At 44.3% G+C, this 67,340-nt stretch overlaps 1 protein-coding gene across 1 annotated transcript; it reads right to left on the reverse strand.

Annotated features, from left to right (window-relative positions):
• Window positions 1-42,593: 42,593 nt before the first annotated feature.
• LOC137321787 (transcription factor Sox-7-like) lies at window positions 42,594-54,034 on the reverse strand. The gene is made up of 2 exons (XM_067984458.1): window positions 53,659-54,034; window positions 42,594-43,915 (listed from the first exon to the last, which is right to left on the reverse strand). Exons 1-2 carry the CDS (start codon window positions 53,885-53,887, stop codon window positions 43,050-43,052), a joined length of 1,095 nt encoding a protein of 364 aa, XP_067840559.1. The 5' UTR covers window positions 53,888-54,034; the 3' UTR covers window positions 42,594-43,049.
• Between the last annotated feature and the right edge of the window lie 13,306 nt (window positions 54,035-67,340).

Here is a 67,340-nt window from a genome sequence, read left to right on the forward strand (position 1 = left end):
GACTCCAGAAAGGCACGCAAGTGAACGCATGCATGTCTATTTGGTATAAAATTCAGTTCAATGTCTATTCCAGTTAGATGGCTGTAATAAAGGACATTTTCTTATATTTTATGTTTTCACACTATGCAGAAGTCATTTTTTTTTGGGTTCATTGGGTCCAAGAATTGAAGCAAAGCTCCACCTGCTGTTCATTGCTGACCATTCACCCTCAATTACAAGGAAAACACAGGGCACTAATTAAATCTCTTCAAACAAAACAAAATGTACAGGAGAAAATGGAGTGTATTAGCTGTAATCCAATCAAATCTGAAATAAGTGGCATACCTTCCTCTGGTAACTTACAAGATTTCCAAGCTATATTTTTGGATTTCCACCAGAGTCCTCACTACCATCTGCAGCAGGAGGAGAGATTTCTGGTGGGTTTGCAGTAAGTCTTAGCCCCATCAAAAAGTGACTGGTCCCATTAGGAAAGATGTAAGAAGGTATAGAACAAGAAACGGCTTCAAACTCACTTATTCCACAATTACACGTAACCTGCCCTATCATGGACTCCACCCCATCCCTTTTCATCTCAAATTATTTAGCATACTGCTAGCAATGTTCAGGTACTTTGATTTTTTTTTACAAAAATCTTCTCACCAGTTTTTCTCCCCTCCACTCCTGAAGGCATTGACTGCTTTTATGGGTTCAGTTACACAGCTATATATCGCTCCTCAGCACTTTGCTCAAGGAGCCATTACTCATATGTGAGCCTTAGCAATTAGTACCAGTTGACTATTTGACTGCAGAGGGCATCACAACCTAGCCCAATTCTGTCCTCGTCGGACGTCCACATATGCAAACTTGTAGCAGGAGTTTCTGTACATAGTGATCATGAGCAAGAGTCCTGACAGAATTACCCCTCCCTAACCTAATTGGCATTGAGCCCATTCAGAGTGTCCATAACACCTGCCAGGCTGAGATGAGCTGACTCAGTACAGACAGGAATGAAATCTGGGACTTTCCTGGTCTGTGTGGCTCAGTTCCTCAGTGTATAAGCTTGCAGAACCAGGAGGGGAGCTGAAGTGCCTTAAAGTCTCTGAAATGTGTTACATCACTAGCAGACAGGAGAAAACATTGAGGCAGAATATGCCTTCTGAATGACTTTGAATTCACATGGCTGAAGTCCTACACTGCTAGCAACGAGACTCCAGACTTTTAAAAAGGAACTTTTTTTTAAGGTTTTACTGGCTGGTGTGATGATAATAATTGCTTGATTGGCACTTTATTGCTACACCGGTTTTTAGAGTAGAAAATTGCGGCCAGCTGGTAATTTCTGGCAATCTGCCCAACAATACAGTCCCATTTAGGAGTGAGCCATCACTAATCATGCAACAGCCCAGAGGAAAATGGTGTGCCGGGTGGAAACTAAATAACCCCATCAAAAAACTTTTACTCCACACCTAAACACTTCTCACCACCTTAATTAGTTGTCTATTCTTAGCAATTCTTCTCAGTATCTGTAATGTCTTTGCTAATATTGCTTAATCCACAATTATATACAATCTTCCTTGTTCCTTTTTTTGTCATTAATTGCTACTTAAAATGTATTGGTAAAAATGTCAGAAATGTATTCAAATAAAAATGATTACTCCACATTGCCTGTGTGTTCTAAAGTTGGCAAAATTCTAATGTGTTGTACCATTATTTCTGTTGCTCCAAGCTAAAAAAAACTTTAGTTTTAACCATTTCAGTTTCAAACAAAACATTTCTCTATAAACAAAGTTGACATATGAGCCCCGATTTTGCAATATTGAAAACTTTGAACGTGCTCATACCTGTAGCATGGGGATGAGCTGCACTGAACCTTGCGATATAAACTCCACCCTCTGTTTTGAATTTACTACATGCACAGGAAAGGATTTCCCAGCGAGCCGTAGCACAAGGTGCTGGGGATCGCAAAGTCTAGCGAGGGAATAGTTCATAAAGGACGCCAACAAGGAGAAGTTGTGGTGGTGACTAACTTGACACAATGGTACAGCGGACACATGCAGGCATCACTGCTCCCTTTGATGCTGAACAGCTGGAAGTCCTGTTGCGGAAGGCGTACCAAAGGAGGGAGACCTATTTGGGGCTGAAGGCCCGCCTCCAATAAAAATGCAGGTGCCAGCTGTGTGGAGGGAGGTCTCCGAACAAGTCAATGCCCAGCTTCCTCGTGCCTTGCTGCAAATGAGGAAAAAGTGTGCTGCTATCAGGCAGGAAGTACTCCTCCATTTTGCTCTCGTTTCTTGAGGGGCCCTTTAACCATGGCATGAATCTAGGATGGGAACTCCTGCTTCCTTAGGGAGGTAACTTTTCAAGTATTGTGCCATTGGCCTTTTGCACACACTCTTTCATTATGCCTAAGCAGCAATGGACATGTTTCTTGAAGGTGGCAGCAGAAGACATTTAGGCATCCAGGTCGAGGCGCTCCTCTGCTGCTCCTTATCTTTCTCAGTGGAGTCGGTGGCCACGGATGCAGAGGTCCATCAGTCATTGACAAGTGGTTCTCTCGTTCAAATAATGTGGGCACCATGGACTGCTGCACAATCACAGAGCTCCCTGGATAACAGCCCCTGGCATGCATCATGATGTGTCTGTGGTCAGATACCACCTGAACAGTAGTTGGGTGCAAACCCCTTCTCTTCATGGGATTGATATGAAGATCCTTGATGCCCACATAAGAGCATAAGAAATAGGAGCAGGAGTAGGCCATTCAGCCCCTCGAGCTTGTTCTGCCATTCAACAAGACCATGGCTGATCTTCTACCTCAACGCCATTTTCCTGCACTATCGCCATATCCCTTGATGCCTTTAATGTCTAGAAATCTATCGATCTCTGTTTTGAATGTACTCAATGACTGAGCCTCCACAGCCCTCTGGGGTAGAGAATTCCAAAGATTTACCACCCTCTGAGTGAAGAAATTTCTCCGCATTTCAGTCCTAAACGGCCTATCCATTATTCTGAGATTATGACCCCTGGTTCTAGACTCCCCAGCCAGGGGAAACATCCTCCTTGCATCTACCCTGTCGAGCCCTGTAAGATTTTTGTATGTTTCAATGAGATCAGCTCTCATTCTTCTAAACTTTAGAGAATACAGGCTAGTCTACTCAATCTCTCCTCATACAACAATTCCGCCATCCCAGGAATCAGTCTGGTGAACCTTCGTTGCACTCCCTCTATGGCAAGTGTATTCTTTCTTAGCTAAGAAGACCAAAATTGTACACAATACTCCAGGTCCTGCCTCACCAAGACCCTACAAAATTGCAGTAAGACAACTTTACTCCTGTACTCAAATCCTCTTGTAATAAAGGCCAACATACCATTTGCTTTCCTAATTGCCTGCTGCACCTGCGCGCTAGCTTTCAGTGACTCATGTACAAGGACACCCAGGTCACTTTGAACATCAACATTTCCCAATCTCTCACCATTTAAAAAATACTCTGCATTTCTGTTTTTCCTACCAAAGTGGATAACTTCACATTTTTCCACATTATATTCCATCTGCCATGTTCTTGCCCACTCACTTAGCCTGTCTATATCCCCTTGAAACCTCTTTGCATCCTCCTCACATCTTGTGTAAGTCTTTTGCACTCAAGGGAACCTGCTATCTATTGAATGCAGTGTGTCGTGTCCAGGTGATGCCTACTTTCCACGGATAAAAGTGATGAAGGTGTTGCCCTTTGCAAACAAAGCATTTAGTCAGTTGCTAGGTGCAGGTGTGCGATGCAAACTGCCTGATGTGGCAAATAATTCCTGGGGTGGTTTGAAAGGATGTGGTGGTGTGAAATCGTCATGCCGTGGTAACATTTACTTCAGTAGGAAGAGCTGTCCATGATTTATATGTTGTGTGCAGATCATTGGGCAGCGGCTGGCACCACTCTGTGACAGCCTGTATTATGAAGCAGAGGCACCAAAGACAGGACTCGTCTGATATGTCCAGGTGCAAGTCCCAGGCTATTGACGGGTGTGGTCAGATTGACTCAGGGATCATTACCTCTGCGTTTGTTAGCTGCTCACGAATTGCTCGACTTCATTCCAATTATGTAACACATTCAAAATCCTCAAAAGAATACCCGTCCTACATTTTTCATAAGGTGTCACATCGAAATTCAAAGCACGCAAGAAAAATAAAGAGCTGGTGGTTTCATCAAGATCAGCCTATCACTGCCAGTTACAATGTCAAATTGTCAAAAAGTCACAGATATCATTTAAAAATATACACTTATCTGGAGTGTATTACATGAAATTAATCATACGAACCAGGTCATGGCTCTTTGCTTTAACCTACAGTTTATCCAAACACAGCTTTAAACATATTTGAACTTCTAGTTCCTTCCATATTTCCTTCATAGTTAGTTATAAATATTTTGTATTTTTGTAGCTGAATGTTTTAACCACACCTGGCTGACTCCTCTGCCTAATTTTGAGAGAAAGGCGTGTTGTGTACTAAAGGAAAGTAAGAGTTATAGAAACATAAAACAGACTATCGCTGTCCCCTCCTGTTTATCACACACGTAAATTACTTATATAACTGTGGTATGTGAGGGGAACAAAATTAGTTCTTTATCTACCTGCGGTGATTAAGGAAAATAGCTACAGGGCTGATAATATGATGGTCAGCATCCACAGTGCAGCTATACATCAACGCAAATGACCTACATTGCTCTCAAAGTGCACAGTGCATTATAATACAGAGGGAAAGTACTTGTAGCACTGAGGGCCAGCACACCAGACATGCGCTAGCCTCATTAAGGGCTCAAAATATGGGCACTATGGGCTCGAATTTAGCAGGCCTGCGGGTTCCCAGCGGGTGGTCCTCCGGGAGCGTCGAAAACGCGAACGGCGAAATTAGTGGGTTGCCCACGCGATCGTAGCAGGCAACCCACTAATAGGATCCAATTACCTGCTCCTCCGGGGTCCACGGCGCTGGCCTGCGCGTCGGTCGGGCTGCGCATGCGCAGTACGATCTGTCAGCTGGAGGCTCTCTAGTTAAAGGGGCAGTCCTCCACTGACAGATGCTGCAACCAATGGGACAAATTGCAGCATGGAGCAGCCCAGGGGGAAGGCTGCTCCCAGTTTAATGATGCCTCACCCCAGGTATCATCAGATGGGGTGAGGAGGAGGGGGAGGACACAGATCTTCCCCCCGGCGGGCGGGAGGAAGCGGCCTGCCTCTGCCACCAAGAAGGCCTGGCTCGAGGTGGCAGAGGGGGTCACCTGCGCCACCAACATATGGCCCACCTGCATACAGTGCAGGAGGCGCTGCAATGACCGCAGTAGGTCCGCCACAGTGAGAACACGAAGTCTTTCCCCTACACTCCGTCTGCCACAACACTGCCCCCACCCCAAATCTCCTTCTGCACCGCCAACACTATTCTGTCACATCACCCTTCATACCCACTCAAACCCCATCCTCATCTTACCTCCACCTACTCACCTCGCCAGTACTCATCCTGCCACTAACACGCAACCCAATCCTTATACAATCTCATGGCTCCATCCCATACTCACCCTCTCGTGCATCTCCCTCACGGCCAGCCTCACTCAACCTGCCACCACCTGTGCTGCAGCCACAGGGCATGCATCACATATGTGCAGTAGGCAGGGTAAGGCAAACGTCTCGTCAGCATGAAGGGGGTGCACAAGGGTGTCTGAGGGTTTGTCATGGGTGTAACCCATATTGAATTTCAGAGCCACAAACAGCACACATTATATTGACACCACCACTGCCATGTCTCCGCGAATCCTGTCCGTTGTGTCCAATAATGCCCGCTCCTGGGTATCACTATGAGGACCCACCACTGATGCCACCCATCGTGTTACTGCAGAATAGGTGCAGGTGTATTTGCAGGGCTCGTCCGCGCAGACGACTGAGAGACATCGGCGGTGTAGCCGCCTGCACCCTGGAAGGATGCGGAGGAGAAGGTGTGGAGGACAGTGGTGACTTTGCCAGCGACAGGTAAGCAGTTGGTGCTGGGGCCAGCCAGGAGCAGCTCGGCATGAAAGAGGCTGCAGATTTCCACGACTACATGTCGAGCGAATCTGCGCCTCCCTGTGCACTGCTGCTCGGAGAGGTCCGGGGAGCTGCGCCTCGGTCTGTGGACCCTGTGGCGAGGGTAGTGCCCTCTGCGACGCGTCTCTCTCTGCGGTAGCCCTCCCTCCTGCTGTGCAGGTGGGCGTGCAACCACACCGTGTTGGGGGGATCCACGTCTCTGCGGCGGACGGCGTGGACTGCGAGGCTGCTGGTGCTGGTCATGCTCTTCGTCCTCCGAGGGTGTCCACACACCACCCAACTGGCAGGTGTTGGTCTGAGGGGTTGTGCAGGGTAGGTGTGTGGGTCCTCGGACTGGGGCTGCGGTTTCGTGTCGGTCTGTCCTCTGGCTTGGCCGGGGGGTGGTGGGGGGCAGGGGTTGCCCTATGTGACGCGGTGGCCTCCTGCGTGGGTGAGGGCTCTCCCCCATGGAGCGCACCTTGGCACCTGCCACAGGCTGCTGGCTGCAACACACCTGGTTTGAAAGGTACTGTTTCCCCCAGTGTGTGAAACTGACTGCCTTGAACCTAAAATCCCACACTTCCTCTTTTGACAGCTGCTTCAGCTCATTAACTGACCACAACGAGCAAGTTAAGTACTCTCAAGTGGAACCCCGCTGGCTTTAATTGCCTGCGGGATTCCCACCAGCGGGGCTTGCGCGCGCAGCCCCGCACGTCAGCGCGGTACCCGGAAGTGGCCGGGATTTCGTCGCGATCCGGTCACGTGACCGGAGATCGGGATTTTCGGGGCCCCCCCGCTGGGAACCCGCAGGTAACCCGACCCTAAAATCGAGCCCTATATGTTTGGTCCACTCAGTTGTGACAGTTGTGAACAATCCAGACCTTCCCACTCCACTGAAATTCCCCAAATTTCTCTCCAGCGGTAAATTGGATATTGGGTGAAAAACTAAATTTTGACTACATTTCTGCCAACTCAAATTGTCCATGCCATATTTAACATATGCCAAAATCTGCCAGTTTAGCCAATTATTTAAGGGAAGATGCAGTTGAATCAGGAGTCAGTGCAATCCTCCACCATGACTAAAACTGTGTACACCTTCTCTGAGTAGATTTAAAAGCTACATGGCATCTGCACTGTTGGCTTCCTACCATTTTGCAACATGTCTTTGACTGGGATAGCCATGGAGATTGTTATCTCTGAGGAGGAGCAGGAGATGCAACAAGTTCATCCAGGAGCAAAATCAGTTGAAATAGATATCCAGGTAGAATTTACAAGGCAAGGATGAAGTACTTTTGAAAAATGGTGTATGAGGATATTCAGACTGAGCTGGGAGGACATCACAGAGATCTTTGAGTTGACTGCTCTAGATATAGACACTGTTTCATTCAATCCCCTGCTCTATCAGAGTCATTTTCTGACTTTACGCTTCTGCTGGGGAGCCTTGCCCACTAAGAGCACGTATTGGAATTTCAGGTGTGCACTGCCCACGATTTTTCAACTATTTAAAATAATAGTTGGTAAATTGTGTGCAACGCATGCCAAAAACTTCCAATATACATTCTCAAGAGGCGTGGGGTAGTGAGGGAGGCTTCCCTTTGAGGCTTTGCCAGAGCACAAAGTCATAAAATTACCTTTTATATGCTGCCCTTTTGTTTTACACCACAGGACCCTTCTCAGCTGTCGACTGAAATTATACTAACTTTGCTTGGGGTAAAATTCCTATTTGCATTCTGGGCCTGATTGACGCTTTCATGCTAGACTCTTCATACTTCGAAAAAGAAAAAATAACAGCTGCCAGTAGAGCAATATTGTCAACAATGCATCAGCTGGAATTCATATAGCACCTTTAACAGACAAAAAATCCCAAGGAGCTTCACACAGTAGAAATAAATGTGGAAACAGACACTGAGCCAGAAAGGGAGAAATTAGGAGGGGTGACCAAAAGCTTGGTTGAAAAGATGAGTTTTGAGAAGGTTGAGAAGGAGAGAGAGGCAGAGGTGTTTAGGGAGGGAGTTGCACAAAGCAAGGCCAAGATGATGGCTCTGCCACCATTAGCGGTGTGGAGAGATGGGGTTGTGCAATGCACATAAGGATAGAGTCATAAAACAAGATCATGTGAAGGGGTGTATAGGGCAGGAGGAGATTGCAGAGATAGGGTGGGGTGGGTCAATGATGGGGTTTGAAGATGAAGAGGAGGACTTAAAATTGAATGCATTGGGGGACAGGGAGTCAGTGTAGAGTAGTGAGGACAGGGGGTGATGGTTGAGCAGGTCTTAAAATAGAACAAGATACAAGTAGTAGAGTTTTGTACAAGTTGGAATTTATGGACGATGGAGGATGGGAAGCCAGGAAGAAGAGTTGTCGAAGAATTTCAATGGCAGAGGGGCTGAGACAGGGGTAGAGGTAGGCGATGTTGTGGAAGTGAAAATAGGTGGTCTTGGTGAAGGATAAGATGGCTCCAAATGTAATCGCTGTTTGCAGCTGTAGTGCCACAGAAATAACGCAACGCCATTTTGTGTCTTGCAAGTTGAGGCTTTACCCATTTAGGTTAGGTTTCTGCCTCATTTTTTTTTGTAGAATAATTTCTGGTCCGGATTAGAGTCTCTGTTTTCTTCACCTGCCGCTTCACTTGGGTGCTCATGTAAACGTGAAAATCACAGGATTGGCATAGCTGGATTGAAATTCTGTGATCTACACTGCCACTGCACCCAGTGTAAGTCAATGGAAAAGAAATTCATACGTGGTGTAAAATGGGCTACTGATTTGCTAGCACCCATTTTACACTTTCGCCAATTTCACCCCCAATTATTTCTTCAGTAACAGAATGTTCCAGTTAACTAAAAGTCTGGGAAAATAATTAAGTATCTAAAAGTCTGGGAAAATAATGAAGTATTTTGGGGGGATGCAATTCTGACCATATTGGATTTGATGTGTATAAATGTTCCTGTAATATTCATGTTTCTACTTATGATTGAAAAATAGGAAAGTCCCATGTTTTACCACACTTATATGTGCAGGTAAGTTGTTTTAATGAATTGTATATATAGATGTTGTGAACTCTGATTTATTATGGCTCACAATTGTATTCTACTTGGGAATCCGTGGTGCAAATGCCTTACTCTAAAATAAGTTTTATGGTTAATCTTAGCTGTGTTTATCAGCCCTACATTTGAAGAACAGATTATTTGGGCATGATTTTAAAGGAGTGCTTTTGAATCATATAAGGGTTATCCTCAGCAAAGTATATTGATGGAGGTTGCTGGTGGAAATTTTTGTAAACCACAGTTTGTATCCTCAATATACACTTTTAAAAATTGTTTTCAATTTTATGAACACAAGTTTGCCTAAACAATGTAAGCAGTGGGAGGTACAGCCTCATCTAACCACTCATCTAACCTCACACATTTGGTACAAATTTCTAAACACCAATAGGAAAGCCGTTCTCTTTGTTTTATAGCTAGAACAGAGGAAACCACAACTCCCAACTGACATGTTGAGATACTGGCATTACTTCTTTTAATCTGAGGAAAGTCAGGCCAATAAAATGAGTTTATCCAATTGACCTGCTGTGATTCCATAACACCATCTGTCACTAGGATACAGGTAAACAATAAATCGGCCAATTGCTGCAGTAAAGCTTCTTTGCCTTTATTTTGCCCGCAATTTCTAAGAAGCAGAATGTCTGATTAAAGAATATTTTTTTAAAATATGACGCAGAACGTTTAGAAAACTGGAGAAGTGAAAAGTAATAATGAATGTATTACAGGAGAAATTCAGAGGTTTGACTAGACAAGGTTTTAGTAGGAATATTCAAATATGTAATATATGCACTATCTGAATAATATATATCACTATAATCGGTGAAAGCCTCTTAATCTTAATTTTCTACAAATAAAGTCTTAGGCCTCGAAGCTCCAATGGTTTATTAGAGCAGAACCTCAATTGATCTAATTGGTAGGGAGCCAAAATTTGGGACATAGCGTGAATCATCCCATTTAAGTTCTCCTAATTTCTGATGGAATTGAGAACTGGCAGAAGATGCATCCATCCTAACAAGAGTGCAGCCATGCAAATGAAGGGTTAAGGATTGGACGTACTAAATTCTGCCATTTCTGCCCTAGGTGCACCCATTTAAGATATACCATTATAAAACAGGGGTAATACAGATGGACAGCTACAAAAGGTTACCACTGGACTCTAAAAGTAGAAGGCAGATTTTCCTCTGCAGTTATCCTCGCTCGTTGCCATAACTGCGGCGGGCACAATCCCAACATCAGCAATGCAATGCAGGAAAAAAATGTAATAATTTGACTAAAATAGGCCAGGTAAGTACCTCACCCTCTCCAATATCATAGACCATCCGCATTGGACTGAAATGATCCTGAAGCATAAAAGTTGAATGGTGTTGTAACCTTCACCTCCACTGTCTGCTTTCTGGGAAATTCTTAAACCCTCTTCAGTCTTCTCTGATTTAGTTTAATTTTCTCTGTTCCAGTCTCTCCTCCTATTCCACATCAAGGAATGCCAAATATGATGGCATGCTCATAGGTATTGCCATACTCTCAATCTCTCCAGGGAGATTCCCCTTTAAGAGGCAGTTTCAACCTTTTTTCATCCCTCCCAAGCAGAACCTACAGCTTTAGCCCTCAGAAAATAAGCAGAGTGAAATGCACTAAGTTGAAATGACAACAGAGACAGACAATATATTGTGATACTAAATCAAAAGCAAAATACTGCAGGTGCTGGAAATCTGAAACAAAAACAGAATATCCTGGAAATACTCAGCAAGTGAGGCAGCATCTGTGGAGAAAGAAACAGAGTTAACGTTTCAGGTTTATGACATTTCGTCAGAACTGGAGGAAGCTGAAGATTTAAAAGTATAGAGCCAGGGGAAGGCGAGGTGGGGGGGGGGAGGTGGGGGAGTGGGGGGAGGAAGGGTAAAATCATAGAATCATAGAAAGTTACACCACAGAAGGAGGCCATTTGGCCCATCATGTCCGTGCCAGCTGAAAAAGAGCTATCCAGCTTAATCCCACTTTCCAGCATGTGGTCCATAGCCCTATATGTTACGGCACTTCAAGTGCACATCCAAGTACTTCTTAAATGAGTTGAGGGTTTCTGCTTCTACCACCCTTTCAGGCACTGAGTTCCAGACCCCCACCACCCTCTGGGTGAAAAAATGTCTCCTCAGGTCCCCTCTAATCCTTCTACCAATTACTTTAAATCTATGCCCCATGGTCACTGACCCCTCTGCTAAGGGAAATAGGTCCTCCCTATCCACTCTATTTAGTCCCATCATAATTTTATACACCTCAATTAAATCTCCCATCAGCCTCCTTTGTTCCAAAGAAAACAATCCCAGCCTATCTAATCTTTTCTCATAGCTAAAATTCTCCAGCCCTGGCAACATCTTCGTAAATCTCCTCTGTACCCTCTCTAGTGCAATCACATCTTTCCTGTAATGTGGTGACCAGAACTGTACGCAGTACTCAAGCTGTGGTCTAACCAATGTTTTATACAGTTCTAGCATAACCTCCCTGCTCGTATATTCTATGCCTCGGCTAATAAAGGGAAGTATCCCATATGCCTTTTTAACCACCTTATCTATCTGTCCTGCTACCTTCAAGGATCTGTGGACATACACTCCAAGGTCCTTTTGTTCCTCTACACCTCTCAGTATCCTCCCATTTATTGTGTCTTCCCTTGCCTTGTTTGCCCTCCCTAAATGTGTTACCTGACACTTCTCTGGATTGAATTCCATTTGCCACTTTTCTGCCTGCCTGACAACTCCATCGATATCTTCCAGCAGTCTACAGCTTTCCTCCTCACTATCAACCACACGGCCAATTTTTGTATCATCTGCAAACTTCTTGATCAAGCCCCCCACATTCAAGTCCAAATCATTAATATATATCACAAAAAGCAAGGGACCTAGTACTGAGCCTTGCGGAACTCCACTGGAAACATCATTCCAGTTGCAAAAACACCCGTCAACCATTACCCTTTGCTTCCTGCCACTGAGCCAATTTTGGATTCAACTAGCCACTTTCCCTTGGATCCCATGGGCTTTTACTTTTTTGACCAATCTGCCATGTGGGACCTTGTCAAAATCCTTGCTAAAATCCATGTAGGCAATATCAAACTGGTTACCCTCATCGACCCTCCTTATTACTTCCTTAAAAAATTCAATCAAGTTAGCCAGCCATAACCTTCCCTTAACAAATCCATGTTGACTGTCCTTGATTACTTCGTGCCTTTCTAAATGACGATTTATGCTGTCCATCAGAATTGATTCCAATAATTTGCCCACCACCGAGGCTGGACTGACTGGCCCATAATTACTTGGTCTATCTCTTTCTCCCTTTTTAAACAACGGTACAATGTTAGCAGGGAAGGGGAGGAAAGAACAAAAGTGAAGGTCTCTGATAAGGTGGATGGCAGGAGTAATTAAATGACAAAAGGGATGATGGTGCAAGGCACAGAGGGTGGGTAATGGGACAAGTAAAGAAACAAAAGATGGGTCTAGAGGAGCAGTAAATGGCAACAGCAGAACCATTACCAACACCTGCTGGCTGAAAAAATGGGAGCAGTGGTGATGATCTGAAGTTATTGAAATCAATGTTGAATCCAGAAGGTTGTAAAGTGCCCAATCGAAAGGTGGGGTGCTCTTCCTCAAGCTTCCGTTGAGCTTCATTGGACCAGTGTAGGAGGCCAAGGACAGAGAGGTCGGAGTGGAAGTGGGACGGGGAATTAAAATGGTAAGCGACCGGAAGGCCAGGATCGTGCTTGCAGACTGAGCTGAGGTTTTCAGCAAAGCGATCGTCCAATCTGCGTTTGCTCTCTCCAATGTAGGGGAGACTGCATTGTGAGCAGTGAATATAGTATACTAAATTGAAAGAAGTACAAATAAATCGCTGTTTCACCTGGAAGAAGTTTGGGGCCCTGGACGGTGGGAAGGGAGGAGGTGAAAGGGCAGGTGTTGCATCTCCTGCACTTGCACAGGAAGGTGCCGTGAGGAGGAGAGCAGTTGTTGGGGGTGATGGAAGAGTGGACCAGGGTGTCGCGGAGGGAACAGTCCCTTTGAAATGCTAAAAGGGGAGGGGAGGGGAAGATGTGTTTGGTGGTGGGATCACGCTGGAGGTGGCAGAAATGGCAGAGGATGATACGTTGAATGTGGAGGCTGGTTGGGTGGAAGGTGAGGACAAGGGGGAACCTATCATGGTTCTGGGAGGGAGAGGAAGGGTGAAGGCAGAACTGCGGGACATGGGACAGACACAGTCGAGGGCCCTGTCAACTATAGTGGAGGGGAATCCTTGGTTGAGGAAAAGGGAAGACACATCGGAAGCACTGGTGTGGATGATGGGATTGTCAGAATATATTGTGATAGCTCCTCTCTATCCAATCACACCAAACCTCTCCTCACTGAAGTTCCAATCTGCTGCCAGCAAGGTTGATCCACCACTATTTATACTGTGAGCCCTGGACCCGCCTGTTCTGATTCAACATGCCCCTCCTCCAGCATGATTAGGGCTGGATGAGGGGATATGTGGACAGGCCTATGCTGCCTGACTGGCGTCGCTGTGCTGCGCTCCTTTGAGAAGGTGGATGGAAAAGTCAGCGAGGTGATACTGGTGGATGCAGACTGAGTCAGTTTCCACCTACAGTCACTACTCTCGTGCTGATTTTCAGGTGGGAGGGGGCCGGGAAATCGAGGCTCAGATCTCCACTGCACAGGCAGAATTTTCTGCCCAATTTTGGTCAAAAACGCATTAGTCGTGATTGGAGACAATCTGGGGAACCATTCCTTTGGTGTACCCTTGTCTTCCACTGTTGCGATTTCCCACTGGAAGTGATGGCTGCTGTTGAATATATCTGCCCATATTATGGGTGTGGGGGGGGCGATGTTGGGGGGGTGGATTCAAAATAGATGTTAATGATGGAAAATGTCATCCAGTAGATTTTTCATCATTAACCCTTTAGCAACTCTGGACATCGTTAAGGTGACGAAGGGGGGTGGCTTAAAATTTAGAGGCCTGTCTTCCTAGTGTAAGCAATGTCAAAGCAGTAGCCAAGGTCAGAACATTTTTTTTTAAATGGTGAGAACTCTTGGCCCGCACTCCCTACATCTCCTTCTTCGCCTATCTTCACAGTTCTTGTTTCTCATTTAAACATCTCCTGTGAAAATAACGGAACTCAAAACCACAGAACAAGCCCCAGAGTGACTAATGGCCTATAAGAGTGCAAAACAAGGATAACAACCATAAAATGTCTAACCACTTCACCGTTAAACTCGAGTGACTGGCCACAAAAAACTTAAAGGTGAAAGATTTTTTAAAAATGAAGAAATGACAAGGTGTTAAACAAAATGCAAGTGAGATGGCACTGAAAATAAACCCGATTCACTCACCTCCACAGCATTTGTGACTCATTGAACAGTTTATTTTCCCCACACATTTCTGATATTTATCCTTTCGTCCTTCCCAATAAAGATGTAAAGTAACAGAATACTGGGAGGGAATTCTCAGAGCTTTATACAATCGAGGTTCGGTTGCTGCTGTGGGTTTAGTATTTATTAATAATATCAGAAACCCAAGAATTGTGTTGCAACCTTTAACATCCCCACCCCCCAGCTGTGTGTTTCACATAAAAAAATATAGATCAAAAATAGAGTCTGGATATTTTGGCCCCCGCCTGCCCGAAAATTGGCAGGATAGCGGTGAGTGTGAGCATCCCGCTCTGCCGAGTTTCTGTCCACACGTAAGGCCGTCGGTCAGGTGGTGTAGGCCATGCAAATGAGGGCAGGATAACAGAATGATGTGATGTGCTACATTTTCCATCATCCTGCCCCAACCAGGGTATGCTTAGGACCCACAGAATCAGAACAGATGTAACCATCTGGTGCCAGATTCGAAATGCACTGAGGTGAGATCTTATTACAATAACATCTGTACGACACTACAGAATATGCTCAATCATCACCATAATGCTTCCACTCTAGGTGGTTTCAAACCTTCTTTAGATGCTACATGAGTAGCCGACGTAGAGGGGATAGTTGGCTGCTCTCTGTGCATTGGAACCTCATGGGACTCAGATGGCTGAAGTCTCCAGCAGCTATTGTCCTGAGAGGGACCAGCTGCAGGTTGCATCTCCAAATCTGATGACAGCACAACCTGGTCCAGTTACTACAAACCAGCTTTTCCAGGCAGTCGGGGGGAATGTAACAAATTGTCTCACAGGAACTGGATTCCTGAGAGAAAGCTACATTCTGTGAAGCCACACCTGTCAGGTTGCTGGTGTTGGGTGCATTCTCTGATGGGTCAATCAGAGCTGTAAAACTTTTATCTACGCCTGACTGAATGTGGGCACCCAAGGCCTCGTGGCAGTGTTGTGAGCTTCCTTGAGGAAACAGACATTGTTGCGAAGGTCTCATTAACAGCGGCCTCCAGGGAATGCTGCAGCGCTTCGCAGGCCGGTGACAGGCTCCTGCTGCAGGCCTGCTGGATAAAGCACATTTTGGGAGACATCACGCTTGTACCCATGGTAATTAATGCAATTGTCTCATTGCACGCTGTGTGTGCTTAATTATGGCTGCATAACACTCAGGAAGAAGAATCCATTCATCGATATGCAAACCTGCTTCTATCACCAGCCCAAACTCTCCAACTCCTTCACCTTCGGCCACCACACAGCCCATTATGCTCAGTGCCTCTTCCTCAAGGAAGGGGTGGGGGGGGCATCAACTCCCATTTATTTGCACTTCTGGCAACACAAGTATGAATCAGAAAATCCAGGCCCTGATGATAAGGAGAGCGATGCAATGTTAGCTCCTCCAGGGAGTCTTGATCCTCACACTCTGATGTCAGGTCTCGATTCTAGCTGCATTTCCATTCTAATCACAGCTTTGGTGTGAAGTGAAACCATTTTGTACCAATATCAGGGTCGTGCACTTGTCTGACCTTTGGTCAATTTCAATCCTATGATATAAGTGAATGTAACACGTGTGGGACGTGTTCTTTTGATTTTAAATTATATAATTTTTTTTTAACAAACCTGAACAGATTTCTGTCTGTGTTAGCACTTAGGTTCAGAGGGGTCTATTTTGATAATTGTGAGGTCGACCGGGTGAGTGCACTGGTCGGACGTTCGTTCTGATGGTGAAGAGGCCCCCTGTGATTTACATTCGTCAAGCGAGCTGCAGGGCATCAAACAGGTGTCCCGACACAGCTTGCCATATTCAGCAAAGGAAAACGGGCCAGAGCAGCTGCCTGGAAAGTAAGTCCTGGACGGGGGTTGGGGAGGTCTTGGGGCGGCAGAGGCCCACAAAAATAATTCAAGACTTACGTTTGCTGGGCATTCTCTGTTCCATCCCTCATGGATCTGATCGCGACCAATTCCTACTTAAAATGACAATCGGAGTCCCATTTACGTAATGAAACCCCGATTTCCATATTAAAAGGGGCCTATCGCCTGAATCAGGCAGGTCCCTTTCAAATTGGTGCCGGCAACATTTTGAGGCTGTTACTGCCCTGTTAACGCCAGGCGAGGCCACTCCCACTCAAAATCGACCCAAATTCAAATAAAAATCAATGCACTCATATACAGAGCCAGTTTTTATCTCATTGTATCCCTGCTCTGGCTCTTTGCTAAGATGGGAAAATGAGATCATATCATGTTCAACAATGACTTTCCCCACTGTAGACTGGCACGGTCCTACTGGAGGCTGGTAGATTCTAGGTGCTGGAAGGAGAAATAAAATTGACATGGTTGGCACTAGCCATTTTTTTTGGCATTAGTGCCAGGCATAGTGAGCATTCGGTCTATTGTGTGCCTCAAAGATATGTAAAATGCAAATAAAATTTCAAGTACAAGGGCCCAGAGTATATAAATTAACAAAAAAAATTCCCCAGCTCAGCCTTAATTCACTTTCAATCAGTGGAGCCACAGACATGTATTTGGACTGGTCAATACCCAACTCCTGCCTATCCTGAATCATTTTCTCCAGTGATAAGGCCACATCAGGAAACGCAGCTGGGGGAGGAAGGAAATGGTGTCCGGACCAAGTGAAAAAGAATCCAAGGGCTTCAGGAAGTTCAGTTCGATAGGAACTGATGGAAGTTGTACTTTTTATTTTTTGCTTGCTTGTTGCTTACATATTGAAATAGAATGAGAGAATACAATCTTGGCAAATTGCACACGGTCCAGACCTTGTGCGTCTCAGGAGGCATTATTGTGATTTCAATTCAATATTTTCAATCTTTTCATCGGCTTTCTGAGAAAACTGCAGCTGCATCCAATTTTAATTTAACAAGTGCAGTAGCAATTGTTGCAATTGTGAAACTTATTTAAACATCACAGATCCTGCATCCTATTTGTCTTTGCTGAACATAAAAAATAAGCCTTGTTTACAGCAATGGTGAGATGATAAGCATTGACACTTGTGTAGATATGAACTCACTCAAAAACTCTGAATTGTGAATATTAAAACAGATGGGTAGTTTGCCCATAATCATAAGCAATTTTTTTTTGTGTCCTTATGCAAGGCCTCTGCCTCTGATAGGAGATATTCTCCAAGTGACCTACCCATCAATTTTCCTCCTTCCCAGTGGGAAATCACCTGTCCTCTGCTTGGTGCCTCGTGGGTATGAATCTATGTGAACATAGAATTATTTTCATTTTTTATTAATAACCCCACAATTAAATCAATCGGAAGTGTTTTGAGAACCAATGTGATATATTTCGGCTACAAGTATGGAATACCGGAATCTTAAAAGTCAAAAAGAAAACAAACCTTGTATGTTAATATAAATCGATTGCAAAATGGAAAGACAATTGGAAATGTGGGGGTAAATTTGTAAATCAAGTGAATCCGATTGGAAAATTGGACAGAAATTCATAATGTTGGATCTCCACCCACTTCCTATCGACAGCTATTTGCATCAGAAGACATGTGGGGTTCAAAACCCCTTTAAACTATGTTCTCGCAAATCCTGTTTTTCCCTCATTGAAGGGAATGATGGCATTGGAGAAGTATGAGTTTCGGGATCGAAGACATTGTACTGCGAATAGATATCTAGATTATGAAATAAATAAGCTAGGTGGATAATATTGAGCTTAAAGCATGGTCAGGCTTTTAAAACACACAGGCTTTTGGAAGCACAAGCTTTTCAACACAACAGGGGGTAATGTAAGAAAAGGCATCAAAGACATACATCCAAGGATTCGGATCAGGAAGGCAATGATAGGTGTGCAAAAAGCAGGGGCCTCTCATTTCTATCTGGTAATCTGTTCAGAAGAACTGGAATTTGTAAAACATCAAACAGTGTTGGATCCAGCTTATGGTCAAATGGTATAAGGAATGGATATGATGCCATTGAAGTAATCAAAATTGGAGATGCAAGGACCACGAGGAATGTCTGGGTATTGAAATGTGAGGAGCCTTTTACAACCCATCATTTGAATACATGGGCCCCGATATTAGAGTGGAGGTGGAATGGCAGCAAGGGGGGGGGTGAGGGTGCGCGTGGCAAACCCGCATAAAAAAAAACTTACCTTTTCCGACACGATCCTGATGTAATTGATGGTGATTAAAGTTATTTCCGGGTTTCGCGCCCAGCAGCCAACTTGATTGTCAGCTGGCTGCTACCAGGAGCTGCAACGTCGAGGTGGGGGTGAGAGAAAGAGAGAGAGACTGACGTCATCCAGCGCTGGAACAGAAGATGAGGGTGGGGGGGGGGGAGGAGAGAGGGGAAGATCAGGGGGAGAGTGGAAGATCGGGTGTGGGGGGGGAGAGTGGATGTTCGGGGGGGGTAGAGGGGAAGATCGGGAGGGAGAGGGGATGATCGGGGGGGGGGAGAGGGGGGAAGAGGAGGAGGTCGGAGAGGGACATCAGGGGCTGAGAGGGATGTCGGAGAGGGACATCGGGGGAAGAGGGGGAGATCGGAGATGGACACTTTGGGGGCTGAGAGAGACATCGGAGAGGGAGGCGTCGGAGCAGGGTGGAAAGATAGGTTGATTTTGTGTTTTAACTTTGTGCAATGGTTTTTTATTTCATTTATTTATTTCATTTTTGCCTGATCCGGCCCTTCACACCTGGTTTCACCAGACGTGCATCGGAAGCCGTGGGAAAGCCGCCCAGGTTAGTTAAAAATCGTTCTACGCACCTAATATGTCACAAGTAAAGTAGCTTAAGTACCTCGGTACATTTGGTTCTTTAAATATCATCCCGCTGGTTTTAATTGCCGGCGGGACTTCCGGATTCGGGACACCCGGGTGCATCGGTGGGGAACTCGGAAGTCGGCGGGTTGGAGCTTCCAAACCCACTCTGCATTTTTGCAATTTTCGCAGCCCCCCCCCACCCCCAACGTACCCGCAATTTAAGTTTAAAATTGAGCACATGGTCTTTTCTACATCAAAGGATCTCCAGTCAGATGATCAAAGCCTAAACGGTCAATCATTGAAGTATGTTAACGATTGGGGCATAGCAACAGGGAGCAATCGGACAAAAAGAATGACCCTCCCCAATCCTACGTCCTATAGGTAATAAAAAATATAAAAAGACGACTTTGAGAGACGAAGGCTCTCTCTCCTCTTCTCTCTTCCTTCTCGTCTCCTCTTTTCTCTTCACCACCCGGCAGTCACAGGAAACGCACACTGCAGTTGAACATCACGCAAAAAGAAGAGGACATTGAGTTCTGAAGAGCTGATGAGCAAAATCCTTGGTTTAAAGGTTGTATATGTATTAATGATTTGTTAAGTCATTACATAATAATGTTGAGAATTATTAAGTGTATAACGGGATTTTATGGAGGAAAGTCATAAGTATGATTTGATTTTGCTTCATGAATGCGTGTAGGAATGATAATATCATTAAATAATTACTTTTGATTAATGAAACTACCGTGAGTGAGGGTGACTTTCTTTGCTTGACTATTCGTCCAGGGTCCAAGAATCACAGGAAATAAGGAATTCCCTACAGACATAGGTAACAGGAAGCACCCACCTGAAACAGGCAGGTACTTCATTTAAATATTAAAATGTGGGCATTGATGTCCTACATGTCACTTCCCTGCATCTGTGCATGGAGGATGTCCATTCATGATTATGGCCACGTAAAATGAGTGTCCAGGGATGCTAGGTGCTGGTGAGCGTACAGAATTTCATTTAAAAGACACGATAATGTTAAGTACATTTCAGCCATTTTTTTTATTGCTTTTCTTTATTTAAATAAAAAATAGTTGCTTACACTTAAGCTCCAATTTTAACTAGGGTGCAAATTGGGCAGGCGGGAAGCCCCTCTGATGTCGGACAACCCGTCCACCTGCCGCACACAATTTCCGGCACCACTTCTGAGGCCTATTTAAAGCAGCGATGCAAATCTTAAAGCAGAATTGAAGACAGATTTCATTCTGATACTGCTGCAAGGTAGGGGAATCTCAAATGAATTGCAAGGCTGCCCCCAGGTTTTCTGATACCTCCCTTGAGGTCCAAGTAGAAGTAGTCAGGGCGAGGAGGGAGGGCCTCTTCCCCAGCAGCGCAGTAGCATCCCCAAGGCCACTATCCAGCAAGCCTGGACAGAGGTAGCTGACAGGGTCAGTGCCACCAGCACCACTGCCAGGACCTGGGTTCAGTGCAGGAAGCAGTTTACTGACCTCACAAGAGCAGCATGAATGAGTACAACTCTTCATCTCGCTCAGCACCACCTAACAACATTCTTGTCATCCTATCCCCCCCACCAGTCTCAATAATTCCCTCCCCTCCATCACATGTTTCAGCATACAATCACAAGGGCGCACTGCAACACCTCTCTCTCATTCCAAATACACTCACCTCTTCCTTTCTTCTCTTCACACCACACACTAACACCATTCTCTTCTCACATCCCAGCACTTGCACAACCACGAACTCCTCTCAGGACTCTTTCCTCACTTCACATTCCACACACTTGGCTTCACATTCTTCACCGCCCCATCCCCATTCCACCAATTTCATCTGCACCCTCCAACCTCTCCTAGTAAACCAGACAGCAAAAATAACATGATCCACTGACCTGAAGTTGAGTGCCCCTTTTTAAACAACATGACATTCCAATGCCACCAGGCTCTGGGCAGGACTTTGCGATTTTGAGTTAAAATCGCGTCAGGGTCCTAATTACATCATAGAATCTCGACTTTTATATTTTAATGAGGCCCCGCCTGCCTGTGACAGGTGCATTTCCTGCAACTTAAAACAGTGCAGTTAAAATGGTAATGGGCTGGAACGCATTGGGAACACAGCAGGAAGCACCTGACCACCATTTTAAACCACCAGCTGCCCCATTCCCACCGAGCAGGCAGGGTTTGAATCAGGCCCTTAGGTTCTCATGAAGCCTTGTGACAATTGTGCTGCATCTTTTTTTGCCACCACCATCATTAAAGAAAGAACTTGCATTTATTTAGCACCTTTCACATCCTCAGGATGTCCCAAAGCACTTCCCGGCTAATAAATTATTCTTGAATAAGCAGGGAGCATCTCAATTTAACAATGCCACACTCCCTCACTACTGTACCGTCTATGCTTTCAGCAGTACTGGAGGCATGCCAGGCTGATCAACAGACAGCACAATCTGATTGATTCATGACACCTTGGTGGATGCAGCCATACAGGCAGGAATTGCCATATCTACCTGGCCAATGACCATGATTCTCAGTCAGATGTAGAGCTGTGCATCTGCTGCTAAGACACCTGTAGCTGCCATGTAGCGCAGGGAGGGCACAGTAATTGTCAGCTATGGTGTCAAACCTCCCTCCACCTCCTTCCAAGCATGCAGCAATTCTGACCTTTTGGGGTCACTGCACAGCAATGACAAGGAAGGGCCGCTTTCTTTGCAAAACCTCATGTAGCACCACATGCACTTAAATTACTAAGGAGCATATGAACGGATTGATGTAGTTGCCAAAGTGTGAATGTAATGACAAGACTGATTTCACAGTGGGTAAAGATCTTATTTAGAGGAAGGGATCCCTTATGACCTGCGTCCGCAGATGTCTGGCAGCTGGCAATGGGTTCTCCTAGTCACTTCTTCCAGCAGTGGGGCCTCAGTTGCCTGCTCACCCTATTGGTCGTCTTCGACTTTCTCTTTCTGCTCCGGTGTATCAACCTGCAGTCCTGTGCAAAGAGCAAAATTGTGCAGCGTGCAAACTATAGTTATGGGAGAAACCCTGGCTGGACTGTACTGTAGCGTTCCACCAGATCTATCAAGGCACCTGAAGCATGCCTTCTGAATACCTATGATCTGATCAATCATAATGCAGGTGGCATTAGAGCACTGTTGTATGGGTGTTCAACAGGGACAGTGTGGAAGTGAACCGAGGTCTGTGTTGCAGAGGGTAACCCTGACCTTCGGTCAGCCTTTCACCAATAAACAGTGAGGGTATGTTTGAATGATGTAAAATAAAAGAATCATGGCAGCTGCAGAGATAGCACTTAATCACATAAGTGATTGGATTGCACACCAGCTGGATATTGAGCGAGTGAAACTCTACTGTGTTTAGGAAGGGGATAGCGTTCTCAATTCGAGCACAAATGTTGATGATTGCATCTGGGGAAATCTTGCCACTCGATAAAAGTTCACCACCTTTTCATGCTAATATGCCAGGTCCAATGGAAAGGCAATAAACTGTGCTTTTTGCACAAAATGATGCATCAGTCACCAGGTTTATATATAGGAACAGGAGTAGGCCATTTAGCCCTCAAGCCTGTTCCACCATTCAATGAGATCATGGCTGATCTGTGACCTAACTCTATATACCCGCTTTAGTCTCATGTCCCTTAATACCTTTGGTTAACAAAAATCTATCAATCTCAGATTTAAAATTAACAATTGAGCTAACATCAACTGCCATTTGTGGAAGAGAGTTCCAAACTTCTATCACCCTTTGCATGTAGAAGTGTTTCCTAACTTCACTCCTGAAAGGCCTGGCTCTAATTTTTAGGCTATGGCCCCTAATCCTAGACTCCCCAACCAGCGAAAATAATTTCTCTCTATCTACCCTATCAGTTCCCCATAATGTATTGAAGACTTCAATCAAATCACCCCTTAATCTGCTAAATTCCAAGGAATACAACCCTAGTTTGTGTAATCTCTCCTCATAATTTAACCCTCGGAGTCCAGGTATCATTCTAGTAAATCTACGCTGCACTCCCTCCAAGGCCAATATATCCTTCCTAAGGTACGGTGCCCAGAACTGAACACAGTACTCCAGGTGTGGTCTAACCAGGGCTTTGTATAGCTGTAGCATAACTTCTACCCCCTTGTATTCTAGTCCTCTAGATATAAAGGTCAGCATTCCATTAGCCTTTTTGATTATTTTCTGTACCTGATATTTTAATGATCTATGTAAATGGACCCTAAGTCTCTTTGGACCTCTACTGTTTTGAGCTATTCACCATTTAGAAAGTACTCTGATCTATCCTTTTTAGGTCCAAAGTGGATGACCTCACACTTGCCTACATTGAAATCCATTTGCCACAGTTTTGCCCATTCACTTAATCTATTAATATCTCTTTGTAATTTTATGCTTCCGTCTACACTTCTCACAATGCTGCCTGTCTTTGTATCATCAGCAAACCCGGATATATGACTCTCTATCCTGTCATCTAAGTCGTTAATAAATAAGTGAATAGTTGAAGCCCCAACACAGATCCCTGTGGAACACCATTCGTCACATCCTGCCAGTTTGAGTACTTGCCCGTTATCCCTGCTCTCCGTCTCCTGCCGCTCAGCCAATTTCCTAACCAGGTCAATAATTTGCCCTCAATTCCATGAGCTTCAACTTTAGCTAACAGTCTCTTATGAGGGACTTCTTTATCGACTGCCTTCTGGAAGTCCGTATAAACAACATCCATAGGCATTCCCCTGTCCACTACTTTAGTCACCTCTTCAAAAAATTCAATCAGGTTCATCAGGCGTGACCTACCCTTTAATCCTTAATTATAGACTCTAGTAATTTCTATCCTCTAGTTATTTATATCCTTAATTATAGACTCTAGTAATTTCCTGACAACAGATGTTAGGCTAACATTCTCTGTAAGCCTATAATTCTCTGTTTTCCCTCTCTCACCTTTCTTAAATAGTGGAGTGACGTGTGCAATTTTCCAATCAAAGGAATGGTGGACAGCTGGTTGGCTGATGTTGAAAGGAGCCCATTGCATAGAAGATGAGTGCTGTGGTACCTTTGACTGACAGGAGCAATGCCATAGTTCTGGTGGAGGTGGGTTCAGAATGGAAGTGTAGCCTTCAGATGCAGTGTGCATTTGAAAGGTTGTGACATTACCATGTAAGCCTGTAAATATGGTGGTGTGAGACCTCAACATTTATCTACCTGTACTCTCTGGGAGGTATGCATTGATGGGAATCATTTTCTGGCAGTAGTCACACACTATTTTCATTGATGGGATAATAGGTGAATTTCAGCATTCCCACTCTCCCAGCTTGATGAGAGTGTGGGTCATGGATTCAATTGCAGCATTCTAGCACCAATTCTCCAACCCATGCCCCCTTTCCATGAAAACAAAAGCAGGGCGGTGTTTAACGGGTGGCTGAGCCAATATCGCACGTTTTACACTATCGCCTAAAGTCAAAATGACCCCCATAAGGTTTTAACAAGTACATTTTTTGGCTGATTTTCATTAACATGTTTTTAGATGAGAGCAAGACTCAGTAGAAGTAAAAAGAGAAGATAAGTCCACTTTTTACTGGTCATGCTCACATCTACTTTTGCAGCATACTTAAAATCCGGAGGAAAATATGGCCTGCGATTCAATTGTAGTTTTTCAAACTGTATCTTTTTCATTTCATTTATGGTCATCAACTTCCATTAAAATAAGCATCACATGTCAACATGACACCACCATGGATTCCAGTGTTTAAACACACATCATAAACAAACAGATTCTGCGCATTCCTGCATATACCAGAGTAGCATCAAGCTTAATACTGAAATCATTTCTAAGATGACTCAACATTATCATCAACTCTTCATCCTCTCTCAATGTTCAAATAAGTCCCTTAGAGACAGCAAACATTGCTACCAAACATAAAGGGAATCAATCTTGTTTGAATTAATGCCTGTCAGACTTACCCTAAAATTGCATACACTTGTAACAATAATACACCATCATTCACCAACTACACACTGTGCACTACAATTTCAGTTTAACAATGTTCAAGATGTGCTTTGACACCTGAACTAATGAAATTAATAATATGTTCTTTCATGAGTACAAACTTGGCAAGCCTCGAGAGGAGTTAAAATTTTTTTCCCTTACAATGTGGTAGATATGCACACTAAACTTTCATCAAAACAAATTGATATTATGTCAATTAACTTCTTTAGAAAGGAACTGGATGGCTCTGGTTCAAAACAAGAATAAAGATTATAAAAGAAAGACTTGCATTTCTATGCCACCTTTCACAACCGCAGGATGTCCCAAAGCACTTTACAGCCAATTAAGTACTTTTTTCAAAGTGTAGTCACTGTTGTAACGTAGGAAACGCAGCAGCCAATTTGCGCACAGCAATGTCCCACAAACAGCAATGTGATAAATGGCCAGGTAATCTGTTTTAGTGAGGTTGTGTGAGGGAAAAATATTGGCCAGGACATCCAGGAGAACTCCCCTGCTCTTCTTCCAATGGTGCCCATGGGATCCTTTACCTTCACCTGAGAGGGCAGATGAGGCCTCAGTTTAACGTCTGAACCAAAGACCAGCACCTCTGAAGTGTAACGCTCCCTCAGTACTGGTACCGGGGATGTCAGCCTGGATTACAGGCTTGAATCTCTGGAATGGAACTAGAATTCACAACCTTCTGACTCAAAGACAAGAGTGCTACCTCTGAGCCACAGATTTGTGTCATGGATTCTTTTTGAGGGGGCTGCTAAATGAAGAGGGTCGGCCAGCAGCCAATCCAAACTCAGCTTCTCGTTGACCAAGCCCATTACAGATTTCCAGCAGTGGCATTGTGGTTGGATCTTCACAGTCTCTCTCTTGACACAACCCCTCCCCAGCAATCATATCACATGACCGGGGGAGGTCCACTCACAATTCTTCCTGGGCATTGGCTACCACTGGAATCACATGACCACGAGGGGCGTCCAATCACGATTCTTCCTGGGCGTCAGCGCCCACTCGGATCACATGAAAACGGGGAGGGGGTGTCCTACATCGGTATCTACGCAGTATATTTTGTATGAAATACTACAACGCCAACACAATGTGTACCATGAAAATGTCACCTGTGGAATGCAACCTGTGCAATACCCCAGTGTATTACATTGATACACTGGGGTATTGCATGATTACCTTTCGAGGGCAGGGAGGCCGTTCAGTTTTTTTAGAACATTTACCCTCCTCTGATGAAATTGCAAATGGGCTATTGGGAAGAGTGGCTTGATGGACAGAATGGCCTTTCTCATTCTATATTTTATGTTTCTATTTCGTAATGAGATTTGTTCATAAGCTGCTCAGACTGAACTTCAAGATGCTTTAACTGACAAATTTCAGAATGTTCTGTGAATACATGGCAAATTTTGGACTTAGGAACAATTTCAAACAAGTTATCAATATTGTATTCCGTTTCATATTTTATTGAAATAGAAATCCCCTTTGAACTGTTAACTATCCCATGATGATTGAATCTTAGATTTAGAGAAATTTATTCAATTTAGGAGGGCTTATTTTTCCAAAAGTAAGACTATTTATCAAAGATAAGCAATAAAGATGTAAGTGGACATATAGGGGGTTATATTAGATAACCCCGAAATTGGTTCCGGTGTGCGATTAACCCATGCCCGATCATTGATATGCACGCAGCACGTGAGATTCATGCTGCCTGGTGATCTCCATGATTTCTGCATGCAGCCAGCGCTACCTATGCTGCTGAGTGGCTATGAGCACCAGCAGGGGGCCCAATATGGGGCGTGGCTAGCACGACTTAAAGGCAACCTGCACATCTTAAAGGGGAGGTGCACTGTGGCTGCAGGAAGTGCATTGGCAATTAAATCTGTGCTGGAAGATACGTAGTAATGGCTGGGCCTGCGAGAGAGCATGCACCAAGGTTCTCAGATCACACACTAGAGGCCTTGGTGGATGCATGGAGGGCCATCCTATATCTGCATGGGGGCAGGAGGTCCCCCAGACACATGCTGTGGAGGCAGTGAGAGGCAGTGGAGCTAGAAGAAAATGCCAGAAGCATTGCACCATCCACATGGATGCAGTGCAGGATGAAATTCAATGATTTGACACGAGTGGTCAAGGTGAGTGAGCTCATCTGTCAAGTGGCGTATCCTACCAACTGCACCACTGACATCACCCACTGCTCCATGCACGACACCCCCCCCGTCATCCACCCACCAACAAACGCTTTCCATCCGAGTGTAACGCTGCACATCAGATGCTGCCTCTCACTCTCACACTTGTAGGCCATGCACTCACAACTCACAGGTCACACACACTGGGAGCTATTCAACCATGACAGCCACATCACCCAGACACCTTGCAGGACACTCACTGACACACTTCCCTCTGTCTTGCAGGAGAAGGTGGCGCACAACAACAGCAGGAAAGACCTGGGCGAGGACACATACGCCTACATATCCTCACCCCCATGGAGGAGACAGTGCTGACCATCATTGGTGGGCCCTTACTGTGGTTGTGGCCACTGGCAGTTCTGGAGGTATCGATGATGAGGGTCTCTGCATACCTAATCCTCCTCCTCGCTTCCGACTTCTCCCTCATCCCACAATCTTTTCTGACTCACGTGCTTCAGATGATGCGAGTACGCACGTCTTACTTTCTCCTCTCCCCTCACCACAACACAACCCGTGTCCCTTTGTCATTGCAGATACCCAAGAACTGGAGCTGGCACTGTCCGAGGAGGAGGAGGAGGAGGAGGAGGAAGACAGTGATGATGAAGAGACACCATCACTTGATCTTACACTCGCAGCCAGCAACTCAAAGACAGACACTCCGCATAATGTAGCGGCGAGGATAGGGGAGGGATCTGCACGTGGTGAGAGACCGGACACAAGTGCGCAGGAGCCGGGGCGGGGGGAAAGGATACCGCAGGTGCCAGCTCGCCGGAGGGTGAGGTCGCTCACTAGTTCTGCTGCAGAGGAGTCAGATGATGACTTCACTGGGCCAGGATACAGAAGACGGCTGATGGACGAACACCATGCCCCTTGACATTGTGCACTGGAAAGCCTGCCAGAAAGCCTGTGCACAATGTCAAGGGGCATGGAGGAGTCCACCTCGAACTTGGCACGGGGCTTTGTGCAGAGCTTGGAGCCCATCCTTTCCCACATGGAACGGGTGGTCACATCCATCAGCCCAACTGAGGAACCCACCATGATATAGCTTCTGATGACTGATGTCACAGCTTCCATTGTAGCACAAACATCCGCCATCCAAGGTCTGACTGCTGTGTTACAGGCTCAGACTGCTGCATTTGGAGCTCAGACTGTTGCTATCGTGGCTCTGGGTTCAACTGTGGAACGGAGCTTCCAGGGCGTCACAGCAGTCCAGAGATCTGTTCTCCAGCTGATCGCCAGGATTGCTGAGGCACCGCACTGGGAGAGTGACAGTGGCGCCATGGAGGACGAACCTGCTGTCCTCTCTCAGGTGCTCCCACCGCTGCCACTCCACCAGTGCTCTTGCTGCTGCCTGTCAGCCAGCCAGTCCAGACTGCTGCAGCCCAGGCTGAGATGGTGCAGCCTGAAGCCGGACCCTCCTGCAGCAGCCTAGAGCTGCTCGAGGTCATCCTCCAAGGCCATCTGCACTCTCCTCAAATGAAGATCAGCAGCCTTCCACCACCCATGCTCCAGCCACTGGGGATGCACCTCATAGGAGCACTAGAAAAGATAAAGGCACACGAACGACAGGCACTGAGGGAATGCACAAGGGTGAATGATATCAGTTTGTTTGAATTATGATGTGTTAATTTATAAATTTGGATTTGAATTTGCATTTGGTGTTGGTTTTCATTTCTGCGATGGACTGAGGGAGGAAGCAATGTGTAATCATAAGGAGGATGATTTGATGGTCATGTGGGAGAGGAAAGGTAAGGACTGTGGGACTGTTGGTGAATGGAGAGGTGTTGTTGAGGTTACTGGTATCGCTCATTAATAATCTGATCACACAGAGCCTTGGCAGACAGGGCCTGTCTACCTTGTAGCCTCCCTGCCTCTTCCTCCACTTCCGCTGCACTTCCTCCTCCTTCTCCTCCACTTCCTCCACTGTCTCTTCCTCCTCCTCCTCCTTTTCCTCTGCCTGTTCTTCAGGTTCTCGTCAGATAAGCGGTGGCAAGAGCTGCTCCTTCATAATGGCAATGTTGTGCAACATGCAGCGTACAACGACAAATCTTGACACCTGCTCAGTTGAGTACTCTAGGGCTCATCAGAGCAGTCCAGGCAGCGGAAGCGTTGTTTGAGGATGCCTATGTTGTGCTCGATGGTGTTCCTTGTGGCAGCATGGCTCTTGTTGTACGCCTGCTGTGTACATGTGCGTGGGTTCCTGACTGGAGTCATGAATCATTTCATGAGGGGGTAGCCCTTGTCTCCCAGTAATCAGCCTTGACTTGCCGTGCTGGTTGAAATATAGTTGGTACGTTGGACTGCTGTAGAATGAAGGAATCATGACTGCTGCCAGGGTAGTGGGCATTGACCTGCGTGATGAGCTGTGTGTGGTCATACACCAGCTGCACGTTAAGGGAGTGGCCGAGTTCAGATGTGGAGCACCCATGGCAATATGTGTGCAGTCAATAGCACCCTGCACCATAGGGGAGCCTGCAATGCGAGTAAACCCTCGTGCTTGCTCCTGCTGCTTGTCCCTGTCCAGAGGGAACATGATAAATCTGTTTCTGAGTGTGTACAGAGCCTCAGTGACCACCCTTACACAGCAGTGCACTGCAAACAGCGAGATGTTGCTTATATCACCTGCAGCAGCCTGAAAGGAGCCAGAGCCGTAAAAATTAAGCGCCACAATTACCTTGACAGCCACAGGCAATGCTGTCCTTGCCCTGCTCTGAGGCTGCAGTTGTGGCTGCAGCAGTTGACAGATCTCAGTCACAACCTCTTTTGTGAACCAAAGACGTCGGATGCACTGGTCGTCGCTGATGTCGAGGTAAGAGAATTGTTCCCTGAAGGCCCTCGTTGGATATGGCCTCCTGCTGATCCTGATCCTCCTGATTCTGATCCTCCTCCTCCTGATCCTGATCCTGATCCTCCTTCTCCTCCTCCTGATCCTGATCCTCCTCCTTCCTCCTCCATTTTCCTTCTTTTTTTTATTCGTTCATGGGATGTGGGTGTCACTGGCGAGGCCAGCATTTATTGCCCATCCCTAATTGCCCTTAAGAAGGTGGTGGTGAACGGCCTTCTTGAACCGCTGCAGTCAGTGTGGTGAAGGTTCTCCCACAGTGCTGTTAGGAAGGGAGTTCCAGGATTTTGACCCAGCGACGATGAAGGAACGGCGATATATTTCCAAGTCGGGATGATGTGTGACTTGGAGGGGAACGTGCAGGTGGTGTTGTTCCCATGTGCCTGCTGCTCTTGTCCTTCTAGGTGGTAGAGGTCGCGGGTTTGGGAGCTGCTGTTGAAGAAGCCTTGGCGAGTTGCTGCAGCGCATCCTGTGGATGGTACACACTGCAGCCACAGTGCGCCGGTGGTGAAGGGAGTGAATGTTTAGGGTGGTGGATGGGGTGCCAATCAAGCAGGCTGCTTTGTCCTGGCTGGTGTCGAGCTTCTTGAGGACAGTACATTGGCTGAAGCGGGGAGTTCAGCCAATGTACTGTCTTCAAGAAGCTGCTTCAAATCAGCGTTGCACACTGATTAACGTCATAATCTCCCTCCTTTACATGCTGCCGGCATTCGTCAGGTGCACAAACGCCTTTACCAAGATGGCATCCTGCGCACATCACGCCAGAAGTGTGCACATGCTTCTCGGGCGCCATTTTTGGGGTTTAGGAGTCCGCGTAGCGCCTACACAACTGGCTCTAGGTGGCCCAATTTAGCCCCCCCCCCCCCCCCCCCCCCCCCCGTCTGTGAGTCGTTTTTGCAACATCTGGTATTCAAAAGCAACCAGGACACTGGTTCACACTGCTGGCCTTCTGCCCTATTAGTCTGAACTTATATGTAGCATCACTGCTATCAATGGTTTGCTTACTTATATCTTTATTCACTATCCTGCATATCGAATTTGCTCATTTGAGCATATCTAGTATGTTTCTACGTTTGAATAGGGCATATTATGTTTTTTTTGATGGATATTGTAACATTGTCTGATGCAACTAAACCTTTCAAGCATGGAGAGATTGATGAGCTTCAAAATCATTTCTGAATTTTATTTGATCCATAATTCTCAACTAGTTACTATTATTCCCAAAATTTGCCCAGTTCAGATCAGATTAGACTGCAGGCCCCTGAATTTCCATAGGATTCTCCCGGTTTCCGATGGTAACCTCAGCAGGAGAAACAGCGAAAATGGCCAACCTCCTGCCAGAGAACCCCTGCAGGAATTCCAGGTGCAGATGTCGCTCTGCCCATCTCATGGAAGTGCAGTCACAAGTGTCAGGGCAGATGGTGAAAGAAACTGCTTATAAAATTTGGTTGCCTACTGAAAAATCCAAACAGTGTTTCAAATCCACAGTTTGCAATGGCGCCTCCCTGGTGTGAAGGGCCCGCTTGTCCTGCAGCTAACCTTGATTACACTGCCTGGCTACAATTTAAATTTTTCCCCACCCAGGAGAGAACTCTACACAGGCATGTTTACAGGTCCTTTCAGACATTCAATGAGCAACTGCACTGTCTCAACATCTAAATCAGTGAACTCCTGATCATTTTAATGGTCAGAAAAATCCTGTGGGATACATTGACCTTTGTGCCTGAATTCCCAATGTGCTCTCCTGTGGGAATGCAAACTAATAAAATTTACCCTAGTGCAGCACAAAGTTGTTAAGTGCATTTTTTATGGCACTGATGAGAAAAGCAAAAATTTGATGTTGGCAGAAAGAATGATGTCACTATTTCAGCTGTGTGGACCACATGATAAATAGTTATTGACTTTTTCCGATACCGGACTTTTATCATCAATTGGACTTAAATTTGTTTGTTAAGAAACAAAATCTGCTCACGTCTTCTGTTGGGGTCACTGGTCCCAGATGATGTTAATCAGTGAGATTTTTTCCCAGATTGACATCAACAAGTGTCCGTTCCTTAGTCTGGTGACTGTAGTAAAATAACTACAAACATCCTGATGGAGATGTAATGCAGGGTAGAAGCAGTGTTATCAGGCAGGAAACAGAGCTCTGTCCACATCCGCCGGCTTCAGAACCAAATTCCAAAACTCAGGAAAACAGACATCGGCCACGGTTAGTTGTGCTCATTCCGTTTTATTCTAAAATCGGTTAAACAGATTTCAGTACAATCTAGTTCTGTGAACTGACTTTAAATTGTAACAGAGTATCTACTTCACAAATCTATACTAACTCAACAAGAGATCATTTTCTGAATTTATATTCATTATTAGTAGGTTCATCAGCAATTACAATCCAGTTGTAGAACTGCTAAAAAAATTCAGTTTTAGAAATGGTACATTTTTAAATATCAGCATTTCATCAAACATTCTAAAAGTTTTGTATTAAACTACAACAGGGAAAGGACTATACATACAATTACATCATAAAGGAGGACATCTCATAATCTTTGATCACAGGTATTTGAGCGTTAATATGTATTCAGCTTTAATGTCTTCTTCATATTTTGTTTCCTTGGAGGTAAGGACAGAGCAGTGGAGCAGTGTATTGTGGTACCCATGCACAAACATGGAGGCCCCGAATTTCCTTGGGGGTTCCGTCAGACTCCAGTGGGAATTTGGCAGAACCCACCAGTAAATAGCAAGGACCCAGTTGAACTGGGTATCCACCATTTCTGGAATTTCCTGGTCAAACTTGTAAAAGGTGCAACCTCTATACGCCCTTTACTAGAGGGTGATGTCAGGGGTGGCCAAGTGGTGGAACTGGGACGGGGACTCCCTGTCCCATTTCCCTGGTTGAGTTGGGGCTCTGCATATTGCTGGAGGCTGGTATGGTGAGTGAGATGAGGCATTCTGTCCTCCAAATGGGTGCAAGTGGGTTCCCCCAGTGGGGAGTCCAGGTCAAGGAAGTGACTTTTCAAAAATAATTATTCAATTAGTCCCCTAGCACAGGGGGCTGAGGAGGAACACTATGGGGTCTCTGGGAGGGTGGGGGTGGTGTCAGGGCAATGTCCCTCCCTCAGTGGGGGGCAGGTGCCAGATTTTCTGGCTGTATGAAGCGGCTGGCACTGGAGATGTGCCTTCTGGTCCTATTTAAATTAGATAACCCTTCTGTTGACCCTACAAACTCTGGCAGGGTCAATGCTGGAGGGCACCATTGGGCACCATCCCGACATAATCACCAGGACCACACCCTGTAGAATTTCAGGGCCAGAATATCGAGATATGGGCTGTCACTCGTAATTCCCAACATGAATTCCTAATCTCAGCTGTGCTATTGTAAGGAGACATTTTGCGATGGGTCATGATAGTTGTTACCTCTGCAGCTCCAAAACGATTGTTTCTTCTTTCCAATACAACCAGAATCAACTAGCATTTAAATGAAATGTCTGTGAACTTGAGACACAAATGCTGCTGTTTTGAGCTCTCCATAGCTGAACTAACTGCATTTTTCTTTATTTATACATGTTAATTGGCTGATAACAACAACAACTTGCATTTATAAAGCACCTTTTAACATAGAAAAACATCCCAAGACGCTTCACAGAGGTGTGATCAGACAAAAATGGATGCCGAGCCAAAGAAGGAGGGGTGGAGGTGGATTTAAAGGAGGATCTTAAAGGATTTGAGAAGTGAGAAATAAACATTATTATTTCAAATATGTGCTGCTATGGGTAAGGATCCAGCCAGCAACACGTGCTCAAAAATGACCCCACTGACCTTTCAGCTCTGGGGTCCGGGTTTGAATCCGGCCCAGACAGAAAGGATAAAATGAGATTGGCCAATCTCAACCAAGTTCCCAGGTTCAAATCACAAAACTGCCCATAATTCATCATAAATAGTAGTCAATTGGCAAAGAAGTCAGAGGTTGGCTGGTGTGGGAAATGAAAAAAATCACACTGATTGGGGTGGGATTCTCTTCTGAGGTTGGGCTTAAAAAACACAATTGAGTTAGAGTGGAAGGATCTTTATTTTGCATTCAGCTGTGTCATTCCTGGCTTCAGAGTACTTGATGCTGATATGGAAAGAGTCTACTATTCTCCAGCAATGAGATTCCTTGCTCGACGCACACAATATAACAATAAACAAATGTAATCGGAGGAAAACCGGAGAGGGGCAGGCAGCAAGCACATGGAAGGCCGGAAAAGGACCAGTAGGATGATCATCAAGGCTGGACATCTTTTGACTGCCACTACCACTGTTGCAGGCCTAATAGTTAGAAAGTGTATGGTAATTGTACTGAGAAGGCATTCTGTTAATTTTAGTGCTGAAGATTTCTGTTTCCTGTTTGGAGGTAAGTACCTTATAAACCTGAATCCATCCTGTGGGGGAGGCAGTTCCCAATCATAGTACCTTTTGGAATCTCGTCGTACCTAACTTATTAGCAGGAGGAGGAGGAAGTTTGTTTGGATGCCAAGGAGCTTAGTCTCCACATAAGGAAGAGAGCACCTTCTTGGCATTACCTACATCCAAGGATTTATCGGAGACGCGGAACATTTTTTGACCTCATTGAAGAGCAATGCTTTTGACAGCTTCACTTTGCCAAAAAGGTGGTATGGGTGCTTTGCTGGCGGACGATCTTATGCCTCAATACTCAGCAAGAACGCCTCTCCCTGTAGCAGTGAAAGTTACCAATTCATTTAACTTCTTTGCACTAGGGTCGTTCTAGGCTGGCACAGGTGATATATTGAACATATGTTAATCATCGGTGCTGGAGTGACAGCAAGTGACAGATGCCTTGTTTGCACGAGCCAACAACTAGACTAAGTTTTCTATGGAGATCAGGGATGTTCCGGCAAGAGATCTCGGATTCTACCCTATAGTGGGATTTTCTAGAGTGCATGGGGTCATTGATGGTACCCATGTAGCTCATTGGACTCCTCCAGCAGAAGTGCCCCCTATATGAACAGGAAGGTTATTATTTCATTGATGTCCAGCTGGTTTTTGAGAATCAGCAATGCATAATGCAACTGACTGCCAGACACCCAAGCAGCTGCCATGATGTGTTCAGTATGAGGCAGTCATCTATACTCCCATCCCTTTTGCAAATGAAAATAGTGTAAAGGGGTGGCTACTTGGAGATCAGGGATACCCACCATTCCCTTGGCTATTCACTCTTTTGCATTACCCCAGCACGCCTTCTGAGAGAAGATATAACAGTGCCTGTGAGTCCACAAGGACTATTGTAGAGAACACCATTGACATTCTAAAGCAGCACTTCTAATGTTTGGACAGGTCAGGAATGTGCTGCAGTTCCAGCCTGCAAAAGTCTCCCACATCCTTGTGGCTTCTGGTACCCTTCACAACATTGTCATTGACAGAAGATTCTATCTTGAGGACCGACAACAGAATGACAAAGATCAACTATCAATGCAGATGACCAGACTGCAGAGGAGTTAAGACCCCCTAAGGGCTTCAGCAGCTCTACGATCAATTTGTGAGACCCTCATCACAGAAACTTTCTCCTGAGCCATTCACAGTACTAGCATATCTCCTCCCCAAAAACATCATCTTCACCAATAATATGGAAATACCAGCCATCACTCACAAACCCCTGCTGCTCTCCCAGAAACATCAAACATATTTCTGCTGCCTCCCCACCAAATCCACCTCAGACCATCTCACTCCACACTCATCAATTGCTATGCAAAAGTTATTTATCGTAAATATTTTCAAAGTGGCTCTGAATCTATTGCTTACCATCATGGTGCTTCCTCCTTTAACTAGTTGGTAAATGATTATGCTTGCCTAGCTATTCTCATGCTCCTTCTCAGTGGAGGCCCTGTGTCAGGAACATGTGGGGTGGCTGGCAGCTGCATTTCTACAAGAGGTTCTTAGGATTGAAGGGACTCTTATTCTGTTTCAGACAGGCCCCCTGATGGCCTTGCTTCAGGTTGTGGCACTTCCACTGATAATATCTTCAGCTTGGCCCTGCCTGCTTACAGGATCCAGTGAAGTCATCGGAGGTAGGGGGAGGAAATAGTTATAGAGTTTCTATTATCAGAGACACAAACGCCATCCTTTGCTGGAATATGGGATTAGATTAGACAGAGCTTGATGGCCGGCGCGGACACGATGGGCCGAAGGGCCTCTATCCGTGCTGTATAACTCTATGACTCTATGACTTCTGCAGTTCCGTAGAGCCCATGTTACTATATCTTGTGACCCATGCGGGAGCAGCCGCCATTGCAGCGTTGACATTGTTGAAGTCCTGAGCTCTCTCCATTCGGTCAAGCTGATTTGATAACCTAGCCAAAAAGGAAGTCACACTGCTGCCCAAAGTCTTCCTGGCTTCAGTCTGAGCATTCAAGAGGGATGTAAAGACTGGCATAATGGCTTCTGCTGGCCACACATGGGGGAGATGGACTGCTCCACTGGATCTGTCATGTACCAGAAGCTGGAAGATACTTTACCCAACAACTCTGACAATACTCATGCTCTGTAAGCAATTTCTTTTAAATGCTGGGCCTCAGAGATCAGGATCCCTGGCCTCAGCAGTGTGGACAAAGGCACCCTCAGGCAAGGGAATCCCCGTCCCACCTCTTCCAGTGCCACATGCTCCTTCTCACTTGTGTTCTGTGCATCACCCGGTGAAATGCCCTCAAACTGATTGTTTTAGAACCCCGGGAGTGATGTTTCTGAGTTTGAGTGTAGGACGCAGTGACGCATTGCCACGTGAGGTATCTGTGGTCTGCTCCCGCGAGCGAGTCGCTAGATCTTCATGGGCTGTACCTGAGGATAGATAAAGAGGCAACAGTTAGGAGAGAGGACTCTGCTGGACTTTAAACACAACTGCCCAGAGCAGGCAGCTGATATACTGCAGCAAATGGTTCTCAGCTTGAATGGCAGTATCTCTGGTCAGAACAATGAGCAACTACTGTCTGTTTTATACAAACCCTGCTTCATCATCACAAACTTCCTGAAGGATATCATGTCCTTGAATCCCCAGGGCCCTCTCTTTGAATGAAGTAAGATCAAGTATTCCCACAGGGCCACCTCCAGCTGCAGTTCTCTCCCTCCAATTATGTGCATCCTTTTCCTCCAAAAGAATAATCTTTCTGTAGTCACATTACTATGAGGAAAAGGAATGCAGCCACCCAATGTGTGATGATGACCACCAACAGGAATGTGAGGTTGGGTATTTGGAGTATGCAGGAGGTGTCTTGGGAAGGACACCAAAAGAATATTACTTGCCTACATGTGATGAGGGATATGGTGGATGGTGCACAATTTAGATGATGTTCTATAAAGAGAAGGTAAAGAATGTTGTAAGAATCTAATAAGGACAAGGTGCTGCAACATGCCTCTGCAGACAAATAAGAGATGTGCTTGCCTACCTTACCCTTTCTGGTGAGGTCTTTTGAGCTTCTTTTGGCACTGCATCCAAGTACTATGCACTGTGCCACTCATATTAATGCCTTCTGCCACCTGCTTCCATGCCCTTCCAGCTGTCACCTTGGGCACTTTTCATGCATGGCGTGAAAAAAAGGCTTCGCTCCTGTGATCCAATTCTTGCAGCAATATTTCAATGTTTTCATCCTGAAAGATGAATGCCCTATTTCTACCTGATGTTGATGCAAACATTGGTGAATTAAGCACAAGATTGTCACAGCAACAAAAAAAATTCCTTTACCATAAAACAAGCTGGAACTGAACAATTCTAGATCCAAAAAAGCAACTGTCTAATCAGCAAAAAGAAACACAGGTAATGAATGTGGGCCAGAATCAGGCAGTGAAGTCAACACTGCCCCTTTAAGGTGATAAAGGCCTGCACTAGAACTGCCATTTCCTGAGATTCCGGGGTCTGCGTCAATGGAGTACACCCAGTCCATGCAAATCACGGGGCTACTAAATTGGTGGGCTCTTGCAGTGCCTCCTGATAAACACAATTCCAGAATGCAATGCTGCTGTTGCACTTAGTTGCATTTTTCCCAGCTAAAGCGGCCCTATGATTTACAGGAAAATGCATTAATATTAAGATATCAAAGCACTATGACAGCAGGAAACTTAACCATCACCTAGTTACGACAGTTTAGATAAAAAGAAAAAAAACTGCAAATGCTGGAAATCGGAAATGAAAATGGAAAATGCTGAAAGCACAAAGTAGATCTATCGGCATCTGGAAAGAGAAACGACAGATTAATATTTAGGGAGTAGATCGTCTGTCAGAACTGGAAGCTGGAAAATAAGCAAATCCATTTCATAGGCTGAACAAAACAAGGGGGAGGGGAGGACAGGTAAGTGTCAACTCCTGTAACAGAAACAGTTGATGGATTTAATTGACAGCAAATAAGTTTTTAGAAAAGCTGGGAATAGGTGGAAATTGATGGATGATAATATATAATGATCGAATCATTGAGGCAATGAGAAGGACTTAAAAGGGCAAAAGGATATGAAATTATTAAGTAATGTGGCAAAAAAGACAGCGGAAAGACAGAGAAAAAAAACTTCAAAATGAGGAGAAATTAAATTGAAGGTAGGTCGGGGAAATGGAGACAGATAGCTAAGGTTTGAAGCAGCTGAAGTCATTGTGAGAGGAAGGGAGAAGGGATGAGTGTTGAACAATATCCTTACCTCAATGTATTTAAGCTCCACATGATGCCGGGTTCTTCTTTTGCCACCTTATCCTTTGTAATTTCTTTTTTGGCTAGGAGGGTGCCCCCAACCCCTCCCCATGAATCTAACCTCTGCTCCAATCTTCCGCCTTACCAACCATCCAGGTCCCCTCTCCATGGACTCTTTTTTTTCTCAATCTTTTCATGACGAACTACTACCGTGATATCAGTCACTTGAGTTTATTCCACTTTCCCTACTCCCAATACGTTAGCCACTAGCCACATGTGGCTACTTTGTTTTTATTCATTCTTGAGATGTGGGTGTTGGCAGCAAGGCAGGTATTTATTGCCCAACCCTAGTTGTCCTTGAGAAGGTGGTAATGGGCCTTCTCTTTGACCGGACAACTGAGTAGCTTGCTAGGGCACTTCAGAGGGCAGTTAACAGTCAACCACGTTGGTATGATACTGGAGTCACATATAGGCCAGACTGGGTAAGGACGACATGGGAGTCCAGATGTGGCTAATTGTATTTTTGATTAATAAATAAAAAATGAGTAATAGACACCGTCATTGGACATGTGATCTTAATATCATATTTGCACAGCATTAGCATGTTTACTGTGACCTTTTTGAGCATTTTTTGGTAAAATGGTAAGACAAAAAGCAGAGCGCACAGGTGTTTTTTGATCGTTGTGTGTGCTTTACTTCCTTGGTTACTGCTTATTGTTATCAGCTAAAATGGTGTGCAACACGGATAAAAATGTCAGCACCACGGAAACACCAGCAACTTTGTATTGGGGTGGGGGTGGAGGGGGAGCTATCATTGTGATCACCCCAACAAACGAGAATAACCGTTCCAGGCCAACAAAAAAAAGCCCAACCAATAGCGAGCAGCTCCAACAGGGCACGGCATGGCAAAGAGCAAGCAGCATCCAACTTCTAGACGGACAGCAGGGCCGGGTCTGGTGTGTCTCGTTGTAAGAGTCAACATTCCCAGCAATCACTCTGATGAAGTCAAAGTATCTCTCACAACTGTTGGACAAGAAGTTTGGACAAAAACCAAGAAGTTGCACTAAGATGTGCTGTGTCTGATAAATTCATGCCAGTTCTCATGCTCTGTACCATTTTAATGATTTCAGGTTCTTTGCATTTAATTATCTCCATCCCTCGCCAGGGTGGTCTCCAGGCCCCCTGCTTCTTTCTTGAACAGTCCCGGTCCTCATCCACCACCACCCTCCTTTGCCTGGCTGAACTTGTTCTCACCCTGAACAACTTCTCTTTTAACTCCACTCACTTCCTCCAGATAAAAGGTATCAACATGAGTATCTGCTTTGCCTGTCTTTTTGTATGATATGTGGAACACTTTGTTCCAAACTGGAACTCTTCCAGTACATTGATGACATTGTTGGTGTTGCTTCCTGCTCTCACTCTGACCTGGAGAACTTCATCGACTGTGCTTCCAATTTCCACCAGCCCCTCACCTTACTTGGTCCATCGCCCATTTCCATTTGTATTTCAGATTTCCAGCATTTGCAGCTTTTTTTCTTTTTATCTAAATTATCTTAACTAGATGATGGTAAAGTTTCCTACTGTCATAGTGCCTTCATATCTTGATATCTATCATTTTCCGGTAAACCATAGGGCCGATTTTGATGGGGAGAATACAACTGAGTGCAACAGCAGCACTGCGTGCTGTAAGTGTGCTCATCAGGAAGCATGGCAAGAGCCCATCAATTTAGTAGCCTCTGATTTGCATAAACTGGACGTGCTGCATTGAGTGCACACCCAGTGATCCCAGGAGGTGTCTGACTCTTTCCTACTGGTATTTCTTCCTCTCTATCTCCGGCAATGGACTTTTCAGAGGTATCGATTACACGATTACTGGCCCATTGACTCCCACAACAACCTGGATCATGCTTCTCGGGATGTGGGCATCGCTGGCAAGGTCAGCATTTATTGCCCATCCTTAGTTGCGCTGATGTAGCAGTGTAATACAATTTAGCGGCTTGCTAGGCTACTTCAGAGGGCAGTTAAGACTCACATATAGGCCAGATCAAGTAAAGATAACAGGTTTGCTTCCCTAAAGGTCATTAGTGAATCTGTTGATTTTTATGACAATCCGACAACTTCAGTAGTCAATTTCACTCAAACCAGATTTTTTTTCTATTACCAGATTTTTTTTAAAAACTAAATTCAAATTCTCAAACTGCCATGGTGGGATTCAAACTCACATTCTCTGGATTACTAGTCCAGTAATATAACGATTTCACTACCGTAACCTTCCCTCCCGTAGTTTCTCCACCTCCATCATATCTGCTCGATAATTCCACTTATTGCACCACAGCTCTGAAATATCCTCAATTCTCATCAGCCAAGGCTGTGGTTAACAGAGCCTGTGGTCATTTCAATCTCACTTCTCACTCTCTTCTCCACAATGACGATAGGGTGCATCTTGTTCCAACCTTCTATCCTACTAGCCTTCAGGTTTGCCATATCATCTTCCACCATTTCTACCACCTAAAATATGATCTCCCCTCCATTCCCTTACTGTTCCCTCCACTGTATCCTTATTCTTTCTTCACCCTCACTTCCAGCTGCCCTTTCCCTGGAACTTTCCTATAAAATCAGATGTTACATCTGTTCATTCATCTCTGTCCACACCACTGTCCAGGGCCCCAAACACTCCTTCCATGTGAAACAACAATTTATATGTACTTCCACCACTCTAGTATATTCAAAGTGCAGTCTCCTCGACATTGGGGAGACCATTTTGAGGAACTTCTCCTTCTGTCTTTGAATGCGATTGTAACCTTCTTGTGACTCTAATCTTCAACTTCATCACCCATTTCCTTCTGACCTTTTATTCTTTGGCCTCCTACACAGTTCCAGTACCAGCTTAGAAATGGCATCACATCATTCTCCTGGCACAAGTGTTCTGGTATAAACAATGTTCATTCAGCCTACTTCCTCTCTACTGTTCTCTCTCTCCTCCCTAACCCCCACCCCACCATATTTTATTCAGCCCTCAAAAAGGGATAGTTATCTTCCTGTTCTGATGATGGGTCTACATGTGAAATGTTAACCGGTCTTCTGTCTTCAGATTCTGATGGGCCTACTGTGTATTTCCAGCATTTTCTGTTTTTTGCTTAGAGAACCGTATATTGTGGAAAAGGTTTGGGGAAAATCAAATCAAATATTTAATAGCAAACGAGATCATGGGGGCTTTTGACAAATTAAGTACGATGTCATTCCTATATTAATAAGATTTCCTCTTTTGTTAGTTTATCCTCTCTCCCCCACCCCACACTATTCCATCATCTGTTCCTAGGATCAAGATAATGCCTTCTTAATCCAGCAATGGGAGCAGTGCTAAATGATTTAATTTGTCACTTTCCCTTTCTTTCTCTCTTCTTTTGTGGAAGATCCTGGCCACTCAATCACCTGGATAAAATTAATTATTTGCCATGTGGGGAACTGTCGAACTTGCTTGCTTGCTGCAGTGTAGTGTGCTAATGCAAGCTTTCATTGTGCAGCATTTAGTGTATTGTTGAGCTGAATCATGGGCCATTGTCTAATTGACCACATTCTTCACAATGATCAGATGTCATTTCTAGAGTATCAGTATGTAGCAGAATGATAGTTGTCATTAAAAATGAAATCTGACCAAATATGGCAATATTTTTCATTTGATTTTAAAAGCCATAATGGATACTTCTGAATGTTCAGCAAATTAAAAAGAAACTGCAATTAAAACTCCGTAAAATATTTATTAAATTGAAAACATAATAATTAGTGGTTCATTCAGTAACAGATCAGTTAGTTGAGATCACTTTGTTTTCTCAATCCAATAGAACAGTATGCTACGTAGTCAAACATTTGAAACGAGAAGGCTTACAATAATCAAATAGAAAAAAAATGAAGCAATCACTGGATATTTAAATATATCTTGCAAGCTCTTTACAAGCACAAATATTTGAGCCTAAAGTTTGGAAAGCAAATATTCCAAGAATCAAGCAGCTTTTTTTTTAATTTTAGAAGTGTTGCAAAAAAAATTACTTCAAACCAACATAAATATTTTGGTTCTTCATCATTTAAGAAAATCATTACTGGTTTATTTTGCCACCCTGAGAATATGTCCATGTTCAGAGATCTTTGTAAATAATACTTTTGTTACTCCGAAAAGTTCAAGTCTATTTGTTTGGTCTAGGAGCCACTGTAGCTATTGTAATACGCTGCAGTAGCATCTGCTAATACAGATATAAGGCTCCTCTCTGAACTTGTGCCTCCTGATGGACTGACGTCAGGTAAATGTGCATTAATTACCATCCCAGCTTGATTTAGATGACTGGAGGTGTTCAAATATTGATCAAACTCATTGCGGTCCACTTCTCCTAAAAGCTCAGCCTGACTGATGTGTTCTAGGTTATCTAGATGATGGTGGTCATGAGGGGGAGAAAGCTGGACTGATGTGCTTGAGTTCATGGACTGGAAGGCTGGATGCTGGATCCGGTCATAATAAGGGGGTGGTGGAGGATGGCTGGCTGCAGGGTGCATCATAGTAGATCTATTTTGTGGGATTGAGATCTGACTGAGATGTCCACATTGGATAGGGCTTTGACTGTATTCTGAACGATACATTACTCCATTCATCTGAGAAGGAGAATCTTCTGTACACTGAGGTGGAAAGAAACTGTGGTCAGCATCAATCACATCTAGAGGGGACATCTCAGGGGTAGGTAGCCCGTAGTTGTCAAAATTGCTGTTTGTGGTCTGTGTTTCCCTGAATCTGCTGATTGCAGGAAGTCTTGAGGCTGGTCGATAGCCTTTATCCTCTTCTTCCTCCAGTGGTCCCCTACAGATTCTTCCACCATGGACAGGAGACTGATCATGGGGGAAGTTGTTGAGCAGGAAGCTGGGATCTACACGTTTGCAGAGACGTTTGATCTGTTTTTTCCTCCGAGGCCTGTATTTGTAATTGGGATGATCCTGCATGTGCTGGACTCGCAATCTTTCAGCTTCTTCCACAAAAGGCCTCTTCTGTGAAGGAGTGAGCGCTTTCCATGATTTGCCTAAAATATATCCCATGATTTCAATCAGAAGTGGCAAAAACATATTTATCTACAATTCATAGTCAAACACCATTCCTTCTACACTCACTCTATTATCCATAAGTAACTTTATGCTATGAGTGAGTATGCTTTGGCAGTGAAATATAAACTGATGGTTTTACTAAGAGCAATAAACATCAATACTTTCTTTGATATGACAATAACTCGTCACATGGCATTGTAAGGAAGATTAACTGCTTTTAGTGTTAAAAATACGAAAGAAAATCAATATTGTTTAAAAAAGAGGTATTACTTCCTTGTTTTTGTTTACCCATGTGGTAGGAATGAAATATGTGGTGAGCAGACTAAAATCTTTATTTTTAATGTTTCAAATATTAAATAAAAGGGTTATTACTCTGTAACACAGTGGTAAGATAATAAATCTTCCTAAAGGAATTGGGCATCAGACAACTAACAAAATTGAATTATGTATAATCTTCATCTTGAGCGAATGAAGTTTTAGAAATGACTAAGCCTTGACAGTACTGCAGTTTTTTGGTTTCACACACTGAACCTTTAGAACAGTTATTCATCAAACTTGTCTGTACAAAATGTACTAGCAGATTACATGAAATAATTGTTTCCCATGCCTCTCCCTCTTCCCCAATTTTTTCCCTCCTCTCCTGTAGGTACCAACCTATGTTGGGTGTGGTTGCTTTGGCATCAGGGCCCCTTTTAGTCTCTTGCACAAGAACCTCATACAAGATCCTAGATGATGAGTGTTGGCAGACTACTCAAGTATGAACAACACTCCAGCCAAACCCATTCTTGCTCTTACCTGATGAACACACATATGTACTTTCCAACAGGTGTCTTTGGAGTGTGAACCCTAGCTGAGATCAACTACCTCAGCTGATTAGAAATATTTGCTTTTAAAGAAAGCAAAATTTATCAAAATTAATTTTTTTTTTGAAAAATATCCCATTGAGCAATCCATGTTCACAAAGGACTCCAAATAATGAAGCATATTCAAGAAGCATTGAACTTATTATATGAATTTTGTTGTCATTATGTTCTAAATTCAATTTTCTTCATTTCATGGAATGACCGGTGTTGTCTGTTGCAGTACATTCTGGGCCGGATTTTGCTGTAAAAATAACGGTGAGCCTATCAGCACGAATAGGACAGCAACTTCTGCGACTGCACATGCGCAGTTAAATACAGAAATACGGAAGTTGCTGTATCAGATGCCCTGCTCCTCCGAAAGCTGTGCGAAGAAAGCATCTCGCCGGCTCGCTCCCCATTCAAAATGGCGAGAAGTTCCTGTACTGACATCGCAGATACAGACAAAGCTCGCCAACAAAAGTTAAGTCAAGTCATTTCAAGTCTAGGTACCATTTTAACAGCGTGGTAAGTCTTATTTACTGCCAAACAACCTCTCTGACACTGAAAATTAACTTTTACAAGTGTGGAGTCTCATTCCTTCAGTTTTTAATTATTGTTGGATACTTTAAAAAAAAACGTATTAAAAAAATCTTACTTTTTCTTTCTGTCTCCATTAACTTTGTCTCGTAATCCAATCTTTCTTTCCCTCTCTTTATTTTGCTTACTGTACCTGATTTAACATTGAATTCACTATTCTAACTTACACTTCCTGGTTCAGTCTCTGCACTGCTCATTAACGATACTTCAATCTGACTGGTTAAGGAGATACACAGCTGCTTGCCCTGTTCACACATGTCCCAGATGCCCTGTAGAGGGCGCCTCGCTGTTTGGCTCTCTAATTTAAAGGAACTTGCCTTGCAAAAGCTCATGGAAAGTCTATGGGTAAGTGCAAATCTAATGAACGGCTAGCGCCGTGTGTTCCCCCCTCAGTGCAAAGTCCAGCCCTGTATGATTTTTGTTTCTGGACATTATGAACCTAAGAAAATTATTCACATTCTATTGACTATTGAAATATTAATCTGCTGTCTATCATTGGAAGCATTTTTTTTCTACTGCCTAAATGAAGTATATTTCATCAACTTTATAAAGCGGACATGTTTGCTCTATCTTTAGCTTTCCAGAATTTTTCAGAAGCTTTCTCTCAAAAGAAATTAGAATAAATCCTCTCAAATAGTTGATGAACGTTTGCTCAGAGGTGCATTAACTGAGTAGCTGTATAATACACAGGTGATGCATTATTATATAGATAGCATCGTAAATCTTTGCCTACATCTTGAATATTTTTTTTGATTGACCAACTGATCAGAGTCCTTAGGGTTCAGTGTCAATGATTTTTAACTGTATCAATTTTTTTTTGACTCTTGCTGCTCAATAATTGATCCTTCTCTCACTTCTGTGCTATTAGTCTCAAATTTTTCACATTATAGGAACCACTGGACACAAAATGTTGATGTAATCTAGAAACAAAATTGCTTTTGTATACACTTACTTTAAATTGAGAAATATAATGCAGGGGGCACGGGATTGGAGGTAATATATTAGCATGGATAGAGGATTGGTTAATGGACAGAAAACAGAGAGTAGGAATAAATGGGTCATTTTCAGGTTGGCAGGCTGTAACTAGTGGGGTGCCACAAGGATCAGTGCTTGGGCCCCAGCTATTTACAAACTATATGAATCACTTAGATGAAGGGACTGAGTGTAATGTATCCACGTTTGCTGACGATACAAAGCTGGTGGGAAAGTAAGATGTGAGGAGGACGCAAAGAGGCTGCAAAAGGATATAGACAGGTTAAGTGAGTAGGCAAGGTGGCAGATGGAGTATAATGTGGGGAAATGTGAGGTTATTCACTTTGGGAGGAGGAATAGAAAAAGAGAATATGTTTTAAATGCTGAGAAACTATTAAATGTTGGTATTTAGAGGGATTTGGGTGTCCTCGTACAAGCAACACAGAAAGTTAACATTCTGGTACAGCAAGCAATTAGGAAGGCAAATGGTATGTTGGCCTTTATTGCAAGGGGGTTGGAGTACAAGAGTAAGGAAACCTTGCTGCAATTGTACATGGCTTTGGTGAGACCACACCTGGAGTACTGTGTACAGTTTTGGTCCCCTTACCTAAGGAAGGATATACTTACTTTGGAGGCTTGCAACGAAGGTTCACTAGAGTGATTCCTGGGTCGTTGAGTAGATTCAAGACTGAGATTAATAGATTTTTGGACTCTAAGGGAATCAAGAGATATGGAGATCGAGTGGGAAAGTGGAGTTGAGGTCGAAGATCATCCCAGATCTGACTGAATGGCGGAGCAGGCTCGAGGGGCCATGTGGTCTACTCCTGCTCCTATTTCTTATGTTTAGAATTTCTCAATTACATGCAGCATTCTTTAGGTAGTTAATTTGTAGATTGTTTTAAATTACCAGTTGTGGCCACATGGATGAAGAGATGGTTGGAGGGCAGAAATGAAAGGGTAAGGGTAAAAGGATGTTTCTTGGAATGGAAATATATATATAAATATGGAAATAAATAAAGGATCTAACTTAGGAATTGAGAGAACCATATCGCATTTTGCCAATGACATCAAATTCAGGGGTATGACAAATTGTGGATTTGAGTACAGTGATTTTGCCTTACTGCAATTATACAGGGTCTTGGTGCAACCGCACCTGGAGTATTGTGTGCAGTTTTGGTCTCCTTACCTAAGAAAGAATATACTTGCCATAGAGGGGGTGCAACGAAGGTTCACCAGACTGATTCCTGGGATGGCAGGATTGCCATATGAGAAGAGATTGAGTAGACTAGGCCTGTATTCTCTAAAGTTTAGAAGAATGAGAGGTGATCTCATTGAAACATACAAAATTCTTACAGGGCTCGACAGGGTTGATGCAAGGAGGATGTTTTCCCTGGCTGGGGAGTCTAGAACCAGGGGTCACAGTCTCAGAATAAGGGGTAGGCCATTTAGGACTGAGATGAGGAGAAATTTCTTCACTCAGAGGGTGGTGAATCTTTGGAATTCTCTACCCCAAAGGGCTGTGGAGGCTCAGTCATTGAGTACATTCAAAACAGAGAGCGATAGATTTCTAAATATTAAAGGCATCAAGGGATATGGGGATGATGCAGGAAAATGGTGTTGAGGTAGAAGATCAGCCATGATCTTGTTGAATGGCGGAGCAGGCTCGAGGGGCCAGATGGCCTACTCCTGCTCCTATTTCGTATGCTCTTATGTTCTTATATGAAGAAGATTGAGAAAGGCTTCAGGATTACATAGATGGGCTATCAGGAAGGGCAGACAGGTGGCAGGTCCAGTTCAATGCAGGAAATTGTGAAGTAATACATTTTGAAAGTAAGACTAGGGAAAGGAAATACACAAGTGGCATTATTTTAAATGGAGTAGATAAGCAGAAGGACCTTGGTGCGCAGCTACATAGATCAGTAAAGGGGGCAGCACAAGTAGACAATGCTATAAAAATGGCAAATTAAATCCTCGGTTTTTTATCTGGTGGCACAGGACACAAAAATAGGGCAGCAAAGAATTTTTACAAGACTTTAGTTAGGCCATAATTGGTGAAGTAATAGCAAAGATCTAAAAGTAGTGGAAAATGTACAGAATAGATTCAGGTTATGAAGAGAGACTTGAGAATTTTGGGGCTTTTTTTATTAGAGCTAAGAAAGTTAAGGGGTGACCTGACAGAGGTCTTCAAGATTATGAAGGGTTATGATAAAGTAAATAACAATAGAGTGTTTCCACTCGTTGGTGAGACAGTAATAAAAGGCAGAAATTTAAGATGAGAAAAAATAAAAGGGAGTTAGAATAAAAATGCCTTTACACAGAGGGTAGTTAGAAAGTGGATTTCTCTGCCACAAACAATTGTTGATATTGAGTTCATAAATTATTTTAAAAGCTAATTAGATAGCTGCTTGAAAAAGAAAAATATTAAAGAATATGGGGAGCGAGTGGAATTAGACTAGGTGGCTCGTGTAGAAATACGCTGGTACAGACTTGATGGGCTGAATGGCCCTTTCTGTGCTTTAACAATATATGAAATTTAAATTCCCTCTTTAAGTTGATCAAAACATTACATTCTTACCCTGTGAATCCATTTGATTTTGCATTCTTTTAAAACTACATTTTTTTTTTAAACAGAGCGTTAACCCACAGCAAGCTTTCAACTAGATTATCCTTCATAACCTTTTTAGTGTTGTGGAATGTCTGTCTTCTAATGGTGAATGCTCCCTGAAAGTCACTGGAAGTGCTTTTGTTGTTAGCAGTTGTAGATATATTGGAAAGACTGGTTCACTGTCTGCATTCAAACAGGAAAAGGAGGAGCAACCCTCCGCTATAACCAGTATATTACTTGCCTGAACGCAACAGTGAAATAGAAATTTAGAAGGGCTAAACTCTCTTGCTTGCAAAGTAGCATCATGGTTTTCAAGTCAATATGTATTTTTCCTGCACACCCAAATAATTTTTAAAAAACATTAATACTGATTTATTGAAGTATAAAATGAGGTGTTCACTGGGGTACATTTAGAATGCAATCAATCCTGGGTTTTACAATTTTCAGAAATCTATCATGTCCCACAGGTTAAGTGCCGATTGTGATAAATTATTCGACCATTTTGCGGTATGGAACACCATTTCATTAAGATAGTATTTTAAGGAAAGTTGGATTGCAAGACAGAGTTTAATATAATTTCCCTCCCATGTCAACTGAGGAACACTTGCAGTTTAATTTAGGAGTATCTGCATATATTTTGAATGGTAAATTAGGTGGCATAAGATTGTAGTTAATGACTCCATCAGGTTCAAGAACAGTGGTAAGGAGGGGTTGGCCAGAACTAAAAATAATTTACACATAGGAACATCCTGTGCTTATATGGGTTTCCAGCAAATCCTTTGATATCTTTGTAAACACATATTGTTTCAGCAAGTGGCTCCTACACAAAAGGCGACAACAGAAGTGATAGGGGCCATACTGGTCATATTTTCTATGCAGTGAGAAGCCTGAACATTAGTTATTACTGCCTTTGATTGCTCACTATAAATAGTAGAAATTTAGTTGATGAATCAGATACTACAGTAACTACTGGATCAAGTTACTGTAGTATCTGAAATAGACATATGGCAGCTGCTAGGGAACCCAGGTTGCAAGAACTGGAGTTACTGTCAATCCAAAATGCTTAGAAAGTACCTAAAAGGTCAGTTTGGTTAATATTTGGGTCAACATCCGTAATCTACATTGACGAGGGAGGCTGATCTATAACTTGTAAAGTATTCAGAATTTTGCCCTGACTCCTCATATTTTATTCTATCCATTTTCAGGAAGGGACACAGTTCCTTTCTATGGCCATATAGAAATCTTAAGTAGGCCATTTAGCCCTGATGTGGAGATGCCGGTGATGGACTGGGGTTGACAATTGTAAACAATTTTACAACACCAAGTTATAGTCCAGCAATTTTATTTTAAATTCACAAGCTTTCGGAGGCTTCCTCCTTCCTCAGGTGAACGATGTGGAAACTATCTCCACTACCTTTTCCACATCGTTCACCTGAGGAAGGAGGTAGCCTCCGAAAGCTTGTGAATTTAAAATAAAATTGCTGGACTATAACTTGGTGTTATAAAATTGTTTACAATTTAGCCCTGGTAATTCTTTTATGCATAAACGAGTCATGGCAAGAATATTTTAGATTTCTAAGGGCCTGCCCTCTTGCTTACTCTGATATTTTTCCAATGTAATATCAAGGAAGAAGTAACTTAAGTCATCTTCTGAAGGATTATATTTGGTCATATATATATATATGTTCATAAAAGAAGCAAATATAATGTTAACCATTGCTTAGATTTTATCAAAACACTAATGTCTGTTAATTGTTTGGAGTTGTTGCGCATTTGTACTTTTCAAATTAGAATAGTTGGTTATCCAGTCTATAATATAGATTTTAACTTGGGCAAATTCTACTCCACCACTAATTATAACATTTATTAATTCAGAAGATCATAAGATAAATACAGACAATGAAGCCCATCTTGGCTCATCTATCTAGAACAACCTATAGTCCACCCTTTATAGCATCCAATTGTTTCTTAAGTAATTCCAAGGTTTTTGCCTCCACTACCTTACCTGGAAATCTACTGCAGGTGTTGATGCTTGGCATCAGTCCCATATTTGTCTTTCATCAATTTGAATGTATTCCCCCTTGCCACAGTTTAGCTTGAGCTAGTGCTTTAGATTTACCTTTTCTATACTATTTAATATCTTCTATACTTCTGTGAAGTCTCTTTGCTTCCTTTCGAGGCCCAGGCTTCTCCACTCTTTCCTCATAACTTAATGCCCTTGACACCTGGGATTATCCTTATAACTGTTCTCTACACCTCTCCAATGCCTTGAATGTTTCCTTTGTCTCTTGGTAACCAAAACTCAAAACAGTATTCAGGGGTGCAGACCACAGTCATCTATGGTTTCAGCATGACATCCTCAAACTTATACTCTACTAATTTGGCAATACTTTCTATTTGCTTTGTTGATTGCTGTTTCACAGGGGCTGGACTCGTTAGCCTAGATTTTCCGATCGCCATTATTTTTGTGCTGCCGTTAACCTGTTTAAGATAAGTGGGTCAACTCCGGTGTTAAAATAATACCAATCGGAAAATCTAGGCTGTTAAGTGTCAAGTCCCAGATTTCTTTCAATTTCACCCTTAGTCAGTTTGACGCGATTCGGAGAGAGTATTTATGCCACCCATTTTTTCTTCCAATGTGCGGTACCTTACATTTATCTGTATTGAATTTAATCTGCCAGTTCTGTCCACGTGTAGATGCTGTTACCTCATTTTGTAGGTCCTTGCCTCATTGTTATTAGATGAGACCGTCTTCTGCACCCAGTGCCCCAATTTAACATCATCAATGCAAACTGGTCATATTTGTAGAAGTCAAGTCCAAGTTGTAAATTAGAAATGGTCATTTATCCTTTCTCATTCATTTTTGTTTTCAGTTGTTTCACTTAAGTTCATTTGTTTTCTTTTTTTCCCTGGACTATATTGGTGTAACTCCTTAGATAAGCTTCAAACATCCCACCCAATCCTGGCCCCTCAATATATTTTCCTTTTCAAGGAATATGTCAAATACTGGTCCTTGAAGAAGGGAAGTGTTTCGGTGCCATCTAGTGGGCCTTCTTGTTCACTCCAATCAATAACACAAGAGTCTAAAGCGTGATTGAAAACAAAATTGTGATCACATTTCACACCGAGTTAACCAGTATTTGATAGACTGGAAAGTTATCTATGCAGAAACACCTTTGGTGCTCAAGAGAAACTATGCCTCACATTATTCTATTAAAATGTACTTTCACCTTCATTTGAGATATAGCATTGTTATGTGGGAAAGCCTGTATAAACCAACATTTTGATCCTCTTCAAATCAAACCCAGGCACAAACAGGAAATCTTAAAACAAAGGTAGAAGGTTAAAATTATTTTTAAACAAATTCGGGATTAGTAAAAATTGAAGGCATAATTTTCTTTTAATCAAGAGCTTCCCTAAATTTTTAAAGAGCTGATCACCTCCAGACCAATCCTGTTTCAGTTTAAGAGTTTCCCTGCCCATGAGGTTAATCTCTTAGAGGAGAGTAGTGTTGTACTTATTTAATTTTAGCTACATTAAAATGCTCAAGTTATTTTTTCCTTTAACACAACATGAGATGAATTTGGTTCTATTTGAAGGCACAATAAGGAGGTTAGGACAAACCAACAGCAAAATTGTGCAAACCTACTATAAAGCTATGGCATATGCCTCAACTACCACCTTAGCAATTGCTAGTTGAAAAAAAATCTGTAAGACACAGTTTTTCAGTTTCAACGCAGTAGGTAGGGCAATTCAGAGTGTAAAGTATTCAATTGAATCGCTTCAGCATCTGTATACCTGCAGTACTTGGGACTAAGATGAAACTAAATTCAATCCCCAACAGGCTGAATATGGTTGACAGACGGACTATTCATTTGTGCGAGACAAGAAATATTATGTTCACTTTACTTTAAAACTATTTATGTGCCATAATGTGTCAATAAGGTTTTTCCAAAGTGGAAGCAAATGTAATAATAGCAGAATTTTAGAAATTCACATTAACAGTTCTAATTAAATCCTTGTACGAAATAGAAGCTTTGGTAACAAGTGTAATTTTACAAGAAACTCTTCCAGTAAATTTTGCTACTCTATTACATGGTCTGGAAATTAACAAAGTCTAACAGACTAGATAATGTACACACTTAATTAAAGGGTCAGATTTTGGTTGTGGAAAGAATAAAGATCCTTTAAAATATTAACCACTTTTTTATTCACTTATAAAATCATGTACAGTGAAAAATACTGCTTTACATGTAGTTTATTTAACAAAATGTAAACTTTAAAAATCAAAATAATTACAGCTCACCAATCACAAACTGCTTACTTAGAACAATAAGATTTAGAAAGCAGCAGTATTAAATAAAACTTTGTGTAATGAAAAAATATTTCAGGTGTGATGTAATTTTAAGATTTCCTTTTCAATTACAGATGACCTTCGCTCCAGATAACTCGTAACAGTAATTTGTATTTTCTATCATCTAAATATGTTCATTTATGCATTTCCAGAAATTAGCAAATAAAGTGGTTAATTATTCTTCTTTCAAATAACTTCAAATACTTTTTAAAAAAGCCTTGTATCAGTTTTCTGCTTAGATTGAAGTGCCACCTTAGACGTAACGTTAAGTCTACATACTTATCACCTTTGACTAATATGCTTCTGTTAAGGTTTGACAATATATTTTTAAAAGTTTTTGTGCATACTTACCCAGCATTTTGCTGAGCTCTGCATTGTGTAGATCAGGGTTTTGGATTGCTAGTTTTTTCCTCTCGTCCTTAGCCCAGACCATGAAGGCATTCATGGGTCTCCGGATTCGTGGCTCAGCTTTGTTCCTGCCTGGAGATTCGTGAGCTGTGAGCCCAGCCTTGGACTTTCCTTCCCCAGCAGGAGAGTCCAAACCCTCTGTCCATGAGTACGGGCTCATTATTGTAGCCATCACTGTGGATCGGATCACTTTAATCAAAAATAATCCCTACAACTTTTTGAAATTAATATTAAAGTGAGTAGAATTAAATCACAGTGGTGCTTATGCTTAAAGCTGTGAGATCAAGTCCCAGATCAGGAAGAGAGAGTCCCAGATTCATTTATTCCCTCAGTGTCAGTTGATGGCAACTTTAACCAATGACCAGGAGGCTGTTTTTAATAGACGCTCCTCCCCTTAACTGGTTCTACAATCAAACAGCTCAGACTTGTAGCAACAAACTTAAACCTACAGAGCAATAAAAGGTGGTGTTCCTATTGAACCTTTCAACTTCTATATAAATCAAGTTATTTTGACTACCATAAACTGTTTGAAGTATGGATTAAATGTGAATTATTGTCGGATATTGTGATTGTATTTTCCAATAACTGCATTGCTTATGTTACATTTAATACTATAGGAAGAAACAAATGTCAAACTAAACACTTGTTCTTAAATTACAGGAAGTTAAAAAGCAGGATCTCAAAGGTAGTAATCTCTGGATTACTCCCAGTGCCACGCGCTAGTGAGTACAGAAATAGGAAGATAAGGCAGGTTAATGCCTGGCTAGATACATGGTGCAGGAGGGAGTACTTCAGATTCGTGGGGCATTGGGACCAGTTCTGGGGCAGGAGGGACCTGTTCAAGACGGACGGGTTGCTCCTCAACAGAGCTGGGACCAATGTCCTCGCAGGGAGGTTCACTAGAGCTATGGGGGAGGGTTTAAACTAATTTGGCAGGGGGGTGGGCACCAGGATGTAGCATTAGAGAGGAGAAACAAGGTGCACAAAGGATTGAGAGAGAAAGATAGCAGTAGAGTAAGAAATAGCGGAGTGACTATTGCCACCAACTAGCGCACGCGCACTCGGGCCCAGCCTCTCGTGCACATTGTAGGTCAGCGACTGCCCTCGCTGCCCGTTCACTAAAAGTGCGGACTGCTCGGACTGGAGGGTGAGCACCAAAAATGCAGCCGATGCAAGTAGTCATAAGAGGAGAGACCAGGAGAGCAGAGCCCAGAGGAAGGGAAGAAGCGAGGAAGGGGAGAAGTGGAGGGAAGCAGAAGCAGGGGGAAGGGGGGGAGCAGAAGCAGAAGGGAAGGAAAAGCGGGGAGGGCAGAAGCAGCGCGGGAAGCAGGAGGGGAAAGAGAAGCAGGTGGGCAGAAGCAACACGGGAAGCAGAGGAGGGGGGAGCCAGAAGCAGGGTGGAAGAGGGAGCAGAAACAGTGCGGGAAGCAGAAGCAGAGGAGAAGTGGACAGCACAAGTGGGAGATGGGGAACAGGGAGCAGGGAGGAATGGGGAAGAGGAGAAGCAGGGGGGTGGGGGCAGCAGAAGCAGCAGGGGGAACAGGGGAAGCAGAAACAAGGAGAGGGAAACAGAGGCAGCAGGGGAAGGGGTAAGCCCGGAGGGAGCAGAGCATGGGGTGGGGGGGGTGGTGGGGGGAAGAGAATGTGTTCCAGACAGGAAGATGAATCACGTTCTTCTCCTCCCCCCGTTAGACCTGGATCACGGTGTTGAGCACGAACGACAGCGAGTTGATTTTTCGGAAAGCCCAACACATGCGATTGGACACGGTGTCACTCTTCACTTTGTAACGTTAAAAAGTGACACCCCCCCCCACTCCCACTTTCTACCCAATAAACCTGAAAACAATCCATGACCCACACACAATGCCCCATCCGTCACTGCAGCTCTCTCCCAGAGTGTTTAGTTTGACGGAGTGATTAGTGACAGTGTGGCTACTTCTGATTTTCGATCGACCCGTGACATCATCCTTCTGCGCGTGCGCCAGGCCGCCCGATGACATCACTTTCAGCACATGCTAAAAAGCTACGGCTCTGCTCGTGATGTCACTTCCTATTACATCACTCTCACCCGTTCTCATTGAATTAAATGCGCCCTCACTAAACCAACCTCGCAGCTCAAATTATGTAAAATAGTCAAAGCTGAAGGTTTGTCAAATTCAGTCTCAGAGGAACGGCTACAGCCCCCACATGATCTTGCAGTGCCCATTCATGGGACTATATATTTGAAGGGCCCACAAGTCAATTGCTGGGTTGGCCTGGCGTGGAGTGTTTTCAGAGTCAAAGCGAGGTGGGAGGCTGCTCAATGTGAAAGCCTCATCCTCCAGCAGACGGGAGTTTGGTGGGAGATTTTTACACATCATGCTGATAGCATTCGACAAGGTTCCACATAAGAGACTTAACAAAAATGAGAGCACATGGAATTGGAGGCAACCTATTGGTTCGCCCTCCACACCTGTCTCCGACCATAGACATCAGTTCGTTAATGCTCCAAGCAGACTCCACCCTATCTACGTCAACCTTATCCCACCACATGGCCTGACTTTAACTTTGGACTCCCTCCTATTGTCTCCTCTCTATTCCCTGTTTATTACCAGAACATATCTATCCTAATCTTGCTATGTAACCAGGCCGATGTAACTTGAGTTTCCCTGTGTCCATTCACGTGCGCATTTTGGCTGCTGCTCCGGACCCGAGCCCATCACTTCTATTTCCCCTTTTTTCTTTTCTTTTTACCCCTCTTAGGCCCCTCTCTCCCGTCATCATGCCTCCTTTAATTTCCCCCCTCTCGAGTACTCTACCCTACCCCCCCCCAAATCCCTACCCCAACCCTTCCTACTCTCCTGCCATCGTCCCCCTCTTAGATCAGTCTACAGCTTCCCTCTGTGCCTCTCTCGGCATCCTCCGAAGGGCCAGTTGGGGCACTTGTCGCTGTCTTCTTACGAGCAGCAACCCCAACTGCCCCATCCTACACTCTTACTGACTTTCTCGCTCAGGGTGCCTGCTAGGGGTTAATCATGCCAAACTCCTTCCCAGTGCTGACCCTGTGGACTCTGCAGCAGATCAGCACCAACCCTCTCCACATCTCCCTCCAGAATGTTCATTCACTTGTGAACAAGACCCTTGCCATCCATGAGCTTATTGTGGATGCATCAACATCATGGCCCTGACGGAAAACTTGGTTGACAGTCGATGACACCTTCCCCCTTAATGAAGCCTCGCCGTCCGGCTATATCTCCTACCACTTGCCCTGCCCAGACCACCGCGGTGGGGGTGTGGCCCTTATCACCAAATCATACCTTGAGATCTATCCCCTTACTCCTCTGGCACCTTCTCCTCCTTTGAGCATATCTTAGAATCACAGATGGTTACGGCACAGAAGGAGGCCATTCGGCCCATTGAGCCCGTGCCGGCTCTTTGTAAGAGCAATCCAGTTAGTCCCAGTCCCCTGCTCTTTCCCCGTGACCCTGCAAATTTTTACCCTTCAAGTATTTATCCAATTCCTTTTTGAAAGCCACGATTGAATCTGTTTTCACCACCCTTTCAGGCAGTGCATTCCAGATCATAACTACTCGCTGCGTAAAAAAGTTATTCCTCATGCCGCCTTTGGTTCTTTTGCCAATCACTTTAAATCTGTGTCCTCTGGTTTTCAACCCTTCTGCCAATGGGAACAGTTTCTCTTTATTTACTTTATCTAAACCCTTCATGACTTTGAACACTTCGGTCAAATCTCCCCTTAATCTTCTCTGCTGTAAGGAGAACAACCCCAGCTTCTCCAGTCTATCCACTTAACTGAAGTCCCTCATCCCTGGAACCATTCTAGTAAATCTCTTCTGCACCCTCTCTAAGACCTTGACATCCTTCCTAAAGTGCGGTGCCCAGAATTGGACACAATACTCCAGCTGTGGCCGAACCATCTCCTCTTTAAAGGCCGCCCACTGTTCGATTACAGTTTTAACTGCCAATCTTTGATTCAAATTTACCCGGGCCAGATCCGTTCTCAACCCACTGAAATTGGCCCTCCTCCAATTAAGTATTTTTAATCTAGATTACTCCTTGTCCTTTTCCATAACTAATCTAAACTTTATGATACTATGTTCACTGTTCCCTAAATGTTCCTCCACTCACACTTGCTCTACTTGACCCACTTCATTCCCCAGAACCAAATCCAGCAATGTCTGCTCCCTCATTGGGCCTGAAACATGCTGATCAAGAAAGTTCTCCTGAACACACTTTAGAAATTCCTCCCCCTCTTTGCCCTTTACACTATTACTATCAGTCTATATTAGGATAGTTGAAGTCCCCCATTATCACTACTCTATAGTTCTTGCACCTCTCTGTAATTTCCCTGCAAATTTACTCCTCTATATCCTTCCCACTAGTTGGAGGTATATAGAATACACCCAGTAGTGTAATGGCACCTCTATTGTTTCTTAACTCTAACCAAATAGATTCTGTCTTTGATCCCTCAAGGACATCCTCTCTTTCCAGCACTGCAATATTCTCCTTAATCAATACTGCCACCGCCTCCCCTTCTTTTTTTCTTTCCCTATCTTTCCTGAACACCTTGTATCCAGGAATATTTAGTACCCCATAATATTCCCGTATGGCTATTTGCACCTGCAGCTCACTAACTTTATTTACCACACTTCGTGCGTTTACACACGTGCACGCTAAAACTACCTTAGACCTTCTCGTATTCTCTCTTAGTCTGATCCCACCTAATTCTATACGATTTCTTGCTCTAGTGCTATATGTCTCTCCCAATCCTATGTGCACCTTTTTCCTCCTTTCCTCTCCAGTGTCCATCTCCCTGCCAAATTATTTTAAACCCTCCCCCACAGCACTAGTGAACCTTCATGCAAGTACATTGGTCCCAGCTCTGTTGAGGTGCAACCCGTCCGTCTTGAACTGGTCCCTCCTGCCCCAGAATTGGTCCCAATGCCCCAAGAATCTGAAGCCCTCCCTCTTGTACCATGTCTCTAGCCACGCGATATCCTGCCTTATCTTCTATTTCTATATTCACTAGCACGTGGCACTGTGAGTAATCCAGAGATTACTACCTTTGAGGTCCTGCTTTTTAACTTCCTCCCTAGCTCCTGAAACTCTGACCACAGGACCTCATCCCTTTTCTTTCCTGTATCATTGGTACCCACATGGACCACGACTTCTAGCTGTTCCTCTTCCCCCCGCAGAATGTTCTCCACTCTCTCCGTGATGTCCCTTACCCTGGCACCAGGAAGACAACACACCATGCGGGACTCACGTTGGTGGTCACAGAAATGCCTGTCGAATCCCCATGACTACTGCATTTCTACATTTCACTGTGCCCCCTCTGCAGTCCTCTGCCCCATGGTGCCATGCTCAGGACTGCAATCCTTCAAGGTGTCATCACCCTCACTGGTATTCAATGCTGAATACCAGTTTGAGAGTGCCACACACTCAGAAGATTCCTGCACTGCCTGCCTCTTCCTACCCTTTTGGACGGCCACCCACTTGCTATCCTGAACACTCTGTGGCTGCGGGGTGACCACCTCCTGGAATGTACGATCCAGGAAACCATCAGTCTCCCTAATGCTCTACAGTGACTCCAGCTGCCCAAGCTCAGAAACCCACAATTTGAGCTCGAGCAACTGGAAGCATTTCCTGCACATGAAACGTCCTGAAGTTCCCACGTGGCTGAAGAATTGCAGGCACTTGGTCTCAGCTGCCCGTCCATTATATCATCTCGGTGAGCATCTCACCTTGTTCCACCTCTCTCACCTCTCCTTTAAAATCCTCGTTCTCTACCATCCACCCAAGTACCACGCCATGTTTTTCACCAAAATGTCTTCACTGCTTTCCTCACTCAGCCTCTGCACTGAGCAACTTCTTATCCTCAGTGACTTCAATCTCCATCTCCACTCATCATGTGCTCTCTCCTCCGAGTTCACTGCCCTCCTATCTTCCCCTAATCTCTCCCTCCATATAAATTCCCCTACCGATATTCACAGCCACCCCTTCAATCTTGCCATCTCATGTGGCCTCTCTACTCCCATCATGTCAATCACTGATAAGGCCATCTCTGATCACTTCCTTATATCCCTCTCCACCCACATCCCCCTTTCCCCTCCCAATCCCACTTCCTTCTGCGTTCGCCCCTGGAAAAAACTCTCCCCCCAAGTCACTTACAACGGTACTTCCAAATTCCCAACTGTCTAGCCTTTGGACCTCCATTCACCACGACATTTCTGCAGCTACTGATCTGCTCGATCACACCCTCACCTCCAACTTTGATGCCCTTGTCCCCATTAAAACCACTACTCTCTCTCACCCTGGTCATTCCCCCCACCAGGGTCCTCACCTCCGCTCCCTTAAGTCCAAGGGACACAGACTTGAACTTTTATGGTGGATAACTGGTTTAGCCATTCATCACCAGATCTGGCTGGATCACATAAAGCACCTGCTCTCCCCTGCCAAAGCTGCTCACTGTTCCAGGATCATCCTGGTTTGCAAAGATAACCCCGGCTTCTCTTCTCCACTACAAACCGTCTTCTTAAACCCCTCTTCCCTGCATCCTCCACCCTCACCTCCAACAACAAATGCAAGGAGCTCATGGACTGCTTTGTCACTAAGATTGAGATCATCTGTTCAGCTGCCTCTGCCGCTTCCCTTCTTTCCCCTAGCCCACCAAGCCAAACTTCTCCTACGGTTCCCCCCTGCCCTAACCCTGAACTCACGTCTTTCTCTGGTTTCTCTCCAATCTCCCCTCATGCCCTCTCCAAGATCCTCTTGACCATGAGACCCACCTCCTGCCCTCGACCCTCCCTCCCACCAAACTGCTGACCACCCAACTTCACTTCCTGGCCCCATGTTAATTGATATTGTTAATGGTTCCCTCTCCTGAAATACTGTCCCCCTCCCCTTCAAATCTGCCGTCATTACCCCCCTCCTCAAAATAAACCACCCTTGATCCCTCTGTCCTTGCAAACTAACACCCCATCTACAGCCTCCCTTTCCTCTCCAAAATCCTTGAAAGTGTTGTCGCCTCCCAAATCCGTGCCATCTTTCCTGCATATTTGAATCCCTCCAATCAGGTTTCCTCCCCTGCCACAGTACTGAAATGACTCTTATCAAAGACACATCCTTTGTGACTATGACCGTGGTAAACTATCCCTCCTCATCCTTCTCAACATGCCTGCAACCTTTGACACGGTTGACCACACCAACCTCCTCCAATGCCTCTCCTCCATCATCCAGCTGGGTGGGACTGCCCTTGCCTGGTTCCATTCTTATCTATCCTGTCACAGCCAAAGAATCACCTGCACTGCCTTCTCTTCCCACTACTGCACTGTTATCTCTGGAGCCCCCAAGGATCCATCCTTGGCCCCCTCCTATTTCTCATCTACATGCTGCCCCTCGGCGACATCATCCGAAAACGCGCCAGGTTCCATGTTTATGCTGACGACAACCAGCTCTACCTCACCACCACCTGCCTCGACTCCTCTACTGTCTCTGATTTGTTACACTGCTTGTCTGAAATCCAGTACTGGACAAGCTAAAGTTTCCTCCAACTGAATAAGTCGTTGTCTTTGGTCCCCACCACAAACTCCATTCCCTAGCCACTGACTCCTTCCCTCTTCCTGACCACTGTCTGCGGCTGAACCAGACCGTTTGCAACCTTGGCGTCCTATTTGACCCAGAGATGAGCTTCCGACCACATATCCACTCCATCACCAAGACCGCCCACTTCCACCTCTGTAACATTGCCCATTTCTGCCCCTGCCTCAGCTCATCTGCTGCTGAAACCCTCATCCATGCCTTTGTTACCTCCAGATTCGACTATTCCAATGCTCTCCTGGCTGGCCTCCCATCTTCCACCCTCAATATACTTGAGCTCATCCAAAACTCTGCTGCACGTATCCTAACTCGCAACAAGTCTCGTTCACCCATCACCCCTATGCTCGCTGACCTACATTGGCTCCTGGTCCACCAACACCATGATTTTAAAATTCTCATCCTCATGTTGAAATCCTTCCACGGCCTCACCCCTTCCTCTCTGAACTCGGGAGTGTCAGCGCTGTGCGTTCTCTGAACTCGGGAGTGTCAGCGCTGTGCGTTCTCTGAACTCGGGAGTGTCAGCGCTGTGCGTTCTCTGAACTCGGGAGTGTCAGCGCTGTGCGTTCTCTGAAATCAGTAGTTTTAGTGGTGTGCATTATCTGAAATCAGTACTTTTAGTAGTGAGCCTTGTCAGAACTCTGTCTGGATTGTGTAATTTGATCCAGTCATCGTCAAGCAGGCTACAAAGGGTTGGGTGAGTACTCTCCTCCTACATCCTGTTGGTGGCAATACCAGAATGTGTTGCTGCCACCACAGCGGAGGCAATAGGTGCAGCCTTGTAAACACATGAAGAGTGGTAAATAAGGTTGGAGAGCTGCAGGTGCAAATAGCCACATGGGAATATGAAGCAGTGGCGATAACGGAGACCTGGCTCAAAAAAGGGCAGGATTGGGCACTAAATATTCCTGGATACAAGTTATTTAGGGAAGGAAAACATAAGTGGGGGAGAGGGTAGCAGTATTGATTAAGGAGAATATTGCAGTACTGATGAGAGAGGATGTCCTGGAGAGGTCAAGAACAAAATCTATTTGGTTAGAGTTAAGAAACAATAGAGGTGTCATTACACTACTAGGTGTATTCTATAGGCCACCAATTAGTGGGAAGGATATAGAGGAGCAAATTTGCAGGGAAATTACATAGAGGTGCAAGAACTATAGTGATAATGGGGGACTTCAACTATCCTAATATAGACTGTGATAGTAATAGTGTAAAGGGCAAAGAGGGGGAAGAATTTCTGAAGTGTGTTCAGGAGAACTTTCTTGATCAGTATGTTTCAGGCCCAATGAGGGAGGAGACATCGCTGGATCTGGTTCTGAGTATGAAGTGGGTCAAGTGGAGAAGTGTCATTTAGGGAATGGTGTTCATAGTGTCATAAGGTTTAGATTAATTGTGGAAAAGGACAAGGAGCAATCTAGAGTAAAAATACTTAATTGGAGGAGGGCCAATTTCAGTGGGTTGAGAACAGATCTGGCCCAGGTAAATTGTAATCAAAGTTTGGCATGCAAAATTGTAATCAAACAATGGGCGGCCTTTAAAGAGGAGATGATTCAGTTACAGTCTAGGTACATTCCCACGAGGGGGAAAGTTAGGGCAACCAAATTGCGGGGGTACTGGCCATAATCTTCCAATCCTCCTCGGATACAGGGGTGGTGCCAGAGGACTAGAGAATTGCAAATGTTACACCCTTGTTGAGAAAAGGGTGTAAGGGTAAACCTGGCAACTACAGGCCAGTCAGTTTAACCTCGGTGGTGGAGAAGCTTTTAGAAACAATAATCCGGGACAAAATTAAGAAGTCACTTGGACAAGTGTGGATTAATAAACGAAAGCCAGTGCGGAATTGTTAAAGGCAAATCATGTTTAACTAACTTGATTGCGTTTTTTGATGAGATAACAGAGAAGGTTGATGAGGGCCATGTGGCTGATGTTGTGTATATGGACTTTCAAAAGGTCACATAATAGGCTTGTCAGCAAAATTGAAGCCCATGGAATAAAAGGGGGAGTGGCAGCATGGATACAAAATTGGCTAAGTAACAAGAAACAGAGAGTTGAACGGTTGTTTATTGGACTGGAGGAAGGTATTCAGTGGTGTTCCCCAGGGGTCAGTACTAGGACCACTGCTTTTTTTGATATATATGAATGACTTGGACTTGGGTGTACAGGGTACAATTTCAAAATTTGCAGATGACACAAAACTTGGAAGTGTAGTAAACGGTGATGAGAATAGTAATAGACTTCAAGAGGACATGGACGGGCTGGTGGAATGGGCGGACACATGGCAGATGAAATTTAATACAGAGAAGTGCGAAGTGATGCATTTTGGCAAAATGCGGAGAGGCAATATAAACTAAATGGTACAATTCCAAAGGGGGTGCAGGAACAGAGAGACCTGGGGGTATATGCGCACAAATCTTTGAAAGTAGCAGGGCCAGTTGAGAAAGTGGTTAAAAAAGCAAACAGGGTCATGAGCTTTATAAGTAGAGGTGTAGAGTACAAAAGCAAGGAAGTTATGTTAAACCTTTATAAAACACTGATTCGGCCACAACTGGAGTTTTGTGTCCAATTCTGGACACTGCACTTTAGGAAGGATGTGAAGGCCTTAGAGAGGATGCAGAAAAGATTTGCTAGAATGGTTTCAGGGATGAGGGACTTCAGTTACATGGATAGACTGGAGAAGCTGGGTTGTTCTCCTTTGAGCAGAGAAGGTTAAGAGGAGATTTGATAGAAGTGTTCAAAATCATGAAGGGTTTAGATAAAGTAAATAAAGAGAAACTGTTCCCATTGGCGGAAGGGTTGAGAACCAGAGGACACAGATTTAAGGTGATTGGCAAAAGAACCAAAAGCGACATGAGGAAAATCTTTTTTACGCAGCGAGTAGTTATGATCTGGAATGCATTGCCTGAAAGTGTGGTGGAAGCAGATTCAGTCGTGGCTTTCAAAAATGAATTGAATACTTGAAGGGCAAAAATTTGCAGGGCTACGGGGAAAGAGTGGGGGAATGGGACTAACTGGATTGTTCTTACAAACAGCTGGCACGGGCTTGATGGGCCAAATGGCCTCCTTCTGTGTAACCATTCTATGATTCTAATGGGGTTTCACACTTCTACTGTTACCACTCAACCCAAAATTATTAAATGGAGATGAGGAGTGTTAACTTCCATTAATTTATTTAAACTACCTAGCATATTCACTGCATTTTATATCTTCATTGTGTTTTAAAGATCCAGTACATTACAGTGGAACATTAAATTATTTCAGTTGATTTCTAAATACATCAGTTATAATTGTGATTTTTGTATGGTGAAATTAGGTAGTGTTCTCCCTACTTCATCTGCCTTACAACATATGCCTGTGTGATATCTGTGCAACTGCTGTAAATTATTTTATGTGCATTGTCAAGGGTGATTTGTGACATTAAACAGTACTGACCAATAAATCTTTTCTGAACAAAAATAGTACATATTACTATTAATTATTTCAATGAACTTGCTGAGGACAGTCAGCTAGAGTCAGTACAAGGCTAGTACAGTTCAAGCTAACGATCATTATGGTCTCTTTACTTCCCTAGTCACTCCTGCTCTTAGCAAAATTCTGAAATGAAGCAATCATATATGCAGAATTGGTATATTTCAGGCAACTGTTACATAAAATTCATACCAGCTGTTTATCATGGAATCACAGAAAATTTACAGCACAGAAGGAGGCCGTTCGGCCCATCGTGTCCGTGCCGGCTGAGAAATGAGCCATCCAGCCTAATCCCGCATTTGGTCCGTTGCCCTGCAGGTCACAGCTCTTCAGGTATTTTTTGAAATGAGTTGAGGGTTTCTGCCTCTACCATCCTCTCAGGCAGTGAGTTTCAGACCCCCACCGCCCTCTGGGTGAAATTTTTTTTCCTCATTTCTGCTCTAATCCTTCTACCAATCACTATAAATCTATGCCCCCTGGTTATTGACCCCTCCACTAAGGGAAATAGGTCCTTCCTATCCACTCTATCTAGACCCCTCATAATTTTGTACACCTCAATCAAATCACCCCTCAGCCTCTTCTGTTCCAAGGAAAACAACCTCAGCCTATCCAATCATTGCTAAAATTCTCCACTCCTGACAACATTCTCGTAAATCTCCTCTGTACCCTCTCTTGTGCAATTACATCCTTCCTGTAATGTGGTGACCAGAACTATGCGCAGTACTCAAGCTATGGCCTAACTAGTGTTTTATACAGTTCCAGCACAACATCCCTGCTTTTATATTCTATGATGTGGAGATGCCGGTGATGGACTGGGGTTGACAATTGTAAACAATTTTACAACACCAAGTTATAGTCCAGCAATTTTATTTTAAATTCACAAGCTTTCGGAGATTTTCTCCTTCCTCAGGCAAATGTTTCAAGATCTCCTTGAAGCCTACGCATTTATACATATTGAACAATAATACATGGTGTTTACAGACTGCCCCTGCAACTGCCCGTTGCCAAGGCAATCACCGTGTTCAGACAGAGAGGTGTTACCTGCAGAACCTCCGAATACACATTCAACAAAAAAACAAACAGGGAAAAAAAACAGAGAAAAAAAAACACAGAGAGAGGCAGAAACATCCGGAAGGCAGAGAGAGCCAGCAAATGACCCATTATATTAAAAACAGATAACATTTGTTCGCTGGTGGGGTAACGTGTAGCGTGACATGAACCCAAGATCCCGGTTGAGGCCGTCCTCATGGGTGCGGAACTTGGCTATCAATTTCTGCTCGACGATTTTGCGTTGTCGTGTGTCTCGAAGGCCGCCTTGGAGTACGCTTACCCGAAGGTCGGTGGATGAATGTCCATGACTGCTGAAGTGTTCCCCGACTGGGAGGGAACCCTCCTGTTTGGCGATTGTTGCGCGGTGTCCGTTCATCCGTTGTCGCAGCGTCTGCATGGTCTCGCCAATGTACCATGCTCTGGGGCATCCTTTCCTGCAACGTATGAGGTAGACAACGTTGGCTGAGTCACAGGAGTATGAACCATGCACCTGGTGGGTGGTGTCATCTCGTGTGATGGTGGTATCTGTGTCGATGATCTGGCATGTCTTGCAGAGGTTACCGTGGCAGGGTTGTGTGGCGTCGTGGACGCTGTTCTCTTGAAAGCTAGGTAGTTTGCTGCGAACGATGGTCTGTTTGAGGTTGGGTGGCTGTTTAAAGGCGAGTAGTGGAGGTGTGGGGATGGCCATAGCGAGGTGTTTGTCCTCATTGATGACATGTTGAAGGCTGCGGAGAACATGGCGTAGTTTCTCCGCTCCGGGGAAGTACTGGACGACAAAGGGTACTCTGTTGGTTGCGTCCCGTGTTAGTCTCCTGAGGAGGTCTATGCGATTTTTTGCTGTGGCCCGTCGGAACTGTCGATCGATGAGTCGAGCGTCATATCCCGTTCTTACTAGGGCGTCTTTCAGCGTCTGTAGGTGTCCATCGCGTTCCTCCTCGTCTGAGCAGACCCTGTGTATTCGCAGGGCCTGTCCATAGGGGATGGCCTCTTTGACGTGGTTAGGGTGGAAGCTGGAAAAGTGGAGCATCGTGAGGTTGTCCGTGGGCTTGCGGTAGAGTGAGGTGCTGAGGTGCCCGTCTTTGATGGAGATTCGTGTGTCCAAGAAAGAAACTGATTCTGAGGAGTAGTCCATGGTGAGCTTGATGGTGGGATGGAACTTGTTGATGTTATCGTGTAGCGGACAAAGGAGGAGCCAGCGGACCAAGCGGACAAAGGAGGAGCCATAGTCATACAGAACAGAACAGACTATTGCAAAGAAGCATACCGACAACTGGACAACCAGGAACACTACAGACGGTTACCCGCAGATCCGACCAAAGAACACACCCACCAGCTCAACAAACTGATCAAGACCTTCGATCCAGACCTTCAAAGCATCCTACGCATTCTCATCCCACGTAATCCCCGCGTGGGAGACTTCTACTGCCTCCCAAAGATACACAAAGCCAACACACCCGGACGTCCCATCGTATCAGGCAACGGAACCCTGTGTGAGAACCTCTCTGGATACATCGAGG

This window comes from Heptranchias perlo, chromosome 5 (genome assembly GCF_035084215.1).
Source record: "Heptranchias perlo isolate sHepPer1 chromosome 5, sHepPer1.hap1, whole genome shotgun sequence".
Classification (NCBI taxonomy): Eukaryota; Metazoa; Chordata; class Chondrichthyes; order Hexanchiformes; family Hexanchidae; genus Heptranchias; species Heptranchias perlo.

What these genes read in the sequence shown, in the direction of transcription:
- LOC137321787 (XM_067984458.1), bottom strand. Translation starts at nt 53,887, where the DNA reads ATGGCTACAATAATGAGCCCGTACTCATGGACAGAGGGTTTGGACTCT. An exon ending in AGAGCTCAGCAAAATGCTGG is followed by an intron (nt 43,916 to 53,658) that starts GTAAGTATGCAC and finishes GATATATTTTAG; the next exon opens with GCAAATCATGGAAAGCGCTC.